At 39.6% G+C, this 72,089-nt stretch overlaps 2 protein-coding genes across 3 annotated transcripts; one reads left to right on the top strand and one right to left on the bottom strand.

The window, feature by feature from the left end:
• The first annotated feature begins 25,078 nt into the window (after nt 1–25,078).
• On the top strand, nt 25,079–45,748 carry OSGIN2 (oxidative stress induced growth inhibitor family member 2). Of its 2 annotated transcripts, none has more exons than XM_071554208.1 (6): nt 25,079–25,236; nt 27,989–28,171; nt 33,234–33,370; nt 35,300–35,491; nt 36,106–36,197; nt 38,112–45,748. In XM_071554208.1, the coding sequence occupies exons 2-6, from the start codon at nt 28,105–28,107 to the stop codon at nt 39,157–39,159; spliced, it is 1,536 nt and encodes a 511-aa protein (XP_071410309.1). In that variant the 5' UTR covers nt 25,079–25,236; nt 27,989–28,104; the 3' UTR covers nt 39,160–45,748. The 2 variants fall into 2 exon arrangements, with proteins under 2 accessions (XP_071410309.1, XP_071410308.1); XM_071554207.1 differs by having other exon boundaries at nt 25,097–25,236; nt 28,017–28,171.
• A 2,761-nt stretch (nt 45,749–48,509) lies between these two features.
• On the bottom strand, nt 48,510–70,175 carry NBN (nibrin). Its single transcript, XM_071554206.1, has 16 exons — nt 70,047–70,175; nt 68,440–68,573; nt 64,602–64,747; nt 63,741–63,900; nt 63,216–63,319; nt 62,418–62,535; nt 61,838–62,028; nt 60,706–60,806; nt 59,096–59,231; nt 58,398–58,661; nt 57,664–58,132; nt 55,968–56,039; nt 55,145–55,300; nt 54,036–54,149; nt 52,516–52,565; nt 48,510–48,782 (listed from the first exon to the last, which is right to left on the bottom strand). The coding sequence occupies exons 1-16, from the start codon at nt 70,075–70,077 to the stop codon at nt 48,752–48,754; spliced, it is 2,277 nt and encodes a 758-aa protein (XP_071410307.1). The 5' UTR covers nt 70,078–70,175; the 3' UTR covers nt 48,510–48,751.
• Between the last annotated feature and the right edge of the window lie 1,914 nt (nt 70,176–72,089).

Here is a 72,089-nt window from a genome sequence, read left to right as displayed (position 1 = left end):
AATATTTTTACTAGATGTTCAAAAGGACAAAAAAAGGTAACTCTTAGAAACGTGGCATAATCAAAAAGACCTAGTGAAGGAGATAGGGGGGAATGGCACACAGCTTGATGACCAAGAGTGAAAGATGATTCCTGTGGCAGCATTGTAACTTCCATACAAGATCGTATAGCAAAATAAACAGAAATAATAGTTTTACTAGTTATGCATCAGAAACAGAAATTTAAGAAAGCTGATTTTCATACAATATTTTCACATAATTTCTGTTAAAAAATGTTAAAATTTATCTCAACATTTAGCAGATATTATAAACCTCAGTTGCTTCTAGACCTGATAACTGTTTCACATATTCAGATTAGTTTACTTTATTAAATGCCTTATCTGCTAAAGGTAAAGCAAACACTGTCACATCAAACTTCTTTCATTGACTACTGTATTTCTTTCAATGAGTAACAGCAACCTGTTTCCCAAGAATCTATTTCCTTGAATAAGAGGCCTTTTTAAAGAAAGGGTGGGGTGATCTTCACATATATTTTCAGACTTCCAGCTTGGATTCATCAAAGTTTTAGACACACATTATTCTTCAGCCTTCTCTAAAGGACAGTCATAGCAAACAGACATCTAAATTCCAGCAAAGCATGGATCTCTACCAAGCGTCCTCTTCTACCCAGGTGCAATTGTCTTGATGGTCAGTGTTATAAAAGGAGGATTAGTCAAAAAGGGTCAAGAATGCCCACTACAGTGCTCTACTCCATAAAGACAGGGAACTCTAAACAAAAGCCTTGAGATGAGCATGACCTATTGTATTGGAAATACCATTTTGTGCTCTTCCTCAGGGTATTTGAGACATCAGTCCCGAGTTCTCCAATACCCTGTGAGCAGCAGTGACATGGCATATTTTGAAAAAGGCACTGAACTGACCAGTGAGAACATAGTATGGTTACAAAATTTTCTGCATTGGTTTCCTCTGCAAAGTAATGATCCTCAGCTGCCCTGTTGAGCTTTCCTTTCTCTGTTTCAGGTACCTTTGTCTTTGATCTTGTTCCTTCTCACATATTACTTTGAACTACAGAGTTAATTTTCATTTTTCATTTATATTTCAAAATACCACCCATGCTTGCTAACTTTCTTGCATCTCATTTACTTTTTTAAAGCTTACTGTTCTCCTGTTAAGAATTAAAAGCATACAGAATACCTCAGCCTTGATGTCACCAGTCCAATTTCTTTTGTTTCACCTCTCTAACTTCACACCCCCTGCAAGTCACTGCAGTGCCTACCCCATTCTACAACCGTATATTGAGATTCCTCCAAAACCTAGACTTTGTGAATTTTAAACCTTGTAAGTATTGTCGGCAGCATAAACCCACAAACTTTAACCACAGTCCCTCCTTGTGAAGCCTCAGCAGGCTATGACTACTGAGACGGAGTTACACCCCTGAGGCATGGATAAGCATCAGGAGAGGCCTGCTGAAACCCTGCTGCATGTACATTCATTTTTTTCTGTGCTTATTAGTAAGTCTCACACATCTTCAGAGAACTGAGCTACCTACACCAGTAGGTTAATACAAATCAGTCAGTTTTTTTCTCAAGAGGCTCCACAATTGCTAAAGATACTAGCATGTTACAGAAAAATGTCTAATTTCCTAAAATAGTGCTGCTATTTCTTGCTTTGTGGCCTATTTCTTTACTGATATATCTTATGTGAGTATTTTAGATAGGAATTCCTGTTGGATTTTCTGGTCATGCTCTTGGTTTCTGTTCATGTAATCATATTAATGAATTACTTGGGCAACAGCTTTCATTCTCAAGAATGAGGTGTCAACTGAGTTCATTTGTCCACTTAGCAACCAAGCTTAAAAAATGTTGTATTAAAATTCCCAAACCTTCTATTCAAAATTACTTCTGGGCTTCACAATCATATCAGTTTATTACAGAAATGGGAAGTCTGACTGCAAATGTATGATGTCAATTTAAAACAAAACTATTTTGTGAAATTTTGTATTAAAATTTGGTCAATTTTTTACACAGATTTCTTTTTGGATACTCTCAAAAAAAAGAAAAAATCAAATAAAATATTAATATCCTTGCTTTTTAGTATGTCTGTGTTAATGCTGAACCCTTACATCTTGAACAGTATTGTAATTTAATATTTATAGACATAAAAGTCATATCTTAAGAGTTCTGCCAATATAATAAACTTGGTACTGTGCAACATTTATTTTTATGATTGTTTATGTCTTTAAAGTGGGACATATGAACTAATCACTTCAGGTCAGAAAACATGATAAATTCCTTTATTAGCTAAAATCTATCTATGTATGAGGTCTTTCTTGATTGACACACATTAAAGCAATTACTGAAATGCATTTTTTAGTAAGACTGTTATGCTTAGGGTAACCAAGGCACAATAAAGAATTCCCTGTCTTTACTAGAAAAACAGATGAAGGTTTTTGGGTTTCTTTGGTAAGTAGTGTCTGTTCAAACAGTCATAATGTGGCACCTGATGAAAAGACTGTTCAACTAATTGAGTAGCCTGGAGTGGAATATGGCCCCAACCTCAAAAATTCATCACTTTCTGTTCTAAAATGAATTATTAGTAATACTTGCAGAAAAGACTTCCAAGTTACAGCTTTTTCTACCTTCATTTCGATGAATCTGTTGGTATGAACAGGAGTCTTACATAAATAAAACTTTTGGACTAAAATCTGAAAGCATTTGCACCAACAGCACATTTAGGTATTAATATTTGCACAGTTGCCATCTCATTCCTGTTTCTATCCCTAAGCAAACTCTACAATGGTGATCCACCACTTAGATTATATTTCTTATTTGAAATATATGATTAGACTCCACTGATGGATACAGACAGTTTGTCATTATCTTGTTCCTACTTGGCTGTGTGTAACTTTTCACTAAAGGAGTATTGTGTTTCTGACAATAATGTCTTCTGGAGAGCAGTGCTTAGACACAGCATTTCATTTATACAGCTGTTGTGATTTCAGACAAGAGAAGAATTAAAAGCTGGCCACCACAGGCTATGAGCAGAGCAAAGACACAGGTTACTACCTACCTATCTGGATATACCGTTTTATTTTTCTACAGTGACAGGGGATGCCTTATATAAGATGCATGTTTGGCTGTGTTTTCCAGGTATTTGTCTAAGAATTACAATTGAGAATCAGCAAAATAATATTGTAGTAGCTTCATATGGACACAGGTTTTATAATATCCCTGTTCTGCCAGTATTTTTCACCTAGCCAAGGGTGACTTTTTCCACCTTCAGCACACACTTTGTATCATATACACTTATCACCTGATTGAATAAACAGTTTAAGTTATACATTAGTGGTAGTAAGTTTTGGTATACAGCTATAATTTACCACTAAACTGAGCTTGAATGTAATTTTTCCCATGGCTGTCTGCTCCAATTTGATAGCTCTTCTCAGCAGATGGCATTTTTAGAAAACAACCAGATTCCAACTGTTGCTACCAAAAGGTCTGGATTCAAGGAAAAAAAAAAGGTGTTTGCTAAATGCCAATTTACTACCAACTCCAGATCTGGTAATTTCAGCTGAACTCAGCTGACTTGGATGAAACAACAAATTGACTTACAGACAAAAAAGAATTCCTACAACTCCCTCCTCCCCAGCTGGATGGTTAACAACTAAAGCAGGGCCAATGGTTTGGTCCGTTTCTCCAGAGGAGGGAAAGGGAAGTAAAAGAAGAGATTACATCCTATTTGTCACAGAAGCTTTCAAAAAAAAACCCCTGAGATTTAACATACAGAGGAGTAGTGGTTAGAGAAAAGTATGCTATGATTTATTTGTAAATTACCATCAACAATAGGTAATATAAACCTGGATTTAATAACAATGTCTACACACTGGAAACACAGGTGTGCTGAATGACACCAGGGAACTGAAGGGCTTAACAGTGCAGTAAAAAGTACACAAACCATGGATGAGGATGCATGTTCTGCAGCAGCAAACTCCACTGCAAGTAAGATGCTTCAATATGTCCCAAGAACCTTGGAAATTAAAAAAGTCTTCTCTTAAAAATTATCTCAATTCTGCAAAAAGCATTTGCGGGTTTTTTTGCTAAAGAAATTAATTGAACATTTAATCAAGTACAGGAAGTATTAAAATCTTATATTGAGAACACTCCTCTTATTGCCAGTTTGAACAGTCTGCATTACTTTGTGTTTTTAACTTCTGGGTTAAACACTGCTTTACTTACAAGGTGAATGGGTGGTGCTTGTGGTCCAGTCGGTTGAATAGCCCTGTGATCATAAGACTGAGATTTTCCAGTTATTTGAGTCACATTAGTAACAGCTCAGCTAATTAGCAATTTTAAAAGGATCAACTCACTAACAAATTAAAAGAAGTATCTGTATACAAAGAGAGATTGTTCGATTTGGCTCCAGTCTTGATAGTAATAAATAAAAGCATCTATTGTGTGAAAGCAGGGAAATGTCTCATCTGTAGTGATAGGGATTCATTTTGGAATGACAGAGTCACAGTTTCTATTTTCTCAGTGTTTTGTGGGGTATGTTTTGGTTTCTGCTTATTGAGAGTGAAATTTAAGGTCAGAGGCTAAATAGTGTCAAAATGCCTTCCAATCATTTGATGTGACAAGGCAGCTGAGCTGTTCAGGATGTGTCCCGAATGCTATGAATATGTGGCAGCATTTAAAGGAATACTGTTGGTGAACTTACAGCTTCTGCCTGCAGCTAATTTTTCAAAAGTAAAGCTAACAAGGATGTCTCTGCAAATATTGTCATATCCCTCTAAAAATGGAAATGCTTTTATTCTAACACAAAGAGATTGCAGTAGAAAAAGTGATTCTAGAGGCATTGGCTGTATGCCTCATTGCCCCAAGCACTGTGATGTCTTTTATGGGTGCTATGAAACATTTCAGTTTGCCTTGGATTAGGACGCTGGCAGTACAGAGCATGTGATCCCGGCCTCAGCAAAGCATTCTTTCTCTTTGGGATACAGCTATGGAGTGGTTTTTCCTAGGAGATTAGATGAATCTAGCCTGGGCATCTGCAATACTTTTTTCTCTCACATAATAGAAAGCTTTTAGGCAGAAAAGTGACACAAGCCAGTAACAGAAGCCCTCTTGGTTTTCTCAAAGCAAAAGCAAAGAAATCAAACCAAATAAAAAACTCCAATGACCTTAAACTAGTATCCTAAATATGCAGCAGAAAACACTTGGAGAAAACAGAGACAGATGTTCCAAAAAGAGATTGTTACCACAAGTTCAAAAATTATTCTAAAGGCAACTGTGCAATCTACTTGCTGGCATAATATTATCCTTATATCACAACTGAAAGCTTGTTAAAATATCTTCAGAATTGCTAGTCTGGACATACCAGGAGTACTGTGAGCACAGTGCTCTGACTTCCAGGGGGCTGGTATCAAGCACTGTGGAAAGAACAGATGGCCAAAGCCACAGGGCCTTAGTCTATAACTATTAAGTCAGTAGGTTTTGTAAGTGAGTGACACAACAAGATATGTAGACTATAGCTCAGCAATTTCTGAGAGAAGATTATGAAAATACATCGCTTTTATGTATTAAGAGCCATGGTGATCTTTCATTCAAAAAGCTCTGCCGTGATCTGCTAACTCCTGACATGAGACCTTTCTGTTGTTTCATACTGAGCACATAAACTCACTGCTGCCATCAGTAATACCATCCTAGAAAAGGTAAAATTTTGGTTGGTGGATCTCCAAGGATTGATTTTAAATTTCCCAAGAAGAGTTCAGGCACAAATAAAAATACTCCTGTAGCTTTTCATTGTAGTTGAAATTATGTGCAGTTATATATATTCTGCTGAGATAGAGAATTTCTTAAGGTGACCGAGTTTTGTTGTTCTCAACTGAAGCATTTCTAAACTGTATGTTAGATAAATCACAATCATTAAAAGCAAATATAGGAAAGGTTAGCACAATGAAGAGTACTGCAGGAAGAGTTTAGTAGAAGCAACCCCAACACAGATGTTCATGTGCTGCTGGTCTGAGGGAAGAAGAGTAGGAGAAAGGGATTGGAGAAATTAAAGTTCTTCTAAAGCAAGAGGAGGAGGAATGTATATCTGACATCTAAAATGAAAACAGTATCATAAGCATCTTCAAGTATTTAAACATGAACATCTGAGTCTGAGTGGAGTTTGTTTTTATATAAAGAACATAACTTTAGAGTGAAAATAAATTAGTCCATATCAGAAAAAGAATCTTTTGGAAAATAAAAATTGTATAATAATCATAGAATAACCATGCAATCAAGAAACTAACTGCAACAAAAAACCCTCAGGTTTTCATATTAAAAATTAGCTAAATAATAATTTTGAATATGATTTTAGTGACTCAAACTCAGAAAAAAATCACAAAAATGAAATTCAAAACAGATAAAGAGTTGCTTTTCTCCTTCACCTGTCTCTAATTTATTTTACACCAGCTTTTAAATGTAGAATGTGCATAGCCAGGTCAAATACCCAAAATGACAAGTGCAAATAACAGACTCTACACTATTTACATCACAATTTGCTAAAAATTCTTTGCTCATTTACCAGTGCCTTTGAACCCAGGAGTGCTGCATAAGGCAACACTCAATAGGAAAGATGATGCTTTTCACTAAACCAATTGGCAAACAGACCTGACTGGCTCCAGCTCAACTGATGCAGACTTCACCTAACTGGACTCTGCAGGCAGCAGCTAGAAATCATTCCTGATTTGAATCCTAGATCGGTTATAGGAGCTGCAGAATCTCATAACTTCCTTACCCTGCTAGGTCAGTGAAAAACATGCCTAAATTCTGTCTAAGAGTCCTTGAAGTTTCAGAACATTTAAAACAATCTCTTGACTTTCATCTGAATATGGGGCAACAAAATTGCAATGTATATAACATGCAGTTTCCCAAGATGATGCCCCAATAATGATTACAATAATGTGTATTCCTGCCACTCGGCAGTGTGGTTGCATCAGGGTATGTATTCAGATCCCCGGTTCCCAAGTAGGCTCCATGTGTACTGCAACCCTAAATGCTTCCAATTATTTGCTGTCAATACACAAAGGCTTGTTGGCAGCGGTGTAGAACAGTTAAGCCTTTATTGTTACTAGACTTAACATTTTCAGCAAGGTTGAATAAAGCTATTATCAGTGAGACTCTCATCTATTGTTTCACTAATACAGGATGGGGCTTTTTAAGCAAATGCCGAGACCTATGCACATTACTGAGGCTGAGCCCAAAACAAAGTTTACCAGAAACACTAAGTCACTTAAGAACATGCAAAATTAAGAGTCTTGTCTCCTTCTGTGCCAATTGTTCACAGCAACTTGTCCCCACAGATTTTCATGCATCCCACTGAGGGATGCATGATGACTTTATTTCCATCATGCATTCATCCTGAAATTCTCTTCGAAAATGCAAATCAGTACATCTGGTCACTAAGAAAGTATATTGACTACTGGAATAAATACTGTGGGGATATAACAGAATCTGCTTTTATTTGGTACTGAACACTGCTTATTCATTTAAAATATAATTATAAATATGCCATCGTATTGTAGTATTCCTAATGATAACAGTACAGACTACAGTATAACAGCACTACAGGCTGTAGAAACAATGAAGAAAACATGACTTTTCCCTCAAATTCTGTAGAATTCAGTGATGGAGTGATAAAACAAAGGACAATAAAAATCATCCTGTAAGCACTAGAAAAATAGAAACATTTGTCAAAAGCATTTTAAAGCATTCATATTAAATAACCCTTAGATATTATTTGCCTAATTTTCCAATCAAACTAATTGCCATTTTCTTCCTTCAGGCATAGCCAAGGTGAAGCAGGTCTTAGTGTTGGGTGCAGGTAATGCGTCAAGGTTCACTTTGTTTTAATTTTTTTATCTAATTTCATCTTCACTGTGTTACTCATGCAGAAATCAGATAGCCTGTTCAGGGTGGGGTTGCTTATACGTCTTCCATTTCTTCAAAAGTGATTTTCACTTCTACAGTTGAAGACTTCCTAAAGCCATAAAAAATATATCCTTAAAAGAACAGGTTTCAGCTTCCAAACGTAAGTAGGAGGTGGCCAAATGTTTAACTTTGCTCTACGGCTTGCTGTGGGGAAAAAAAAAAAAAAAAAAAGATTTTCAGTGGTGAAGCTGCTAATTTTGACAGAGTGAAGTGCTCTTGAAGGAGTGAATGTTCTTATATAATACTGACCTTAAAGTATCTACCCACTAGTTTTTACTAAGCTTTCCTTTTGGAATTCATCACAGCTATTACAGGTGGTCTGTGACATGGTCAGTCTTCTGTTTCAGAAGCAAGTGAGCTTAGCAATATTTTCTGCTTTTCTATTATAGTCCAGGAGTTCAACTCAATGATCCTGATGGGTCCCTTCCAACTCAGTATATTCTATGATTTTGCACCTGTCTTATGGGTTCTCTAGTTTAAATGCATTTGACACCACTCATCTTTGATACTAAATGCCCTTTGGTAAAAAAGCCCCATACTATAACATGATAGGGTTATATAATTTGCTTGGTTTTTAACAGCTGCTTTGAAATGTGAGGACTTCAAAATAAAATTTAAAAGATGATTTTTAAAAAATCAAATAAAAATAATTCAAAAAACATGTCTATTGGGGTACATCGGGATCACCCTTTATTAGGGTCCCCTTATCCCGAGTAAGGGGGCAGCGTGAATGATGGTCTGAAGAGCTCAGGCACAGCAGGCATCAGAAGGCTTTGATCAGAAGGCTTAAAAGACTTTATTCAAGATAGTTTCACTGACAGTTCATAGTAGTAGTAGTTCATAGCAGTAGAAGTAGATCTAGTAGACGATGTAGTTCTAGTTGTTGTAGTAGTAGATAGTTCTAGGTCTAAGTAACATCCACACCTTTTATATCCTCTCACATCCAACATGTCATGACATTATTGGCTAGCCCATTCACCTCACATACACCGAAGCCTCTCATTGGTCACAGGACCACACACACACACACACCCCCCAAAGGTAGCTCTCTTCTCTTAAAGGTGCACTCCAAACAGCTTTCCTTAAGGGATGCCCTCACTGCCACCCCTACACAAGTCTATACCAAAACACATAAGATGTACTCATTACTTAAATATATAGAGCCATATAGATAAGACTTCTCTTTTAGAAATCATGATGGAAAATTTTACTATATAAATCTAAAAAGGGAACCTTACAATATTTGCATCCAAATGTTTCAAAAATTTTTCCAAGTCACCACCCAAGTCAAATCCCAGTCTATCCTCCAACACGCATAAAACCAAGTGCAAGCAGCACACCATTCCTGTGGTCTGAAAAACAACTGTTGTAGTTTGGAATTATTATGTAAATTCTCTCCCCTGCCACTATCTGCCCATGCCAGTAGTTAACAAAAAAAGTAGTTAACTGCTGATCACTTGGGCGGGGAGGGGGGGGGGGGGGGCAGGTTTGTCTCCTTTGTTCCTGGGGATGACACACAGCTGGAGTTGGGGTGTGTGTGTGGGTGGAGGAGAAGCAGTCTGACTGCGGCTGCCTGTCCCCAGGACTGCTTCTAGTCGGTTCGCTGCTGCTGCCTGTCCCCAGGACTGCTTCGAGCCGGCTCGTTGCTGTTGCCTGTCCCCAGGACTGCTTCTAGTCGGCTCGCTGAGGAAAACCTGCTGGGTTTTGTTGTTGGGGTTTTTTTTCTTTCTCTTGTGGTGTTGGGAAAGCGGTTTGCACTAGTCTCTTTATATATAGCAGTAAAGAACAGTTATCCTTCTTGTATTAAATTCCTTTTTTCCTTAAATTTTATAAAGAGTGGCGTGATTATTGTGGAGAAGGCCCCCTCCCCCGCTTGTGGGTAAACATTTTGGGTTTTTTCCCCTCAAACCAAGACATAATTTTGGCGCCCAACGTTTGAGGCTTGTAAACAAAGAAGGATAACTGTTCTTGTGGCACCATGTGGGTATTGAGTTTAGGGTTCATCAGGACCATCCTGTATAATATATTGGCTTTTTGTTGGTACAAATTTATGCCAAAAGTAGCGGCAGGTTTAAGTCTTATCTACAAATCAATGAGTAGAACTCAAATAGCCACAATTATTATTGAGTTCTTACTCTGGATTTATGGTGCTATGAATTCAATGCCTGTGGGTGTCATTTGGGTGGTGCTGTCAAGGCTGTTTTCCTGCCATAACCTAAGCTGCTACCTCTGGGGATTTAGTAATAATAGTACTGACCCTTGGGAAGGAACAAAGGGGAATCTTTTCTCCCAACCCTTTGTCCATTCCCCCTTCAGGTCTGCTACAACGGCTTTTGAGATGTTTAAATTCTCCCTGGATGCCAGAGATATCTTGCTCTTTATGGCTTTTCTGCAAGGTTGTATCCCTGCGGCTTACAGTATGTTTGAAGGTAGGGCCAGGGTTTTTCGAGAACACATTCAGAAGCCTAGCCCAATGAAGGGGGAAAAGGAAGAGAATAAAACCCCTGATATCACAGTGAAGGGGGAAAAGCAAGAGAGTAAAACCCTGATATCACAGTGAAGGGGAAAAAGGAAGAGAATAAAACCCCTGACGTTACAGTGAAGAGGGAGAAGGAAGAAGGTAAAACCCCTGACGTTACAGTGATGCAGGATGGGGCTAAAAAAGGGGAAGAGAGTAAAACCTCTGATGTTACAGTGACGCAGGACGAGGCTAAACCAGGTGGACAGTCCAAGCCTATGGAAGTAGCCCCTATCCAGAAAAGGAAATATAAGACCAAACCAGCCCATCCAGCGGATGATGAGGGGGCTGCTGCACCTTCACAGCAAGCAGACCCAGAGCCTGAGATCATCACTGAGTCATTGTCATTTGATAACCTCCGTGGTTTGCGGAAAGACATTGCTTGACACCAGGGCGAGCCCATCCTGACTTCGTTGATCCAAGTTTGGGACCTTATGGGTGAAACCTTACAACTGGATGGTGCTGAAACCAGGTTTTTGGGGGCTCTGGCCCAGGATGTGGCTATTGAACAGGTGTTTGTGAGGGAATCAAAGCCCCTTTCACTCTGGGCACGACTTCTAACGAGTGTAAGAGAGAAGTTTGTTTATAGAGAAATCCTGCAGGAACATCACAATAAGAAGACTTGGAAAACAATGGAAGAAGGAGTTTTACGTCTGAGGGAGATGGCAATGATGGAAGTGCTTTTTGGAAGGGGTGGGCAAACCAATAATGACCCTGACAAGGTCAGATGCACACCACATATGTGGTGGAACCTCTCACACTCGGGGCCAGCTGAATACACCGATTTCCTGGCATCCATGTATAGGGAAGAGAACAAGAAACAGTGGGTGCTGTAGCAAATAAGCTGCGGATATATGAAGGCATGACCCACAGCCCAATGCAGGCCTGTATTTCTGCTGTAGAGACATTGGTTGCAGAGGTAAAGAATGAGCCGAGGAAACTTAGAGAGGAGATTAGAGCGGAGATTAGAGACAGTCTCCAAGTGGCACCAGTGCGAATGAGAACCTCTGAAGTCAGAGCCAGACGCCCCCCAGCCAGAGGAAGTGGACAGACCTCACGAACTGAGATGTGGTACTTCCTGGCCAAACATGGAGAAGACATGGGACGGTGGGATGGGAAACCTACCTGTGCCCTTGCAGCCCGAGTACAAGAACTGAAGGAGAATGGAAGAAGGTCAGTGAGAGTAAGTGCAGTCCCAGTTTCCCATGGGCAAGAATCTAACCCACAGGAGGGCACCTCCCAGGTGTACTCATCGAGAAAAGGTTCTGACCGCTATGACCAGGATCAGTGTTAGAGGGGCCCTGCCTCTAGCCAGGTAGAGGCACGGGACAACCGTGTCTATTGGACTGTGTGGATTCGATGGCCTGGTACATCAGACCCACAAAAGTATAAGGCTTTGGTTGATACTGGCGCTCAATGCACATTAATGCCATCAGGACATGTGGGCTCAGAAACTATTTCTATTTCTGGGGTGACAGGGGGATCTCAAGAGTTGACTGTGCTAGAAGCTGAAGTGAGCTTGACAGGGAGAGATTGGCAGAAACACCCCATTGTGACTGGTCCAGCCGCCCCATGTATCCTGGGCATGGACTACCTCAGGAATGGATATTTTAAGGACCCAAAGGGGCATAGATGGGCTTTTGGAATAGCCACTGTAGAGACAGAAGGGATTGAACAATTGAACTAATTGCCAGGTCTCTCAGAAAGTCCTTCTGCTGTCAGACTGTTGAAAGTTGAGGAACAGCAGGTGCCAATCGCCACCACAACAGTGCACCGTCGGCAATACCGAACGAACCGCGATGCTGTGATCCCCATCCATAAGATGATCCGTGAACTGGAGAGCCAAGGGGTGGTCAGCAAAACCCACTCACCCTTCAACAGCCCCATCTGGCCTGTGCGTAAGTCTGATGGAGAATGGAGATTGACTGTGGACTATCGTGGCTTGAATGAAGTTACCCCACCGCTGAGTGCCGCTGTGCCGGACATGCTGGAGCTCCAGTATGAACTGGAGTCCAGGGCAGCAAAGTGGTATGCCACTATTGACATTGCTAATGCGTTCTTCTCCATTCCTCTGGCACCAGAGTGCAGGCCACAGTTTGCTTTTACGTGGAGGGGCGTGCAGTACACCTGGAACCGACTACCCCAGGGGTGGAAACACAGTCCCACTATCTGTCATGGACTGATCCAGACTGCACTGGAGAAGGGTGAGGCTCCAGAACACCTGCAATACATTGATGACATCATTGTGTGGGGGGACACAGCAGAAGAGGTTTTTCAGAAAGGAAAGAAAATCATCCAGATCCTTTTGGGAGCTGGCTTTGCCATCAAATGGAGTAAGGTTAAGGGACCAGCCCAAGAGATCCAGTTCCTGGGAGTGAAGTGGCAGGATGGATGCCGTCAGATTCCAACAGAAGTCATCAATAAGATTACAGCAATGTCTCCACCTACCAGCAAAAAGGAAACACAAGCCTTCCTGGGTGCCATAGGGTTCTGGAGGATGCATGTCCCAGCATACAGTCAGATCGTAAGCCCTCTCTACTTGGTAACCCGTAAGAAGAATGATTTCCACTGGGGCCCTGAGCAGCAACAAGCCTTTGACCAAATCAAGCATGAGATTGCTCAGGCTGTAGCCCTTGGACCAGTCAGGACAGGACCAGACATACAGAACATGCTCTACTCCGCTGCCGGGAATAATGGCCTGTCTTGGAGCCTTTGGCAAAAGGTGCCTGGTGAGACTCGAGGCCAACCACTTGGATTCTGGAGCCGAGGCTACAGAGGATCCGAAGCCAACTATACCCCAACAGAGAAAGAGATCCTAGCTGCTTATGAAGGAGTTCAAGCCGCCTCAGAGGTGATTGGCACAGAAGCACAGCTGTTTCTGGCACCTCGACTACCAGTGCTGAAGTGGATGTTGTCAGGACAGGCTGCCTCTACACATCACGCAACTGATACTACCTGGAGCAAGTGGATTGTCCTGATTACGCAGCACGCCCGTATAGGAAAATCAAATCGTCCTGGGATCCTGGAAATCATCACAAACTGGCCTGAAGGTGAAAATTTTGGTCTAGCAGATGAAGAGGAAGAGCAGGTGACACGTGCAGAAGAAGCTCCACCATACAATCAATTGCCAAAAGAGGAAATACGCTACACCCTCTTCATCGATGGCTCCTGTCGCATTGTAGGGACTAATCGCAAATGGAAAGCAGCTGTATGGAGTCCCACACGACAAGTTGCAGAAGCTACTGAAGGAGAAGGTGGGTTGAGTCAGTTTGCAGAGCTTAAAGCCGTGCAGTTGGCCCTGGACATTGCTGAATGAGAGAAATGTCCAAAGCTTTACCTCTACACCGACTCATGGATGGTGGCCAATGCTCTCTGGGGATGGTTAGACCGATGGAAGAAAACCAATTGGAAACGCAGAGGGAAACCCATCTGGGCTGCCGATATATGGCAAGATATTGCCACCCGAGTAGAGAAGCTGATTGTGAGAGTCCACCACGTAGATGCACACGTGCCCAAAAATCGGGCCAATGAGGAACATCGTAACAACCAACAGGCAGACCGAGCTGCGCAAGTGAAAGTATCACAGACAGATCTGGACTGGCAGCACAAGGGAGAGCTGTTCTTGGCTCGATGGGCCCATGATGCCTCGGGCCATCAGGGCAGAGATGCCACTTATAAATGGGCACGAAACCGAGGGGTGGATTTAACCATGGACATTATCTCTCAGGTGATCCATGACTGCGAGACATGTGCTGCCATTAAGCAGGCTAAGAGAGTGAAGCCCCTGTGGTATGGTGGATGCTGGGATAAGTATAAGTACGGGAAGGCCTGGCAGGTTGACTACATCACACTGCCACAGACCCGGCAAGGCAAGCGCTATGTGCTCACCATGGTGGAAGCAACCACAGGGTGGTTGGAGACACACCCAGTGCCTCACACCACTGCCCGGAACACCATCCTAGGCCTGGAAAAACAAGTGCTGTGGCGACATGGCACCCCAGAGCGAATTGAGTCAGATAATGGAACTCATTTCAAGAACAGCTTAGTTGCTGCCTGGGCGAGAGACCATGGCATTGAGAGGGTGCATCATATCCCCTACCATGCACCAGCTGCCGGGAAAGTTGAGCGGTGTAATGGACTGTTGAAGGCGTTGGGTGGAGGGACTTTCAAACACTGGGATCAACACCTGGCAAAGGCTACATGGCTAGTCAACACTAGAGGCTCTGTCAATTGAGCTGGTCCTGCCCAATCAGAACCCCTTCACACTGTAGATGGAGACAAAGTCCCTGTAATACACCTGAGAGGTATGCTAGGGAAAACAGTCTGGATTAACCCTGCCTCAGGCAAAGGCAAACCCATTCGTGGGGTTGTCTTTGCTCAAGGATCTGGTTCCACCTGGTGGGTGATGCAGGAAGATGGAGAGACATGATGTGTACCTCAAGGGGAATTTATCTCTTGGTAAATGACTCATATTACTGTATTAATAAACATTTAAATATTTGAAAGAAAATTTAAGTTTCATGTAGAGTATTGGCATGGAAGAGAATTTAGGGGTGGATAATGTTGTAGTTTGGAATTATTATGTAAATTCTCTCCCCTGCCACTAACTGCCCATGCCAGTAGTTAACAAAAAAAGTAGTTAACTGCTGATCACTTGGGCAGGGGGCAGGTTTGTCTCCTTTGTTCTTGGGGACCACACGGTTGGAGTTGGGGTGTGTGTGTGTGTGGAGGAGAAGCTGTCTGACTGCTGCTGCCTGTCCCCAGGACTGCTTCTAGCCGGCTCACTGCTGCTGCCTGTTCCCAGGACTGCTTCTAGTCGGTTCGCTGCTGCTGCCTGTCCCCAGGACTTCTTCTAGCCGGCTCGCTGCTGCTGCCTGTCCCCAGGACTGCTTCTAGTCGGCTTGCTGAGGAAAACCTGCTGGGTTTTGTTGTTGGTTTTTTTTTCTCTTGTGGTGTTGGGAAAGTGGTTTGCACTAGTCTCTTTATATATAGCAGTTAAGAACAGTTATCCTTCTTGTATTAAATTCCTTTTTTCCTTAAATTTTATAAAGAGTGGCGTGATTATTGTGGAGAAGGCCCCCTCCCCCGCTTGTGGGTAAACATTTTGGGTTTTTTCCCCTCAAACCAAGACAACAACACAGGATGCAAAACAAAAGACTGGGTTACAAAGGAGTGAGGAAAGTTATGGTTAGGCTGGCTTACAAGAGGCTTGCTGAAATAGTTGGTACAGAACAGAAAATCCTGTTGTTTCTAAAGTTGCTTGTTAATTGGCTGGTTTGCTTTTTGGACTGGATTTTGTAATTCTTTTATGTCACCTGTGTGTAGTTAAAGCACACACTGAAGCACATAGATGATGTGAATGCCCTTTTGGTTCCCTCTCCTGTAACCTGCAGCCTCTGCTTTCCACGCACTTACTCCATTACAGGCTCACCACGCCTTATTTCACTTTTTAAATTCCAAGGTCCATGCAGTTTAATGTCTCTTACAGACTTGAAGCAGTTAACAAATGTGATAATTAAAATAGTGTGACTTAAAATAATGAGGCACGTTCATATGAACTGTATAGCATGTTGAAGTGTTGTTGCTACGGAGGTATAGCTATAACCAAGCTGTCCATAGGTCCTGGGCTCTTAAAATATAGAAATCTAAGATTTAAAGAAATAATTTTTTTTGTAGGGCTGTTGTTTTATTTCCTTTGGTGCTAATGGAAGGAAAGGCAGAAAGTTTGAAAGAACCATATGGTAGTCCTTGGGCACTGTGAAAAGTGATTTCCCTTAATTTTCAGCAACTGTATCCCCCATTCTGTGACAAAGCTGAAAGTCACTGGTAATAGAGAAAAAAATTCAACACTTATCACTTTTAAATATTAGTGGTCAACTTTAGAAAATGAGAGTGTCAGGATAAAAAGAGACTAGCATTTGGATCATCTTGCAGAAGAATCAAAAAAGTACTGCGGTTTTAGCTATGCTAAAAGGGAGATTGACTGTGACATAAGTGGCTGTAAGGCTTAGTGAAATGCCAAAACAGCAACTTTCCACCAAAATAGTTGGATCATCTAGTTTTTTCTTTTTCTTTCATTCTCACTTACTGAATTTGGTTTATACCACAAGTCAAAAGGCCTAATCAGAAACAAGGCTCTGGGACAGCAGTGCCCACCCAAACACACATCACTCTCCTAAGAATGGGATAAGAAATAAAACACTACAAATAGATGTGGCAGATAATAGCAAAAACAGGACAGAAAAAAACCCCTGTTGTTCTATGATCCAACAAGTAATTGCATTGCCAAGTTCTGGGAATGAAAGATTCTCCTTTCCTTTTTAATTATGTACCTTTAACAGCTATTTTTGAATGCTCTATCTTTCACTACTTGATGCCCTTGTTTTGATGCTTCTGTGCTGCACTCTCCTTCACTCCCCACTTGGGCAACACAACAAAAGTGTGATTTAAAGAAAAGTGTGAAATAGCAAAAGCAATAGGATGCCTATGACAGCTGAATTTTGAATAGATTAAAGGAGGGAGGAAAGCAGAAGCCACAACAATAAAACCCAGTAGGCTGGAGTGCAATAAGCTGCAACCTATTTTAACTGAAGAATTTCAGCTCTTTCAACCCCTGAGGTTTTATCATATTTTGAAAACTATTGTTATCATTCTTTATATTATTCTTCAAATCCCTTCATATATGCTAGCCTTAACAAGTCTGCTTTGCACACAATCTTCTCCTCACACTTTTCAAACATCCATATGAGTACACAAATCTTCCCCATGGATCTGGCACTATTCCTAAGAGATGCAACATGACTTTCATGACAGGTAGGTTCAGCAATGGCTGGGAACAATCTGAGTTTCAAAATAGAAGAGCTGAGAAACATGAAATTCACATGAATTCAATTGCAATTGTGACATCTTTAGAATTATGTTACTCTTTCACCAACATCTCCAATGATAATTCTCTGTCCTCTACACAGTGTACTCCACTGACTCTGAGAAGGCAGCATGAAGTGGATACTGGATACTGCCAGAAACAAGCTGTACATTTTCACATTTATACAAAAAATTATTAGTATCACAGTGTTATATCTAAAATAAAGTAAAGCAATACAATAGAGCTAGTCCCACCTATCGAAATTATGAATCAGAAAATATATAAAGTTGAAATTAATTTATATTTAAGGAGTTAATTTTGACAAAGTGTTTGCACAATCAGAAGTATGATTGAGACATATTTTCCAAATTTTGGAAGGATAGAGGATTAGATCCAGCCTATATATTAATTTATCTCTAGGAGCTAGACTTTGGTAAAATAGCAAGCACAGATAAAGATCTGGCAGCACCAGGGAAGAGAAAGTTCTATTCTTTAAAAAAAATACTTTTTATAAATAAAAATGCACGTGCTTAAGTCTTTAGAGAAGAAAACTCTGAGGTAGTGTGGATGTGTTTTGTTGTGGTGGACAAAGAGGGCACAGGTCGCAGGTGTCACACACACAATAGTTTATTATATCACACCAAAAAGAACATAAAGAAGGAAAAAGAAAGAAAATAGAAGCCACTCTAAGTTACACAATATATATTGTAAAATCTCACCCATGATTAGCTACCATAAGTTTAATCACAGCGTCCATAAACTTTATTACAGCTTCTAATTGGATGTTACTCACTGTCCAGATATACTTTTGTTTTATGAGAAATTTATCTCCCCACATTCCATTCCCATGCTTGCTTCTCTCAAATCCTCCTTATCTCACTTTGTTTTAGTTAGCTTGCTAGTTTTTCTCACAGAATTAACTATCTTTCACTGTTCCCACCTGGTACCAAGAGGTACCAGCCTACCTGGTAGGCCTAGAGAGCTGCCTGCAGCCCCAAAGCCTTCATAATTCAAAAAACCTTTATAATCCTCACAAGGTAGTAGGAAGCCTTTCCTAATTAAAAACTGCATAATTGCTTCCCCAAAAATAAATGTGCATTTGGATAATTATATGTGATATAAAGTAGCATTTTTAGTTGTTAGAACCAATAGTATCAGTGCTCTTATATAGGATTACTTACAGAATAAGATATTTTAAATAAACAAGATAAGAACTACTAATTCTGTGTGGAGGACATCTTTACAGGAGTTTTACCGCAAGTCTCTAGGTATGTTTTCATTTTGTTCATGGGTACTGAGCTCCATCCATCCCAGTGACACCACAGATCAGCATAAAGACACCACCCCAGCATGGGGCTTCGGCTGGCTCAATGAGGGCAATTAATACTGAGGGTTTAGTTTTCTAAATAATTTGGTTTTTCATAGACTATTATAGTTTTTACAGAATGGTCATTTGGCATCATGTTGCTCTTGAAACAAAGTAAAACCTACTGTGCAAAAGTACAGAGATGTTGAGGTATTTATCAAATGAGGATCAAATATATCCTCTCCATAATCCCTGTTTGAAGAACACTACAGCAAATTTCCAAGTGGGAAGATATCATAGGAGGCCAGCTTCACCATGGTTCGGTGGTCTGGAAGCATGGTAGCATGGACTGCAATTTTGGCGTAAACAGGTTGTAAAGACTGTTTGATAAGCAAACTGATTAAAAGCAAGCCACCAGTCCAAGTTTCAAATAACAGGATCCACAACCACTTTTGCTCTGTTCTGTTGTTTCTGAACCTGCTCCTGAACTGCAGCACTTTGTATTTTGGATCAGATACAGAATGGGTTTTAGTAATTCATGCCTCTGTCCAGAATTTTTCATCTTTGTTATTTTTCCTTAATGTAGAACCAAAAAAATGTAGAATTGGAAGGGTAGATGTTCATTTGGGGATGTAAGCACTGGTATGACTCCAACATTTTTCCTGCAAACAGTATCTTGTGCTCATTACCAAAGGCAATTGAAGTTGCAACTCCATCTAGGAAAAATTCAGAGCTATTTTACTACCTACCAGAAACAGTGTGCTGGTACTAGTAGAATAATCCATGTATTGAATAATTTCTATTAATAACTAGGCCTAGGTTTATGTTAGAACTATTAAAACCATAAATTCATTACAGGCTGTAGCTAGTTAAATGTATGCACCATTAAAAACAGGTCAGAACACAATCTTTACTCCTTTGGACTCTTATTTTTACTCATGTTACTTACTATGGATAGTTTTGTACATTAACACCAGAGCAGAAATTCACAAATTCACAAATCCAAAGTTAAATACAAGCTGTACAAAAGAATCACTTGTTCTGCTGCTGAAACAGTTGCCTCAAGGATTACAATGATTAAATTTACAGGAAAAGTATGCCATAGAATACATCCTTACCAGGTCTTTTCTGCACACATATGTATTCCGGCAAACAAATCTATTGAATTTTGAATCATTTGCCTTATTCAGGAATAGGTTATAAAGTTTGTTTCCTGCCTTGCAACATGTTGACTTCACACATTTATTGAAACCATCAAATTCACCAGTTCCGCAAGTCTGTAACTTCTGGTCCTACCGCTTCTCATGAGTCTTTCAAGCATGGGAAGCTGCTTGATACTTTACATCCACTTTTCTGGCACCTAGCCCCTTCCCAGTCTCCCTTAATGGCAACTAGAGCCCAGCTAACTATTTTCTTTCCCAGCTACATTATCTTTAAAACATACTTGGGGTGTATTTCCCATCGTGTCAAAACAACAAAATCCTTCGAATGCTCAACAATGACAAAGAGTATCCAGTTTTCTGTGATAACTAGTGTGACAGGAGTCTGACTAAGTTGTATGATCTGTAATTGGAAAATCTGGAGTTATATTAACATTGAAGTGCTGTCACTGCATTTTTGTTCACTCTTCTCTGTATGTATTTGTAATTGGAATTTTTTTATCAATTTAATAGATTTTTACAAGTATCTGTACTAGCAGGTCAGTATCATATTCAAATGCCTCTGAAAACTGTCCTGATATTCCCTGACAGTCTAAGCAACTCCAGAAAGGTTTGGCATCACTCCTATTTCTTCTAGAGTGAGGTAACAAACTCCCAATTACCTTGCCACTATCTAATGACTATTTAGAATTCTCTTCCTCTACCTTGCAAAAGACAATCATGATTGAGTTGTTTCTGCTCATACATAGAAGCACACATTAACTGCTCCCATGGAAGGTTAGATCTATAAATTTTCATCCTAAATGTCTAGAAGACTGACATCAGCAGCAAACTTCAGGTGGTTAATCCCTTCCATATGCACTTTTTTCCTGAGATTATTTATGCCCCTACCTATCTGACACACTATAATCTTTCAGGCTTGCTCCAATTTGATTTTATCCATCTGTTGAAGAAGTCCAGTATAGTGCTAAGGAATGCTGATTCCTTCCACAGCCATGCAGTTTACCACTGGCTAGGAATTTTGACCTTGCATCAGCATAATTATTCTTTTATCCTATTGTCCTGGTTTTGGCTTGGATAGCATGAATTTTCTTCCTAGTAGAGGATACAGTGCTGTGTTTTGGATTTAGGATGAAAATAATGTTGACAACACCCCAATGTTTTAGTTGTTGCTGAGCAGGGATTACACTACATCAAAGATTTTTCAGCTTTTCATACTGCCCTGCCAGCAAGGAGGTCGGAGGTGAACAAGAAGCTAGAGGGTACACAGCTGGAATAGCTGACCACAACTGACCACAGGGATATCCCATACCATATGGTATCATGCTCAGCATAAAAACTATGGGAGCTGGCCAGGGGATGGCAGGCTGCTGTTTGGGAACTGGCTTGACACTGGAGAGCAGGTGGTGAGCAATTGCATTATCTATCGCTTTTGTATGTTGTTATTGTTGTTGTTATCCCTTCCTTTTCTGTCCTATGCAACTATTTATCTCAAGCCGTGACATTTACCTTTTATCCAATTTTTTCTCCATCCCACTGCATGGCAGTGAACAAGTGGCTGTGTTGTGTTTAGCTTCCTGCTGGGTTAAATCATCAGCAGAATTCTTCACCTATCCTATCATCACAGAATACTACATAGACACCTTTTGGGATATTCATGCAAATTGCTCTCTGAAGTGAAAAAGGACAATAAAGACCCTGCTGTCAGTACTTCTATACCATTAAAATAATTCAGTGACACAGAAATGGTTGCTTCTTTATTCTCCAAGCAAGTATTATTTCATTAGCGCTTAGTAATATCTGAAGAGAACCACCAAAAATAATTTTACTCACAGGTGATGAAAAGATCCCAGGAAACTGAGAGACCTGCTCTTTTAAGCTTGTTTCATAATCGTCTTTTCTTTCTCCCTCTTGGCAAGTATCTTAACTTTCCAGCAGGATCTGTTATTGCTGCAACAGAGCTTCTTGACTGACATTCTCCCATCTTCACAATTTACTTTTTTTTTACACATGGCCAGGCAGAAAGCTGTTTTGCAGTTAGATCTCCTAGTTGCTACCTTGCTTAACAGTATTTAGCAAATAAGCTCAAGCTTTTCTAATCTTTCTTGGCTTTTCTTCAGCACCTCATGCTTCAGGCAGTGCACCACAGGCTTGTGGCAAACTTTCTGTTTCCTCATATCAGAAAATGTTTCACTACACTGTCACTTGCTGGGCCTTGCAGTTCATACATCTTTCAGAGTCATTTCCTGTTACAGGCAACAAGATGAGACATCTGTCCTGGGTAATCTCCAGCACTGGGATAATGTATTATTCATCCAGACAGAGTTGATCATATTCCTGTAGTGACATTTGAAGCCTTGCAGGTCTATTTTCTACTTAGTTTGTACTCTAATCTCATATTGCAGTGGATGGAGGCATGGGAATCTTACCAGAATGTTGCAGTCTTTTCCTTGTTTCCCCTCCTGTATTACAGGTGCAGGTTGCATTCAGCACAGCTGCTGTCATTCTTCAGTTACTCACTGACCATTGTGACTTCCATCCAAGAGGATGAAGCCCTTTTTTTCCAAGCTGTGTATCATGGCTTGTGGCAACAGTCCCCTGCTCTGATGCTCCCACGTTATGCAGAATTTTTAAGACTTATACAGTGTCAGGCTGGTACTAAACATATTTAGTTATCAGTCAGTTGATCAGGAGAAGCTACAAATATTGTTAAAAATACATTTGTGGTTAACAAAGAGCTATCTACTTGAGGTATTTTCCAACATCAATGGTTGAGATAATGACTTGTTGAATATTTGAGGAAGAAATATTTTAAAATTCAAAAAAGATAATGATTGAACAAATGCACAACTTTATTACCTAAGTGAGTATAAAGAGTATTAGCAAAAGAAAGGAGATTTAAATTAGCTGACTGGCTAGCAGGATTTAAAATGTAAAGATTTGTAATATTACTGCCTGAATCTGTTAACAGAAATGAACTCAACAAGAAATATAAATCCCTTTAAAATGTGATAAGTGTTTGCATATGGGAGGAATTGTTTGCTATGGCTTGGTGTGTTTTAATCTCTTCCCATTTGTTCCTTCCTTAGTGTTCAATAACTAATACAAAGGTATATCTAAAGAAAATATATTTTGTTGTGAGATATAGATTTGAAGTAAATCCCAAGCAAAAAACTAAGACATTTGAAAAAAACAGGCTAACGTAGAATTTAAAAAGAACATAAAATTTTACTTCTGGGAGAAATATATAATCAATATAAAATCAATTTAAAATCAGGACATCTACGCAGAATATAATTTCCAAACTATCTTTTTATATTACAAACTTAAGGTCCAGTATAACCTTTTCAATTCAGGTATGGTTGCTTTTCTTCTCAAGTTTATGTCCGTAAACATAAGGGCACAAACTAATATACTACTATACCTCTGTAGAGCTGAGGTTCTGTGTTATATTCTATATAACCCCATTTGTTTATGGCAGGAAATAAAGGTGGCACTGAATGCCAAATATGTCCTTAATATGTTGATTTTTGAGTCAATATCATATGACTCTGAAACCAAATAGCTAGTTGGACCTGGAAAACTTTTGCTTGGTTATAGGTGATTATCTTTGAAGTGTGAGGTCCACAGAGCTGGAGGTGGGTATCTGGGAGGAGGCTGTCCTGACTACCTGTCTACTAGCAAGATACTATGTGTGTGGGGAGGGGGGGTTGGGGGGTGGCGGGGGTGTAGATTTCCTTTCAATTTCTGTTGGTGTTTTCCATCACTCCTTGTAAAGGAGAACACTATTTTAATATACCAGTATGAATATTCAAATATCATGAGTTATCTGCTCAACAAACAAATTTTTTGTGTGGCTTCCTGAACTGAAGGCAATATTTTGGGGGACAGAGCAAGTTAAATGCAGCTTCAGGTTGTAAATTCTGGTCTAAAGACACATTAGACCCAGCCCTGGATATACCTGAAGAACAGTGTGTTTAACTGAGTATGTTTCATCCTTTCAAAACAGAAATTTTATGCCAATATTCTGTATTTCCTCAGTGGTACAAGTCAGATCCTGTGTTCTTTTGCCTTGAGCTTTCATAGAGCACATATCTAATAAACATAAAGCCATCCTTTCTACTAGAACCAGAACAGAGTTATTAAGCAGTAATTATTTGCTGACTACATACATGACAGTCTGCTGAATGAGAAACCTTGAAGTGAACTGGATTGTCAGCTACTGACAGCCACTTTCAGCCACAGCAACTCTGCAGCCTTTTAAGATCTTGCTATTGTGGATTTATGAAATAGATTCACAGAGGAGACATTTCTAGTTATCAAGTTTAACTCTGTGTGAAAGGCTGCAACTGTTTAATAACTAGTAGTAGATTTTATTGGCATTCACCCTTATTGACTTGGTAGACTTTGAGAAAGAAAACCAGTGTAAGACATGGGTTTCTCACATAGCAGGCTGACTACTATGTGCAGAGGCTGAGAAAGCTGGGATTGTTCACCCTGTGGAAGCATTAGAAGGATCTTAATCCATGTGCAAAACTGCTTAATTGGAGGGAATGAAGAAGACTTCATCAGAAGATGGGAAGGATCTCGGTGGCTCTCTAGGACAGGATGACTCAATGGGCACAAAGTGAAATAGAGGAAACGCCACATGAACAAAAGGAAACAATTTCATTGTGAGGGTGGTCAAGCCCCTGAGCAGGTTGCTTAGGTAGATCATGAAGTCTCCATCCCTGGAGATACTCAAAGCCCACGTGGCCATGCTCCTGGGCAAAGGGTTGGACTGGATGACCTCCGAGGTCCTGCTAGACACGATCACTATGACCGGGAAAAGACTAGGCAAGGAATGCTTTATCCCAAATATTTGCAATGAGACACAATTTAAAGCAACTAACTGATCGCACATGAAGCATTGTTCCCGGATAGGTGGCCGTTGGTCAAAAGGTGCCTCAAAAATTTTTAACTGGAAACCACAGCCTGGTGTAAGTCGCCCCAGGAACCGCAGCCCCTTTCCCGGCCCGAGGAGGCGCCTCCCGCCGCTGCGCCGCCTTCCCAGCCCTTCTTCCCCGTGCCAGGCCGGGGTTCCCAGGGCGGGCGGCGCATCCCGCATCCTCCTGCGGAGAGCGGGAGCGGGGCCGGCAGGAGGAAGCGGCGCTCTCGCATCTTCTCCCCTCCTCTGCCCGCCTGTCCCTCCTCCCTCCCTTCCTCGCTGCCGGCGGCTCCTCCTCCCGCGTGTGACCCGCTCTCTCCTGCGAGCGGGGCGGGCGGGCGGCGCCGCGCGGGCCCCACAGAGGCGGCGGCGGCTGGAGGAGGAGCGGGAGCCGGGGAGCCGTGTCCGCCCGCAGCCGCACCTCTGGGCCCCGCCGGCGCTCCCCATGCCCGTGTGGTGCTGCCGCTGCTCCCTGGCCGGACACTTCAGGTGAGGCGGCGGGGGCGGTGCAGGCGGGCGGGGGGCGATGCCGCGGCCTCCGCGGGGCTGCTGCGCGGCGCTGCCCGGCCCCGCAAGGCACTGCCCGGCCCCGCACGGCCCCGCAGCCGCGAGAAGGGGGCGGCGGCGGGGCCCGGGCGGCAGCGCCGTGACCTTGGGCAGTGCCGGGCCGGGGGCTCCGCCGGGCCGCGGGCTCCGCTCCCGGGGCGCGGGGTGCGCAGCGCTGCCCGCCGGGATGCTGGTCCTGGCGCACCTGGAAAACCCAGCGGGCTGGCCGTGGTGAGCTCCCTTCCCCAAGTGTCAGCTCGAGACCAAATTCGAATTCCGTTTACATAACGAGTTCGCGGTTAGACGCCCACCATAGCCCGTTTGGGGTTTTATTTTCCCCCTAAAAGCACAGGGGGTACTCTACGATATTTCAAAACCGCTACCTGAAAAAGGCACCACTTCTTTTAACAGCTTGCAGCAAATGACGAGTTATTACCAAATTACTATCTTTTCCAAAGGGAGAAAAACTGTTGTATGTATGCTGTGTTTTTCCTCCTGAAGGTTTTTTTTACATTAAAAAAAAGGATGCTCGTTTGCACGTTTAGAATCTAGGCGATTGACAGAATGTAATTCTCGAGGTTATTTGGTGTGACCAGCAGAAGATGAACTCAGCACTAGCATTGGAAGCGACTCACCTTGTGCCCACTCGCATCTCAGCGGGACTAGAGCTATAGATAATTGTACCCCATCCCCACCACTGCAAAGCTATTTACCATGAATTTTATCAAGATTAAAACTTCTGGTATTTGGTGGCTTTCAGTGTTGTGCAGAAGTTGGGACGATAGTGGCCCCTGACTTAAGATCTTGTTGGATTCCGTATGATGCTCTTGCAAGGGAAAAACAGGCTCCTGACAGTAGTCCTTTGTATGCACCATAGCTGAGAAACTGCATGTTGTATGAGGATGTTTCCGTGCAAAATTACCAGTGTGGTAGTTTGTGATACACTAAGCTACACAGAAGCAACATTTTTATTGTTAAGAGATTCTTTTGTAGCCTACCGCATTGTGCATTTAACCTATAAAAGAGTGTTTGACATATTTTCTTTTGGTTTTGTGTTCCATCTAGCACAGCAAGTATGGTAAAACCCCACTAAAACATGCAGGCTCCCTTTAAGCCTGTCTTTTGCAAACCTTAAGGTACTATTGCCTTAATTAACTTTAAACAAAGGCTGGAAAATGAAATGTTCTACCCATGCCTATCTAAAAGCAGAGGTGAAAAGATCAGTATGATAATTAGATATCATCTCTCTCCCTTCTCATCCTCATCTAACTCATGCTGTGTTTGTATGTTAGACATCTGCAAGAGTTAATGTGCAGCTGAAATCAAACAGTAAGCAGGTATTTGCAAACTTTTTTTTTGTTGTGCTGCAAGGAATACAAATAACAAGTACTTTCCAAAATAAGTGCAACCTCAGAATAGCTCCCCACCCTTTTAAACAAAGACATAGCCATCAGAGAGATGTGTACTAGTGCTGTTGTTACTGTCTGTCTCTGTCTCTAGTTTACTTTAGACTTCCCCACTCAGGAAGAGCTTTTGAAACTGAACCTTCAGTCCTGTGGGAGTTGAGGTAGTATGTAGCCCACATGGCTTCTTGAAGGCCATGGGAATTGGATCAGTGGTTTGCAGTTTTGGTCCTATGTAGAAAGTAATTCCTGAAACACTAGAATAGCTTTAAGATACGTACATTCTTAGGAAATACATGAGTACTTTTATTTATTGTTAATAAATAAACCTGTTTGTAAAGAAGAAATTGTTTAGAACTGTTGATTGAGGTATTTTAAAACAGGATTTGTTGTCTTTATTTTAAAAACTTGACAAAGTAACTGCCAATAACAGGGTATTTTTTATTTGCCTCTGCCTTTCTAGCTAAACTGATACCGTATGCTTCTTCATTTGTCCTACAAAGGCCTCAGAAAGGAGTCCTAAATAATTAAATGGAAAATAGTATAAAACAAGTCTTTGCAGTCTGGAAGCACATTCAGATGATGAAGAGTTATGAGAGAAGCATAAGCAAATGTTTCCAGAGAAAGAATTGAGAAATCTAGGAAAATGGCTAGGAATGAAACATTCTGCTGTGGAGGAGCTGACCTGACTGCATGGCAATTCCTTTTGTAAAAGCTTTTCTTTTAACAGTTGGCAGGATGGGTTGTGTCTAGGGCTTGAAGGAATCGCTTCACAAGGATCCATCTTCACACCACTGCCAGCTTTAACCAGCCTTGGTTCTCCTCGAAGGGAAATGTGTAGAGGTGAAGTCCTGTGTGCTGCTCAGCCAGCAGGAAGGGACACGAACACTGCTGTTGTACCTCAGCAGCTCCTTCGGGCTTTGGCTGGTCTTAATGTTGTTAATTGGCTAGACAGTGTGTATCTCTTGCTTTGATAATGAGGAATGAATTCTACTGTGTGTAGGATCAAAATAATGCTTGTTGGCTTTGTATAAACTGAGATTAGAAATCTGCATTTCTGCAGAGCCATCTGTGCCTTTTTGTTATCCTTCTGTAGACTTGCTAGGAGGAAGTGGACTTTTTAAAATCTTCTGTTAGAAAACCTGTGCTGAAGAGTAAAATTTTGTAGATTGGATGAAACATATCTGTTTTGGTCTCGATTTTGCCAGTTTCGTAGCTCCTAAAGTAAAACATCAAAAGCAACTTTATTTTTGAAGAGACTGTTCTGACAACAGTTCACTGTTTCATTTTAGTTTTCTCCCATCTGCCCTTCTTAATTAGAACATACAGCGGCACTGAAACTGAAGGACAGCTTTTGAATTCCTTTGTCCAGTATTTTGGTGACAGCCTTGGCAGGAAGATTAAAAGAATGCCTTTAATTGAAGAAACTGTTCTGCCTGGAGACTCCCTCCTTACCCTGCCTGTAGTAATAATAGGTGAGTTTTTTCACTTTTTTTAAAGATTCTCTGTCACTGCCATTGCCTTTATAGACCTGCTGCATGAAATCATTTATCATTAAATAACTAATGTAGCATCCTTATATTGAAGATCTTTATTAGAGTAATGCCATTGTTATGATTAATAACAGTAGCATGGAATTATATTAGGGGACTTACTTTTGCAGTATATTTGAATTCAAATTGTGCTTCGACAAGATGAGCTGTGTTAGTTGGCAGAAGAAATGGCAGTCTTAATAGAAGAACTGTATTGATTGTGCTCTTGATCACATAGGGTTTGATCAATGTGATATGTCTGCTTCAGGATGCAAGGAGGTTGTTGATGGTACAACAGAAATCTGTGGGGTCACGTGGGACAGTGAAAAGCATAATGTAAAGTGTGTGCTGTGTGTTGGTCAGGTGCCACTTTCTCATTAATTGCCTTTTTCTCTGTTGCATCCAACACTAATGTGTAAATATTTCCCTGTCTTTTCCCAAATGAATCCAAGTCAACTCCGCCACTTAAAACAATAAATTGTAGTTTTAATTAAACACTTAAAGGCTTGTACTGTACTTGTAAAGGGTTGCTGAATGACTGGATAGCAGAGGGAATAGGCTCCATAGGCACAGAGGTTAATTCAGGGTGCCAGGGTGATACGTATTGGACTGAGGTTTTTCTGCAACAGCTGGTCACCAGCTCTTTATCGCCATGACTTCATGAGGGGATAAAGGAAAGATCTGGAGTAAAGAAGGTTTTCAGTAATCTAGTCCAAAGCTGTTGGGACTAGAGCAAGTACCTGCAAACAAGCAGAGATTGTGGAGATGGATGTTTTGCCATAAGTCTCCACAACTTTGAAAGGCTGATGTTTGTACAGTGCCTGTTCTCAAAGCTGTCTTCATGATAGCTAAAATAGTGCTCATGTAATAGATTTAAGTGGATGTGACAGACGTGAATCACTCAATCAGTTCTGCATCACAGCTGAAGAGCAGCGGTTTCCTGGCATTTTGTCAGCCTTAGTATGTTTTCCATATGGTTAATGACTCAGCTTTCACTGTTTAGTTTTGCAAATATACTTTATGCAAATACCTGGGCTTAATACTTCTGTTGTCTGGAGTGCCTTGCTAGATGCTGACACGAAAGGCAGCTCCCTTGACTATTTCTCCTTCAAAAACAAATACATTGCCCTAATGTTTTTCACAGATATATTTGAGTCACTTCACAAGCTCATCTTCTCCAGTGGCAGCCTGCTGTCACTAATTTATTGTCTAACCGAAGACCCACCAAAGGGATCTAAAAATGGTTTGTTAATGTAGTAGAAGAGAATGAAAATAGTTGTCATGCCCCTCATATACAAACACGCAGTCTACTGGTTTAATAACTTCTGTACAGTACCTGTCTTGGGAAGAAACAAATACATTCATTTTGAATAAGTTGGGATTTCATGCTGGAACTCTAAGTTTAGAGCATGTTCTGTGCTAAACACTTTCATCTTCTGCACTAGTTTTTGTTACTAATGTGTAAAAACAGTGTTGTCACTTTTCATCCAAATAACAAGCTGTTATGGTACTTGAAGTTGATAATTTTCTTTAAACACATAATGTAAAGATGATTGTACTGTAGTTTGCTGCTGATCAGGAGGAGCTTCTGCTGAAATTGAAACAAACTATTAACTGCTTCTTAAATGAGCAGGGCCATGGGGTTTGGAGGTAATATTGATGGTATATTTAAAGTTTATATAATAGTAATATCTCTCAATTGCAGTCAGAGCTGTTATTGGAGGCAACGTGTGTAAATAAAGAACAAACTCCTCGGGTGTAAATTTCTCATTTCAAAAACATTTTTTTTCTTTTACCAAAGGATTTTCTGAGAAAACTATAGCAAGTCTAATTGCAGACTTTGCAGCTGAACCTTCACTTTTTTGTGTTCTTGACAGCATTATCCTCAAGGAAATTTCTCTCCCTTGGACTCAGTCTGCTCAAAGAATAAAAACTGGGTTTGGATCAGCAATCAGAATGGTCCCAGGGAAGTTGCTAGGGAGCTCAGTGACAATAATTCACCTTAATGTAATCCCACCCTCAGCAATTTTCTTGGCCCTTGCCAGCCTTTGTTTTGGCAACCTTTGTTCTCCACTTGGTTTTTTTTAAATCTTCTCCAGTAGGAATAATCTATAGTATGGCATGCTTTGGTATGGAACACATTTTCCTCTTTACATTGTGGACTAGCTTTGTTTACAGCCCAGTAGGAAAAAAAAAAGCTAGCTATGCACTTGTAAAAAGATAGAAAATACTTTACTGTGCACAAGTTACAATTCTAAAAACAGTTAAAAATTTAATCAGTCCTGGGAATGCGTGTGAACTATTGTTATTATCACAGTGTTTTTGTAGTTTCATATGTTTTTGTTATGGATGGTTTCACTATATTGCTAACATTTTTTCACTTCCATCTCTTGTGGCAAGTGGGTGAGGAGGGGCTTCATCTGCTGTAAGCTTTAAATTCCTGAGCCAAAGTGTATCCAGCTGATCTGTTTGTGGGAGCGCCGAATAGAGTCAGAGTAAGGAAGACCTTTTTCACTGTTTTTAGATTCTCTACTAGCTTGTTTTAAAATAGCAAAATAGAAATTTAAGTGGTTTGGGAAATAATACAGAGACAATAACCAATATGTAAACCTTTTATTACAGGCTTTTGATTTAATCATCTTATAGATCCCCATGATGGAAATCAACACCTTTCCTAGATAGCCTTTTCAAGTGCTTTATGGTCTTTGCACTCTAATGCCTTTATTTTTGACTCCATGTTTGGATACAAACTAGATTGTTTGATAGGAGTCACTGTGCACTCTCACATACTCACTTGGGTCCTGGGCCACTGCAAAAAATATGCTTATCAAAGGTTTCTTGTAACTTAACAGTCTCAGCCTTTGAAGAACTCATCTGCAGTGAGCCTGCATGATTTTCATATAGGCCATGGCTGTGACCAGTCCGTATGCAGAGCAGTGCAATAAAGTATGGGCTATTCTGCCACTGCAGGCCAGATGAGGGTAGGCTGCTGGAGGAGGAAAAAGAGATCCAGTGTATGAAGAGAATGAACAGGACTCAGCAAACTGATGGGGGATTTAGGAAGTGAAGAATCAGAAAAGGCAGAAGACACCAGCATTGGAGAAGTCAGATTTTAAACAGGTGGTGAAAACAGTGTGTGCAGGGGTGCTGGGGAACAGGAAATGACATGTGAACTCTTGACATCAAGAACTGAAATGACTGAAAGTTAGAGCTAACATCCAACAATGAGTGCTATATAAAAACATGAATAAATTAGTAACTTAAGCCCAGAATTTGCATAGTGTGTGCTAAATACCGTGAATGCCACTCTAGAAAGCAAACAAAGACAAAATACTGATGAGTGCCTCATTAGGAGAACACTGTGCTTTTCATTCATTTAATGAGGAAGAGGAGCTATAGAAATAACAATACATAGTCAAATATTCCAATTTTGTGTCAGCACATACTTTTCTGATTTTAGATCTTTGTAGGTTTTGATATCTCTCTTTGCAACTTGAATGTTACTTTTGTATTTGCATGTGATAAATATGGTCCCCTATTTTATTTAATAGTAGTCAGATAAATAGAGATGTTTATTGTAATGTTTTGGTCCCATGCATTTCATACCTTTAATAGCATTTTAAAAAGAAGTTTATATTAAGATTCCAGTGATGCACATATACAGATTATAAAATGCTATGAAGAGGATAAAGATGTTAAACTTGATATTGTTGCTGAACAATGAATGTGGTCTTATATGAGTTTCTTGTACTTTATCGAGGGTGGTCCCATGGTGTAAAGGAGAGCACTCTGGACTCTGAATCCCAGGGACCTGAGTTCGAGTCTCAGTAGGGACCGTCCCCTGGCAGTTCAATGGCTCCCTCCCATCTGATCCCATCAGATCTTGGATGCTGAGCAGGGTCAGCCCCGCTTAGTACCGGGTGCTGTGGCAGTCCCGAGGACTTCCCTGTCACTGTCCAAGCTCACTCGGCCGTGGCAGATGGACCTCAGAACTTCAACGGTGGGGCCAGTTCTGCACACGCTGTGCCTCACCTAAAAAATCCACTGCGCAGGCTGGAAGGGCACACCCAGGTGGGGAGAGCCCTTCCCAAATCTTCATTCGGCAAGTCTGGCCATACATACATACATACTTTACCTCTTACCTGCTGTACCTGTCTTCACTTAACTTTTATGTTGCTGTTTTGCCATGTCTGTAACTTCTTGTCTGACTTTCAGTCTTCAGCTTTCTACTTGTCTCTTTCTTCCTTTTTTTTTAATGGGCACACTTATAACCGGGTTTTTCAACCTGAGAGACGACTCCACAGGAGTTAGCAGCAACAGGCCACTTTATTCATACGCACACACACTTATATACACCTTTAAAACTGTATTCTTCCTCGGCTGCTTGACACTTTGGCACTGATTATTGGCTAACAATGCTGTTTACATTACAAAACTTCTTGTAATTGGCTAATTATGTGCATCTGCTGAGAAAGTCGGCAGCAGCCATTTTTGATGTCCTTAATTAGTTCTTAAAGCTACATTACACTAATTTACATAGGCAGTTCAGCATATAGCTTGCTTTTTAGGTGAAATACCATATGAAATTCCAACACACACCTGAACAGCATATGCTCTAGATTGTACAGTGTGTGTGGGAATGCAGAGTTGTAAGATGGCAATCATATTCAGGTATCACTGTGACGGACAGGCAGACCATTATCCATTGGGCCGTTTGCACACAAGAATAATGAATTTGACATACTAAATTATGGAACTCCTTTATATGCTTTTTTTTGTGTAAACAGTCGTAACAGTTCCTTGTTATCTGAAAAAGATTTTGCTCTGTTTATTTGGGGGACCGTTCTGTGGAAGGCTTTATTTTACTGCAAGGTTTATAAGGTGCTTCAGATCAGGACAGTATGACTTTATACTACTTTAGTGTTATTTTGTTGCTGCATATTTAGTGACTTACAAACTGTAGATTATTGAAATTTTTACTAAAGCAGTTACTTTTCTTAAATAGGAAATGGACCTTCAGGAATTTGTCTTTCTTACCTGCTCTCTGGATACAGGCCCTATTTGTCTCCTGAAGCTATACACCCAAACCCCGTTCTACATACAAAATTAGAAGAAGCTCGACATCTTTCCATTGTTGATCAAGTAAGCTTTGGTTGCCATGTTGTGGGTCTTTTCTTACTACAAGCCAGGGTTATGAAACAGTGGGCTTTCTTTAATGATCCTGTTTAAAATGCTTTTACAACTTTATTAAGTAGTGTCATAGACAAGAAGAGGCTTAATATTCTCATTTCACAAAGAAGTAGACTACAGTAAAGCTCAATAACTGTGTGACCTCAAAAAACTAATTTTTATCTCTTGGCCTCTCTTCTTCCTACTTGTAAAATAAAGAGCAGTGTGTACCTTCCTCAGTGGCTTGTAACAAGTTATATGTAGAGAACTGCAGATGAGAAGAACTAATTGTACAAAAAACTTCTGCAGATTGCATCAGGACAAACTGGCCTACTTACCCAGCCATACTTCTAATGCATTATTAAGTTATTGTGTTTTTCTGTTAATTTAAATAGAATCAGATCATGACTATTGATCCAAACCTGTGGCAAGTGGGCGTTTTTGTGGTGGGCTTTGGTTTTACAGTCTGCCCTCTGTTGTGTTCTTACTGCTTGACAGGAGTGTCTAAAGTACCACTTGGTCATTGAGTGGCTGGTGCAGAAATTCCAGCTTCCACATCCCGGGTTGTTTGGGCACTATTACCAAAGAACTGGTGCTGCTAACATACTTCAAATGCACATAGTTCAAGTTCAAATCTTCCTAAATACTCCAATTCTCATTAAGATTCCAGTTTAGTAATATTAGGAACATATATCATCTGTAAACATAGTCTGGTTTTCCTTTAAGAACGGTATGCATCCTTCAGTGTTTATGTTATACTCACAGTTACTTTTGTACTGTGTTTGTTACCCTTGTATACATCCAGCTTTTCTGTCTTATTTGATTATAAGTAAGTCTTCTCCAGTGTTTTTCTCTCCACTGGTGTTACCATTGTTTTCTACTCACTTCACTATACTCCTGATGGATTACAGACAATGCACTTATTGCCTCCTTTGTGACTAATTTATTTGAAATACAAACATGGATTTGTGTTTGTAGGGGATAAGTAGGGGTTTGTTTGGCTTTGTGTTTTGGAGGGTGTTTTTGTTTCAGTGCTGTGCTGTTTTCATATAACGTTTTTCTTGTCTCCATTTGTTTTTTTTTTGTCAGGAGACTAAGTCACCTAAGCTTTGGCTACAGATGTTTCAAGTACTTCATCCTCCCCTGACCCCCTGATATTTTGCTCATTAGGAAGTTAAACTGCCCCATTTTTGTCAGTGAAAATTTGCCTTGCAGCCAATTCTTTCTTCAAATCTCTATTCTCTCTTCAAATATTTGCTATTGCATCATTAAATTTTTAGAACACAGCTGGTTAATAGATACTGAAATGTGAACATTTTACAAAGTTCTGGAAATTTTTCTCAACATTGACTGCTTTGTAAAATAATCATAGTTTTAATTTCTAAAAATAATAGTTATAATACCTCCCTTGTTTTAAAATATAATAAAGCTAGTGTTGGAACTAGTTAGGAGCTGTCAAAGGAGCCTTTTCTACTTGATGTTTAAAACTTGTTTTTACATTCCATTTTTACTTTATCAAAATGGGGCTTCTAGAACTTTTAGCAATTCTTTGTTAAAAGCAATTTGGTATCTATAAGTGTAGATATTACTAAGTTGTTCTTATCTCTGAATATTTGGCCATATATGTCTTGTTCTACAATGAATTTCAAATACTGACTTTCTCCAGTGTTACTGTATTATATATGTAATTTTTAAGTGAGTGAAATGGATTATTCAGAGTTACAGAAGAACTGAATAATAGCAGTTATATCTGAAAAGTGTTTTGATTGAATCTCTACATTAAATACTTAAAATGCAACTTGGGTTAATTGTGCTTTCTGTTGCAATTCAGCTTCTGTACATCAGGGTAGCATGATGAACAGTAAAAGTTGCATGAACATGTCACATTTTTTCATACTTCAGGATCTGGAGTATCTGTCTGAAGGCCTCGAAGGACGCTCTTCAAACCCAGTTGCAGTGCTTTTCGATACGTTGCTTCATCCTGATGCTGACTTTGGGTATGACTACCCACCTGTTCTGCACTGGAAGCTGGAACAACATAATTATATTCCCCATATAGTGCTTGGTAAAGGACCACCTGGTGGGGCTTGGCATGTGAGTAAAAACTCTGTATCACTTCTAGGATAACTTGACAACTTTGTGGTTTGGGATTTTTCTTACTGTCTCAGGCTGGTAATCCCAGTTGCAGTTTCAATTGCTTGTTTTCCAAAGCCCAAATATGTTGAGGAGATAAGAAAGGAAGCAAAAAATTGTCCTTTATTTGGGCATTTGTGACTGTGACTGCTGTCTTATATTATGGTTTGTTATTAGTTTAAATTTAATGAATTATAATTAAATGTATTTTCTATTAACCTTTATTCTCATCTGCATTGTTTCCAGGTAATTCTATATAAAATCTTTAATCTTGATGTCTTCATATGGTTGCATGTTTTTCTTCCTCTTTTTTATTTTAAATAACTTGCTTTTGGTTTCCCTTTCACATGTTCTCTCTTCACCTTCTTTATTAACACATGTAGTGCTCATTAAAATAGTATCTAACTGTAACACAAAAGTAGTTCATCAATGTTTCATGTAACGTCCTGGTCTGCTGTTGTGTTCTAGTATTTTATTGCTCTATATGAGTACAATGAGAAGAACTTAATTGTTTTTTACATAAATGTATGCATTTGAAATGGGTGTAGTCATGCATCTTTGTTTTTTCATGACAGTCCATGGAAGGCTCTATGCTGACCATCAGTTTTGGAGACTGGATGGAATTGCCTGGCCTCAGTTTCAAGGAGTGGGCAGCTAGCAAACGCCGGTAAGGGTATTGCTTAATCTGTTTGGGAATCCTACTTGCTATAAAAATCCAGATAATGTTATTTTAAGAACTAGAAAACATTCAAACTTCACTGTTCACAGAAGGGTTTCTTGTTTTGTTTGTTAGATTGCCTGATGGCACTGGAAATTCTTCTGGTGTGTGTACTCTGATGGAAAAAAAGGGGACAATGGTCAGGCAGAAGAATTGCTTGTGTGTGCACAGAAAGCAAACACACTAGCAGCATTTCACAAAGAGGCTCTGTTACTGAAAGTCATTCTGATCAGAGCTGACAGAAGATGGAGGAAGGGATTTCAAATCTGCAAAAGTATTGGAAGTTCCTCTTTCAACACAGACGCAACAAGTTGCTGTTGCATTCAGGAAGTTGTATAATTCATTATTTGCTTTTACAGGCAAAGCTGTAGCATCTGAAATGTTCTATGAATTTTAATTTCAAGAGCATACTGCACAATGTTATTTTCTAGTAGTAAGTTTCTTGAAAAAATTTGAGAAGAAAAATTACTTCAGTTATACAATTAGTTCATAAAGGTCTGTGTCAGCAAATGAACTTAGAAACATTTTGCATAATCTTTTTCTAAAATTTTAACTTTCCTGACTCTGTTCTAGCAAAATTAAAGGAAGTTGTTCTTGTACCATGTATGGGAAAAGAAGAAATAGAATTACTCAGGCATATATTTTTGCAGGCAGACTGTTACTCATTTCAGGACAACAGTAACAGTGAACAAACTGTACCTTTGTTCTTTACTGCACTTATCCAAGAAAACAATTAATCTTATCTCCTTATTAAGAGAAATCTCATAAGCCGCTTATTATCTGAAGCTAATTTGCTTATTTTATAGTTTTTGACAATACTAAAACCAGAAACGCTGAACTGTTATACTACAGTTAAACAAATATTTAAAAGTATTGATGATAATGAAAACCTCTAGTCATGTAAAATAGTTTCCCAAGTTTCTGTGTAAGAGGTGTCACACTGTCAGATTATCCTCTTCAATAAATATCTCGTGAGAATTTTCAGAGTAGTAACCTGAACATTTAAAAGTACATATGCTATTATCTTGTTAAACTATGAGTAGCTTGATTACTTGTAAATATGATTTTAAGTGTAATTCAGTGGCAGTCCTGATGTTCGCTGTTTATTGTGCTTTCTTCTTAGAGCTTACTTCTAGAGAAGCATCAAAACTCACGCACCTGTTCCAAATAGTTACACTGTCACCTTTTTCTTTTTATAAAAGTGAATGCAATAATCATGAGAAAAACATAGGGTTGTAGTGCAAAAATGTTTTTTATTGGACTCTTGAGCATCCCAATCCTGTTAACATAGTTGCAGTATCACTGTGCCATAGTTGCTTTATTCATTCATGTGATACGGAACTACTTCATTTGATACTTAGTGAACTCAGCTGTCCTCAAGGGAGAGCTCTTTTGCAAACTATAATGAAAAATACTTGGCTCCAGTAAGACATTGAAACTAGAGTTTCAAAATTAGCACTTAAATATTATATTTAATTAATTGTATCCTAGGTAAGTGTATTCTCACTGAGTACAAGTTTAGCCAGTATTGTATTTGTTGATAGTTGTGTTGCTAAACTGTCTTTGTAAAACATTTCTATATGGAACTACTGCAGAGCTTTGTTACACCTGATTTATTAATCACCATAGCACTTTACATTGTATAAAGACTTAAAACAATATGAAAAACCACTAGTTTGTCTTGTGTGTCAGGAATCAAAAAAACAAAAAATGGAATGCATTTAAGGGTACTAAACTCTGTGGCAGTTATGTTGAGCAGATTCAGTCCTCATAAATTTGACTTGTCACGTGGTGTGTCATGTATGATATTCAGAATATCAGTAAGGTCTGTATATTAACTGGAACCATTCAATTTTGTTTCAGAAATATAAAGAGTGATCGAGTAATGCCAGAGGAAATAGCTTGTTATTATAAACACTATGTTAAAGTCATGGGCCTCCAAAAGAATTTCAGAGACAATGTTTACATAACATCAGTGTCCAGACTTTACCGAGGAAAGGATGATGAAGACAGAAATGAACGAAATGAAGATATTTCAACACAGCATTTGGAAATGGAAGATGGACAGAAATCACTTATTAAGAGAAACTGGGAAGTCAGAGGTTATCAGCGAGCAACAGATGGTTCTCATGTGCCCTTCTGCCTCTTTGCTGAGAATGTGGCTCTTGCCACAGGAACCTTTGATTCTCCTGGCCGACTACAAGTTGAAGGAGAAGACCTTCCTTTTGTCCTTCATTCCATGTCTGACTTCGGAGCTGCAATCAGCAAAGGAAAGCTACGTGGGAAGGCAGACCCTGTGTTAATTGTGGGTGCTGGACTTACAGCAGCTGATGCAGTACTCTGTGCCTATAACAACAACATCCCAGTAATCCATGTGTTTCGTAGAAGAGTTACTGATACAAGCCTAATTTTCAAACAGCTGCCTAAAAAGCTTTACCCTGAATACCATAAAGTGTATCATATGATGTGTACTCAGTCCCATACTGTGGACTCTAATCAACATTCTGCTTACACTAGTTTCCCTGAACACAATGTCCTTTCCTTCAAGCCTGAAATGAAATGTGTTCTTCAGAGTGCCTCTGGACTGAAGAAAATTTTGAAGTTTTCTGTAGCCTTAGTTCTGATAGGTTCTCACCCAAATCTCTTCTTTCTAAAGGACCAAGGACATAGCATAGGTCATCACTCTAATCAGCCCATCACATGCAAGGGGAATCCTATAGAGATTGATCCATACACTTATGAATGCACTAAAGAAGCCAACCTCTTTGCTTTAGGTCCTCTGGTGGGAGACAACTTTGTACGGTTTTTAAAAGGAGGTGCACTGGGCATTGCACGATGCTTGGCAATAAGACAGAAGAAGAAACATGAATTGATTGAAAGTGGGGATGGAGGAGGTGATGGGGTACCATAAATGAGACATTAGAAACTTTCACATCCAGGATTACAGATGTAGTCTAACAGAACACTCACTGGCAGCCAAAGTTGTTAGCAGTCACGTTTCTGTTGTGTACAAGTAACCTGCGCTTGTGTTGCTTGGTAAAGGATGCTGATACTGCAATACTTCACCCTTTCAAAATAGAAAAACTTGTCTGCTATTTCAACCAATCTCAACTGGAATTACTTCCAGATAAACAGAAAGTGAGACTAACTTATATTGACCTGCCTGTCATCTCTTGCTCTGCTACAAGAGCAGACTTCCTCTGGGAAGATCAATGCCTACCAGAGTGGCTTTACATTTTAGTGTCCAATGTTACAAAAATAATCTTACCATGAAATTAAAGTAACGTCTAAAAGCAGAAAGCTTGCTTAGTACAAAGTGATTCTTGGTCCCAAAGCAAATTTGAAGCCTTCTGCTTGAAACAAGGATCTTATTTATTTGTCACAGTAATACTTGGAATGAGCACTGGTTTCTACTGTAAGAAGGATTTCTGTAAGCAAGTATTCATCAATTACAAATTATGCTGATAATTGGAATAAAAGAATAAGCATTCCCATTTAATCTTTAACAATGACTTGACACAATCCATTAATGTTTCTTCACACTATGCCTAGAGTTGGGTGAGTGCACAAAGACTAACATGACATGTTCCCCTACAGTGATATGTACATTTCTGAGAATGCGTTAACATAAACAATAATAAAGTACTGATGTAAGTGCTCTTATTACAGTGTCAATATAATAAATATTTAGTGTACTACTGAAAAATTCAGTACATGAGAAAACTACAGGGTTTTTTGCTTCCTAGCTCAGGAAGAGTGAATAGGATCACTTGGCTCATGAAGGTGGGGTGGGATATTCTCATCTCCCATTTGACCAAGGATTGTTTTTTTCTCTTTTTTTATTTCCTAAAGCAGCATGCAATAGTAAAATATTTTAACCTGCAGTTTTTGAAACTTAAAAAAGGGTTATATCTCACAGCCAGCTAAGAAATAAACCAAACTCAAAACAAACATGCCGTAGTTTCTTTAAATCTTAGAGCTTGTTATGAAAGACAAAGATAACTTGTACCTACCTCCGAACCCAAGTTTCACCTTTCTGCTCCATAATGCAAGACCTAGACTTCATTTGCTGGGTTTTAGAGTATTTAGTTTATCTAAACACACTCATGGGTTGCTCACCATCGTGAGGTTAAGCAACAGCTAGTTAGAAAAGTGAACTTCCAGAACTATAATAATCAAAAGTGCTTGGTTTTAACTGATTTACTACCAAACATTTTAATTCAGGTCCAATGTGATGGAATAGATGTTGGCTTTTTGTTTGGGGCTTTTTTTGAGTTAAGAAGGTCATGTTAGTTGAACGTATTGTGTTTGCATGTTTAAAAATCTCCATATTAGAAACTCAACAGATTTAAGAAGGAAATAAGGCTTAGGCATTGTGAAACTGGTTTCCCAGCTGTCTTAACTTTCCTAAGTTGTAGATACCTGTGTTCAATAAATGCCTGCTTTCTGTGCCTGCTGAATTACAGGGTTCTGTGGCTACTGCAGGCCTTTATGCATATGAGCAAGTTACTCAGACTTCGGACATAGAAGTTGAAGAGGTAAAGTATGCGAAGATTGGACTTACTTTGAGTGAAGTCCAAAGTAAGTTATAAAATGATGCTACTACTAATAGTAAACTTTAGTTAAGGGCCATTTAATAGCATAAAAATAAACACAAAGGAACATTTCTATCAATTTCTGCATTGCCCACATGGTTGGCTTTAACCATCCATTGCCAATACTAGTTAAGATACTTTTTTATATTGATATTTGAGCTGCTTTTAATTATGCCAAATTGTAGGCTTATTTTCTTCATATATGAATTGAGATTCTATAATTTGCCTTCTTTGGCAGAAATTGTGTATATAGAAACCTATTCTAAACCTGTCGTATCTAATAATTTTAACTGAGAATTGGTTACATGTGCAAAATACTTGATTATAGAACTTTATTTCAGTTAAGTTATTGGGAATACATCTGCACTGTGATTAAATTCCTTCAGTTTTGTGTCAATATAAATGTCCAAATATAATATAACATGACATGTTCCTGCTTTTTCATTTGTCACAGGACATTTAAAATGCCCACAAAACAAAGGAAGAATTTACTTAAGCAATTATTTTGCGAAACAGAGAAAAAAGCTTCAGCCAGCCTGATTTCTAGTGACAGATGCTGTAGCTGCATACAAGCTGTGTATGTTGTAGTGGCAAATTCATAGCAGAGATCTGTGATCTATTATCACAGATTATTATCTTTCACTGCAGTCTTGCAGCACCTCGAGGTTTAACTGCCTTTTACTTTTTAGCAGTCTGAGCAGTATTTTTGAGATAAGTTGGCAGAGAAATTTTCTCAGTGTTCATGTTTATTAAGCCACTATACTTTTTTTAACCAAAGCTTTACTAAAAGGTCATCCTGTTTCTTCTAGGAAGTGCTAGATTTAAAGTTGCAGCTGGACTTTCTCACTTGCGTGTTTCTGATTTTGAGGGACTAAGAGATGCAAAAATTCAAGCTTTGCCTTAAGATAGTTTTACCTAAAGTGCTGCATTTATTGTGAATTAGATATTGGCACGGAGTAGTTGTCTTTTGGGGAAACACCTTTTTCTCAGATTAAAAAAAACACAAACAAAACAACATTTGAACTTCTTGTATTATAATAGTTTCCTGAAGGGAGACTTCTTTCAGCACTTCTTTCAGTGAGAAAGGTAAGCTTTTTAACATCATGGATTTTAAAAGGATGCTTCCTGCTTAAGCTTTATTAGTAAAATACAGACAGAAAGAATATAATTTTTAGCCAAAGTATTTGAATTTAGAAAACTTGTAAAGCTGTGTTAACCCATACTGTGTATTTTGCTAATAGGCTAGTGGAAAAACATATCTTACATTTGGTTTTGGTTCTTAATGATGTGACTTTGTCTCCTAGAAATTATTGCTATTATTGTTTTAAGTAGTATGCAGCTGTTGAACTGTAACTAAGATTTGTCGTAGTAGATTTCCCCAACAATTTGCCTCCTTTCCAGTGCCTCTTCTGGAGTGCTGTACACCGAGTAAGGGACACTGAAGTGCATCCCACAGCTCTAGGTCCCTAGTCCTCAGCACTTTTGTTGAAGGAGGGGGCTGTAACTTTTTTGCTCTTGCAGCTGAAGAACTGTAAAAAGGCGGCTAGGGCCAGAAATGCAGAGTCCTTACTCAAAGCTGGAGGAAATCAAATTAAGATACAAACTTAGAGGCAGGTCTGAGCTGTGTATCTAGTTCAAAGGGAAGGCCATTTTTAGGCCAACTGCTCTTGAGAAAGAATGAAAGGGTGTAAAACTTGCAAACTTCTAGGGAGTATTCACTGCTGAGAAGCAATGATGAGTGGGGTATGATGGGGGGAAAGCTGCAAAGAACCTGTGCAGTCTGAACTGCAGATGCAGGGCTGCTGAAGAGCATCTGTGCAGCCTTGACAGGCTGCTGGTCTCCTGTCCTGCTGGGTCAGGCTGTGCGTACTGTGACTGGAGTTCTGCACCAGAGCTGCTCATCTAATATGCTGCCATATATTTTTGACTGGCTATTAACTAAAGTGCACTGAAATGCAGTAAGTACATGTGAACTAGAAGGAGTTGTATTGGTTCACTAAGCTGTAGGAGTGGATCAGTAAGGTGGTGTGCCAAGAGATAAGGCTTTGTTGCTCTGCTTCCATATTTTCTACCTTCTGAGAAAGCAAGCAGGTATCTTCATGTAATAGCAGGATCTGGGCTGTGCAGTGCTCACAAACATTTCTAAACTGCAAGATGTAGGCCTTAAAGGCAGCTGATTGCTCAATTTTATTTATCATCCATATAGTAATGATTTAATTTTGAGTAAGTTATGGCATAAAAAATGCTAAAAGGTTTATAGTGTTACGTCTTAATTTAGCGAATATTACAACCTTACAATGTCAATGTTCTGTCACTTTCAATTCTTATTTTAAGGTGAGAGCAAGATGCAGTCAACTGATGTCAGAGCTTTTTGTGCATACGCTTGCACCACTTCCCCTTGCCCGACCTGAAAGAAAAGTCATGCTTTGTTTGAAATAATCATAATAGTTGATTCTATTTAGCAGAAACAATGGAAATTGAAACATCTTTGACAGAGAGATGAAGGCTTTGGTGACATTAGGGGTACAAGTTTGAAGCAAGAATTTTGAATTATAAATAGCTCTTTTCTGAAAAAGAGTGTATTTTGGGGAATATGGTAACTTCATGTGTTTCTGAAACCTCCATTATACAAGGAATTGTGTGGTCAAGGAGAAATGTGGTCTAAGGAACAAGGATTATGGGGGGGAAATCATTTATAGTGTAATTTAGTAGTCACAGTGAAGCTAAGTACTGCTTTAGAGAGAGTTTTGTCTTTGTAGACACTAGAACATTTCATCTTAAGCAAACCCTGAACCTGAGTTCACATTATACCTGTCTGCATGTTAGCTCATTTTATAACTAATAATTTTGTACTTTCAGGGCATATTAAGCCAACTCTTAAAACTTAGTGGTCATCAGTAGTCATCAAAACCAGGAAACAGCTTGTTCTGGAGACTAAGTTATTCTAATTTGTGCTTTGCTCCTCCATATATTTATTGCCAGATCACTGGCAATGTGTAAATACCAACCTACACTGCCTACTTCAATAAACTAAAATTCAACTTCATATTTCTGGACACCCTCTCTAGACTTACATGCCAGCATAAAGAAAATGAACAACTAGGTTTGCTATGTATTCACAGAATATTAAAGCATCTTGGTGTTTTTCTTTTTTAACTAGGTGTGCAAAGAAAAAATAGTTGTCCATAAAGACAAAACTAAAGACAAGATGGTGAAAGCGATTTGTTGCAGTTCCAAGGGGTACTCTGAAGAGATGGAAATTGTTCATTTTTCCTAAGTTTGAATGCTGGGAACCAACTTCTATGTAAATACTGAGTTACTGCTGTTGAAAAACTGATCCTGCTCTGTTACATCTCCTTGGCACAATTTCCAAAGTCAATACCCTGATCGTGTCCATTTCTCTGTCAGCCCTGGTATACTGGTTGTCAAATTCCAGTTCTAAACGAGATAAAGGCTAATATTGATCTGCCTATATATTTGTTCATACACAGTGCACCTGGACTTGGAAGTACTATGTAAATGTCATTTTCTCTGTGTGTCAGTGCTTCAGCTTTCTGCCTTTGCTGGAGTATGTTTGGGTCATACTATTTTTTTTTTAAGATGAGCAATGTAAATGTGTACAGAACATTTGCTGTCAGCAGCAAGCAACTTGTGAGCAAAACCTCAGCTTTGATTAGACAACAAACATTCCTGAGGTTTGCATGCTAAGCTTGTTGTATCTTCATGTGTGAAAACTGATGATGGACTGAAGGCAAAAAATTATTAAGTTTCACATAGAAGTCAATTATTTTGATTTTGAAAAGTGGGGAATACGTATGTCAAAGGAAAGAACAAATTGGGGAGGAAGGGGCATTCAGAGAGCTGCAGTGTTCAGAAAGGGAGAAGGCATTGTTTGCATGGATCTGGTGCTGTAGCCAATGACTCAGATTGTGGCAGTTGAGGCTGCAACAGTGTGGTATGGACAGAGCGCTACAGGAAAGGGCAGGGAAACATGCTAGTTAGAGAATATATTGTGTAGCATTTTTGTAACTATCTCACTGGAATGTGGTGATGGCTATCAAAGATTTTAAGAGGAAGAGTGAGGAATAATGGTAAGGAATATGGTTTCATGTTTTGCCAAACTTTGCTCCAGTTCTGAAGAGATATCAGAACTACCAGAACATAATCGGAATTTGTAAATCAAACACCAGATGTGGCCAGATGTGACTGAGGATCAATACAAGAAACCAAACAGAGCAAGTGAGAAAGGCACAAAACTCCCTCCAGTTTTATGGGAGAGGGAGAAAGATGTGAAGAATAAGGACTGAGAAATCACCTGTGTAACACGGACTGGAGAGAGAGGTGGGAGGGACCTTGGAGGTAGATCTATAGCAGAAGCTTCAGCTAGTGTCTCAGGCAGGAATTAACATATGCAATAAAGCCTCTCAGACACATCAGGAATGAAGGTAATGAAAGGGGCTTAGCACTTTAGAGGAAGCTGATGGGGAGGTCAGTGGATGGAAGAAACTAGGCTGGCTGCAAACACAGTCCACACACAGGAACTGGTGCAATGACACAGGAGAGGCGAGCCCTGCTGCACCAGCCCCAACTTGAGGAGTAAGGATAGAATAGACAAAAGAGACAAAACAGAAATCAAACAACTGTGAAAATATCTTGGTAGTCTTGCCAATAAAAAAGAGGCAGTGGTTTCTCCAGCTGATATCAGAAAGACAAGAAGTCAGGTGAAATTGGCGAGTTAAAACTGAAAATGAAGCATGTTGTTCCTGGAGGGATACAGCATCCATCCTCAGTTTTAGTGGTATATGGAGTAATCCAATCTGCTTTAAAGTGTTTTCAGCAGCTAAGCTGCTGAATGCAAGACTGTATTTTAAAAGCCTTGCTAATAAAAAGTGTATTTAGTTCATATATTGTGTGCATCTCCTTCCTGTGACCAGTGGAAACAAAGAGTGTTACAAAAAACCTAATCCAAACAAACTCAAACTGTTACATACAAAAATGCAAGAAAGATCTGAAGTTTCTGCTTAGATGTATTTTTAGGTGAAGAGCATAATTTTGTCAAAAAGGTGAGTATGCTTGCAGACTATGGTTTGTGGCAGATGAGAGAAACCTTAGATACCATCTCTGAGTTATTGAACTTCTTTTAACCTTCTAAAGAAAATCACCACACAAGTTCTCTCAGAAGACTGTTGAAACCACAGGGTACAAGCTCCACAGAGTAAAAATGGAGCAGGCAGCAAAACTTCTGAATTGCAGAATGCAAAGTTGATTGCCTTTGCCTGTGTTCACAACTTTTGCTTTACCTATAAAGCTATCTCAATGCATGAGCTTTCCCACTGTCCCCTTTCTGGGGTTCTATGCTTCTATCCTGCTGCGGGGGAGCGTGTGAGTGGCTGCATAAGGCTTAGCTGCCTACTGGGGTTAGCCCACAAGTGCATTTGATAAAACAAAAGAAACATTATTTGGTGAAATTAATGCAATAGCTCCAGGGGTAAAGCAGATACTGATGTGATTTATTGCATGTTCAGGCTCCCAAGACTAGGATCATATAATCATGTCCTTTAACATCTACCTCAGAAACTTCAGTAACAGAAGGCCCAACAATCATGTTTCCTCTAACGTCTTCTACCTGAAAACCATGACAGAAGATGGAAGACTTTAGAATTGTGAATAGGACTTGTTACATGAATTTGGAGTTAAAATTCAAACCATGGCTAAGAGGTAGAGGTTTCCATGTCTAAGCTTTTTTAATGCAAGCATAACTATGTTGAAATAGCAGAAGGCTCAGGTGCACTAATGTACAGGCTTCTCATCAACTGGACAGCAGCTGCAACTGTATTTCAAACCAAACTATCACCTACTCAGCACCCTCAAGTTGGACCCAAAATAGGAATATAAATTGGGTGTACCTTTAGCCAAGTACTGATCCTTAGCCTTTTTTTTTTTCTCTCCACTACGATGGAAATCCCCACAATTCTGACTCTAAAGAGCACACAGCTGCCTGTGAAAGACTGCAAAGAAATGTGATGATGGAAATGTTGATAGAGAGAAGATATCTCAAGCAAGATCTATGAAGAAATCTCCTTAGTGGGTGCTCCCTGTCACATGGTGTGATGAGTCTATCAGTCCTAAGACACAGAATCACAGAATATTCTGAGTTGGAAGGGGCCCACAAGGATAATTGAGTCCAACTCTTGAATAACTAATAAAAAACACATTAGAATACCTAAATCCAGCCCTCTAGTGAACTGGATTTGAAGAGTCTGAAATCACAAAAAGTGGAGTGCTCTCAGCTGTGCCACCAGAGTTGCTTGAACCCTACCACAGTGCAGTTTGAGCAGCAAAGCACTTAGCCTTTACTTTCTTTTAGAAAGCCCTTGTACATCATATATTTTGTCATTTCACCATAGAAATTCTCAAGTTCTGGTCTTTACAACTGTAAACACAACCCTTCTGAAGAATCTTGTTCATGATATTTAGTAACAATGTAAAACCTTAGCAATTACAAGAGCTGCTCTGTTGTCCCAGTGGGTCTTCAATCAAAAAACCTGGAGATTCTCACTGTGACAGCAGAAAAACTCACCTGAGCATGCAACTGCAGACAGTGTATCTCCAGCAAGAATTTTGTCTGCTTAAAGAAGTCTTTTTAAAGGTATTTAGTGGACAAAATTTTATGTGCCCTGATGCAAGTTACAACACCAAAACACTCTCACAGCTGTTCTGTAACTCAGAACTTTGGTCTGCGTTGTGCAACACTGGATATTGCTGACCAGGTGATCGAGAAGATGCAAACACAGACCTAAGGAAACACTGGCTCTTGAAGACCAAATACTTTCTGCATGTTGCAACCATGTTGATTTCAGCATATCTGCTATCTTTATATACACAGATCTCGCAATGCTGTTCTTCAAATTTAATACAACAGAGAGCCTTCAAATAGCTCAACTTATCTTGCCTGCATGCTCTGAGCTCTTGGCAGAGGAAATAGTTTTGTTTGTGTGTACTTAAATTTAATTACATCAACCAGATTACTTCCTCACATGAGGAAGCCTCTTGAAATGGATGCAATGGAGCTACTGTCCATCTTTATGCTTCAGACAGCTGAGCAGGAAGACTGGAAGGCACTCCTCACTGTACTTCCAGAGGAATTTCTCAGATTGCAAATTCTCAGATCGTTAAAGTGAGCTTTCATAACCCAAGAATGGGTAGCTGTTTTGAAGGCCATATTTTCACACAGTGATTGCAAAATATAAAGGGACGAGAGAAAGAAATGTGTCAAATAATTTAAAATCCCAAATTGGAGTGCAATAGCTCTCCAACACTTTCTCTGGCTTGGAAGTGGGTTTTAACAAATGAACATTCAAACACACTGATTCAAAGTTTCAAATGAAAATATGTTTAAACAAAAGGAAAAAAAGCTGGTTTTTTTCTGTTTCAAGACCTTCTGTAACAGTAACAACAGTATTTGCTGTACATAATGAACCACTGAGAAGGCTATCATGATCAAGTAACAGCTGCTTTCAGTCTCCATCAATAGATCCCCAATTCTTAAGACAATATCCATGAAAATACCTAACTAACAAAGTCTTTCTAAAAAAAACAGCCTTCCTTTTATTTCTCCAAAATAGTACTGATAAGCAAACATTAGAAATAGCCTAAAATGAAAACCTAAGTAACTAAAGTATTTTATTGAGTATTACTCTGAAATAAAGTCTTGAGAATGTGCAATCCGTAAGTACCAAGCAGTGAAAGAAATTTTTCTTTAATAAAAGCAAGACTTAAAAAACAAGCCTTACAATAACAGATAGTTCAAATGGTCATCTGTGGGAACATCATACATACTGTAACCTGGAAAGCTAAGGAACAGAAAACAGGTTTTGCTAAAGAAACACTGTAAATCCAGGTCACAATTTATCTTCTCCTTTTTACATTAGGATCATATCTGCAACAAAAAAAAGAAAATTTGTCACAAATAAGTAAAAGTTAATAATAGTAAAAGTTAACAATATAATATAAATAGCTTTGTTACACAACAAAAGAATGTCCAGTGTTCAATCCTTTCCCTGACCATGCTCCTATAATTAACTACCATTGCTACAATTTGACTGAAGGATGTGTAAGGTAGAACCTGTGCATGAACTACACATAATCTTTAATAAAATTTTCACTGATGTCCCAGTCAATGAAATCTGATGCATGAACAAGTTTCTCTAAGCTTTAATGTACCTACATTAATTCTTTACTAAAAAAGTGTCACTAAAAAAATAAAAGGGGAGGGAGGGAAAGGGGTGCTGAATATTTACATCAATGTACAACATTTGGCCACAACTCATTCAGACAGAGCCTTTCTGCTGCTTCCTACTCCTACATATAACATTTCTTTGCCTTACCTTCCCCTTTATACATCTTCTGATTGACTGTCAGAAATTTAGTGCTACTTTCTGGATATACTAAATAGCTACCTGATTTACTGCAAAATGCTTTTTAGTTTGCCTCTGCTTGACACTGCTCGTGGCCTTCCCTTTCTTTCCATTTGTGCTTCACCCCCAAAATCATATGTCACTTCTTTGAAATTCTGATGTTTTGTATTCATGCATGAATAATTTATGGCACAACTGAATGATCAGGCAGTTTTACTTCCACTAATTCTACTCTCATTCATCAAGACTTTTTGCTTAGACAGGAAAATGTGACAACTTGTGAGCCAAATTACATCATTGCATAGCTAGAAAGGTATTAGAAGTCACTGTTGTTGCTATACAACTCAGACTTCTGACAAAAAATAAATGCTCTATTATTAACTGTTAATTAACAGAGCACGTTGTTAATGCTGTAAGATTTCCTGAATGGCTCTTATATGTGTTGATATGTAGTATCATGTTTCTTTGACAGTGGTTTGGAAAAAAACATTCCTCTTCACCATATACATTTTTCTACCTAAATGCACAATTTTTAGTGTGAGTCAAATGCAAGGCAGGTGAGAAGTCAAACAGTGGTCACTTGTTTCTTCACATAAAAAACACAGAGAATAATGAAATCTTTGCTAAACAAAGTAAGATCCTTATATTAAACCTCAAACCATTTATTTGATTTTTTTGCTGTAGCACTGTAACATTAGTTGTAACATTTGAATGTGTCCAGGACACCAAATTCTGTGGGAGGCAGAGGAGGGGAGGAAGATAAGCAGACAGGAAAAAGGGATGATACATGATGGAAACCCCTCATCAGAATAACAGCAGCCTCAACCCTGTCTGTGACTGTCTACACAGATGCTGACACAGACAGAGGTGCACATCTTTTCATGTCATTTCCTCCACTTCACCTTCAGCCATTTTCCATGTTAAATGAAGTCTAGATGGTATTTGTCTTCCGGAGAGAAAGCAATCAAACATTATCAGGAAAGGACACTGTACAGTACCCGTGGCCTAGAATGGAGAAAGGACTACAGAGAATCCACTACAGTGAGTGAATGCACAAAAAAACTTAAGACCCTTGTTAGGAACAGTGAGTGGAGGATACAAAGGGCTGGTGCTGTTACTAAACATAATCCATTTATCTGTACTCTTAGCAGATAGTATAATATACTTTCCCTTCCTCCTCTATCTCAGTATGTACCCAACAGCAGCTGATGACACATCTTTTCCTTCCAGCTCCTCTTCCATGACTCTTCTTAATGGCATCTTGAAATGCAATTTTCAGGGGAAATTGCAGCTGTTAACCTTAGAATTATGCCAAGTAGTTTTATTTGAGATTAAGGTCAAAATTAGAAGCAGGTTACAAATGGCTGAACATTAAATTGAGTGATTTAATATTTTTACCTGTGGAAACTTCATGCTTAGAATCAACTTTCATGCTTGCACCTTATCTAAGTTTTCACTGCTGTGTTTCAAAAGGCAACATTAATCAAGACATTTTCAGCCAGTTAATATTCCAGCACATCAATCTAGCTGTACCATGTTTTTATAAATGACAACAGACATATATTTAAAATCTGTATTGAAGATATAAAAACTAGACGAAATGGCAAACTTGGCTTGGAACTTTTTCTAATTACAAAGTGGTTATAAATCAACAAATTAGGACTGCATTTCAAAGTAAATTGGACAGGAAATGAACTGAGAAGGATGATTCTCTCCTTCAGACATTAGGGGAAGTGGTAGACAACTGAAGGGAGGGTTATTGAACGAAAACTGCTGAAAGAGACTGAGTTTTAGAGGCAAAATGTAATGAGTTACAGCAGAAAGCAAGGACAAAAAGCTAACGAGAACTGGGCCTATCAAAGAAATCTCTCAAACTCCTGTGACACAAGAACTGATAAAGGCAGAATCATTGACTTCACTAACACTGCCAAGAGCACAGAATTATCAGTGTCAAAATGCCTCCCCTGCTGAAAACTGGAAAGATGGTAACATGTTGAGAGAGTTTCTAACAGTTAAAAAAGATAAGAGCTCTTTCACTGTGAATGGGTTTGAAAGCAGCTTAAAGTCTCAAAGATAAGGGACACAGGGTGAGAAGGAGTAAGGCCTAAAAGAGTTAAAGTGCCTAGTTCTGCTGAGAAAAAAAAAACAATTAGCAGAATTACTCAAGACATGTTCTGTCCTTTTACCAAGGTAGTTCTGTGCTATCCAGTCAACCAAAGTCTAACACAATAGACTTCTAGGCCATAATTAAGTACACTTAGACATCTGAAACAGGTATGAGAGCCCAGAGCCAAAATTTTGTAGAGTTAAAGCCAAGATTTTTCAAGTTTGACAGGTCATTGAACAAAGAAAAGGCAGAAGTCCAACAGTGATGAAGATGCTTCAAGACCACCTGAGGGATGAAGTCAAGAGACCACTACCCAATTTCAAGCCAAAAGGAAAGCTCCACCCAAGATTTCGCCCAGTCATTAATATGGAAATTACAAGCTGTAACTATGAACTCAAGACTGTATAAATGGCTTATTTTACACAAACAAGGCAGGCAAGCTTTCGCCCAATATGTGAACTGGCTTGCCTCCAACCTTGTTAATAAATATCTTTGCTTCTAAAAAGATAAAAAGCTTCTTAGCAGTTATTAATTTCAAGGAGTTTTTCACTATTACAGGGGATATACTGAAAGAATTACTTAGGGTTTGGCTTTTTTTTAAAATTTTTGTTTTAAATTCTGGGAGCCATTATTTCAAAGATTCAAAAAGGAAAAAGCAGTCCTGCCAATGACTTTTGCACAGAATTAGTACTCTGTTGCTTTAGCTCCCTCAAGTGACCCAGCACAGGGACAGTTCAGTGTCATGGACAGAAAAAAAAGTGGCAAACCCCACCATGGTTTTTTTTCCACATTCAGATGACTGACTTAATGGGAAGATCAAAACACTTCATCAGACTCTAAAAACACCCTGGAATCTTCTGGCCTTTGTGAGCAATGAAGCTTGTGCATATCAACCAGGAAATAGCAACATTTCTGTTTGGGAAGATTCTTACTGAAAAACAAGCAAGTCTGAGGCAAACTGAAAGTCTGAGACATCAGAAAATTTGAGAGAAGTTGTTGAATCACTTTGACTATATTTCATGCATAGGAATACATGGAATTTTGAAAAGAATAGTCAATGCAGTCTCTTACAAAATCAAAATTTGTCAAAAAAAAAGATATGATGCCAAACATACACACTTGTCTAAGTATAAACATAAAACTCTTACCTAAAGAGATCATCAGCAAGTGCTTCTTCTCTTGCATATCGGTTCTGTTCCTGAGAAAGTAAGTTTATTCAATATTTGATTTTTAAGGATGAAGCTAATGAACAATACAGAAAAACAATATATTCCACTAAGACAGTTTTTCCTGAAGAACTAAGTTTTCACTAAGTTAATTAGCATTATTTATACCCAAGGATTAAAAAAAAAATGAGATAATCAAGAAGTGTTGATGTAACTGGATATCGATCAGACTGTGGAAACAGAGTACGACTCATAAGCAAGTATTCTTAAGGAAACTATTGAAAAATAAGAGTGCTTAGAACTGCTATGACAAAATACAGTATTTTTTAGAACTTTTACAAATAAAGGTGAAGATTTTTACAAGAGAATTTTACTCAGGTATTTTCTGTTCTGTTCAAGAGTAGAATATCAATTGTACTGTAGAATTATCTGAACACAGCTAATCATACAGAAGCTCTTTCCATCTCCCTGTCATATTTTACAAATTGCAAGTTTCCATAATGCTTATTTTGCTCATCAAAAAGCAGATCATTAAAAATGACTCTCTTTTAGGTTATTGATTTTGCCTCACATCAGTGTTTCTGATTATATGAATCATGGAATCATAGAATGAACTGGGTGGGAAGAGACCTCGGAGAACATCAAGTCCAACCCTTGACTGAACACCACTGTGACTACCAGATTCATGGCATCCAGTCTCATCTTAAAAATCTCCAGGGATGGCCACCTCTCTGGGCAGGCCATTCCAATCCCTAATTACTCTGTGAAGAACTTCTTTACAATATCCAACCTAAACCTCCTCGGCACAGCTTAAGCCTGGACCCTCTTGTTCTAACAGTGGTTGCCTGGGAGACGAGAGCAACCCCCACCTGGCTACAACCTCCTTTCAGGCAGTTGTAGAGTGATGAGGTCACAACTGAGCCTCCTCCAGACTAAACAACCCCAGCTCCCTCAGCCTCTCCCCAATAGGGACTTACGTTCCAGTCCCTTCACCAGCCTCATTGCTCTTCTGTGGACTTGCTCCACCACCTCAACATCTTTCCTGAACTGAGGGGCCCAGAACTGAACACAATACTCAAGGTGTGGCCTCACCAGCGCTGAGTATGGGGGAAGGATCACTGCCCTGGTCCTGCTGGCCACGCTATTCCTAATACAGGACAGGATCCCATTGGCCTTCTTGGCCACCTGGGCCCATTGCTGGCTCATGTTCAGCCTCCTGTCAATTAGTACCCCCAGGTCTCTTTCTGCCTGGCTGCTCTCCAGCCATTCTGTCCCCAGTGCTGCATATAAAATGAATTCAAATAATCAGCCTTAACACTGAACTTTGACTTTCAGTAACCTTCCTAAAGTACATGTTCCTATGAGCATATGTGGACAGTTCACTGGCTGAGGGTTTATTTCCAAAATAAAATCCTCAAGTATTTCAGTAATGACCACAGTTGGTATGACCACTTACGGAAGTCAAGTTTTTATTTGATCAACTTTAAGAAATAATTTCTTACCTCCATTTCTTGCCTTAACCAGTCTTCTATCTCTCGATTCTTTTTAGCATGGTGGGCAATCAAATCTGATCCTCCAATAATGTATGGAAGTTGCCCTGCCCCTGGATAAGCTACCTGTTGGATAATAAGTTGTTAACAACAACAAGGCAAGCATAGTACAAGTAAAAGATATGTTCTAACAAATTCACAAAGTCTATTCAGATATCACAGAAAAAAGTCATCCAGTCTTTCCTTCAATAACATTCAGAGATCATATATAAAAGCAAGTGAAGTGAAAAAAGCATTTACAGAAATCTATTGACTCCTTCCTTTTACCAGAAGAAATAAACAAAAAAAATCTGATATGTTAAAGATGCTAAATAAGTCCAATAGTACATTAAATGGAATTTGAAATATTGGTAAACAAAAGTTTATATTTGTCAGACTGCATGACCACCTATTACAAAACAGTGGAAAAAATACTATCAGAAATTTAAAATATTTTCTAAAATATGACAGCATACTCCCTGAAAGCTGAGTGTTTAATGATGTAACTCACCTTCTCTACACAATATTTTACTGAAATGTATTTTAATCTTTATTTTATTTTTAATATAAGCTGAAGTAGTACTTTTAGATCAAACATCAAGAATCCTTTTGAAATTGCCTTCAGGACCCAAGCAAGCAATCACCTTATTTTTGTACCATACTAGATTTAGTTCTATTTAAAAATCCAAGATTTACTAGTTAAAATGCAAGATTCCGAAGCAGCATATGCTTTAAACACAGGTCTTAGGAAAAGTGGAATTACTTTTATTAGCTTTTGGAGTTACAACCTGTAGTTATGGCAGCTATCACTGAACTCCTTATTCCAAGTAACAGCTCAGAATAGAGAGTATTTGTATTAGAGAGTATCTAAATAACAACGTAAACCTTTGTCAAACTCATTCTTTTTCAGTCAATCAGCAAAATGTTTGTTAACAGTACAGTATGGTATTTGTTTCTTTCTATAGTTTCTAGCAATTTATTAAAAAAAAAATCTTTCTTAACATATTTCTAAAGTCTCAAGGCAACACTTTTTAGTATTTTTAAATAGTGCCACCTTGTGACTATTTCAAAAACACACCAACCTTTTTGAACATTTTGAAATTTTTCTTTCCCCCATAGCTGGTATTTCCAGTAGAATGACTGTTATGTCTTTGATGGCTGACAACCAGTGATCTAAACTCAGTCAACAGAAGCCTGCTAGGAAGACTGCTGGAGTCATCTTCCAGTTTGCTGTGGTTCTTATGTGGGAAGAAAAAGGAAGAAGCATTCAAGTGTATGAACAGACATACAGCATATCGAACAGTATAAACTTTAGACAAATTACCATGAGCTGAGCTTAACTAAAGTTAGAATTACAAAAGGATGCGGGAAAGCAGCCACAGTGCTAGAAGCTTACAAGAAGTATGAACTTCTCTTTGCTCTGAAAAAGGATCCACAAATGTATGTATGGCAAGACTTCGCAAATGAAGATTTGGGAAGGGCTCTCCCCACCTGGGTGTGCCCTTCCAGCCTGCGCAGTGGATGTTTTAGGTGAGGCACAGCGTGCACAGAACTGGCCCCACCATTTAAGTCCTAAGGTCCATTTGCCACGGCCGAGCGAGCTTGGACAGTGACAGTGAAGTCCTTGGGACTGTCACAGCACCCAGTACTAACCGGGGCTGACCCTGCTGAGCATCCGAGATCTGACGGGATGGGATGGCAGGGAGACATTGAACTGCCAGGGGACGGTCCCCACTGAGACTCAAACTCAGGACCTTGGGATTCAGAGTCCGGAGTGATCTCCTTTACACCATGGGACTGCCCCAGGATCCACAAATATTATGTGTTTAAAAGCAAAATTTCAATGTGTTTTTGTAAAACTTCTCAAAGTTTTCTGTTCAAACTTAAAATTAAATGTTTTCTTACCGAGACTCGTGACTCTTGCTTGATGTTACTTTCAGTTTCTGAAGTTAAAACTGATCCAAGTTCCTCTTCTTTCTATTTGATTAAAAATTATTTTAAATATAAAACTGAAATTAAATGGAAATTTAATTACATCAAATTGTTTTCTGCTCTTTACAGTACAATAAGCATTTGCAAAAAAATGTAAATATTTAGACAGAAGAGAAACTGGCCTGTACTTCAAAATTTTTATGATTTTATGCACATGTAACAATTGTTGGGCTTTTTATCTACTAAAAACAAGTCGCTACTATTTTTTCTTTCTTTTTTTTTCTTTCTTGTACCAGTAGCAAATTTTGTTTATCTGTACTACTTTCAAAATCCTGACAGGTTCTGGAAAACTGTAAATTCTTTTGAATATAGAAGGTAGTGTTTTCATGTACATGTATGCAGAAAGGACATTTTATTACTAGGATAACTAAGTATTCTACAGGTTGATTACTTCCTGTTGTTTAAAACCAGATTTGCTTTACATAAACTATTTTCAATGGTTGAAAAAAAATGAGATCAGCTTTATGCACCCTGTAGGTTTTGAGTCAATTACTCACATTCTCTATCTTGCCAGATACACAAGGTGCATCTATACTTACAGAAAATAGGCAACAAATATTCATGTGGAGCTTTATCATGACACACACAAAAAACAGAAATATAATGAAGTTCAAAATTCACACTTTGTCAGAAGTAAACACCAGTTAAGTATCAACGAAATGTCGAGTTGGGTTGAGCTTGGGATGAACAGACAATTACTAATTCTCATGCGATCCAAGGTATCTTGCCAATTCTAGTTACTCAATCATACATTCAAACTTTTAAACATTTAAAACACTGCCTACACTGTATAAGAACTGGACATTTTAAAATATACAATTTAAATAAACAAAAATTAAACCTGTTCTTTTCTTTCCCTCTTATTTCCCTCTTCATTGTTAATAGTCCAATACTCTCAACATTGTTTTCCTCTACAAATCTGCTTTTCATTTTCTTAATGAAATGACCACTGTTAACCCAAAATCTATTGCTTTTCTTGTATCTCTTAGAAAACTCCCTTAGTCTCAAAAACAAAAATGGAGAAATAATCAAAAAAAGACACAAGCCATGTTTCGGTTTTGTTGTTTTTGTTGGGTTGGTTTTTGTTTTAAAATTTCTCCTACGGGAACTTTAATAATCTTCCACATGATATCTAAAACTTCTGACTTGAAATATGTAGGATTACTGTGGCATTCAACAAAAGAGGTCAACTAAAAGTTTCTTCAGAAAATAAATTACACAAAGGTAATTGAGTACTATTTTAGTATAAATATCAACATTATGATTAACACAGTAATAAACAATATGAAAAGTTTTTCTTGGACCAGAGATATATTTTGCTGTTCTACTTACAGTATTTCAAGTAAAGAGAGGAAAACATTCAGAATACATGCAACTTTCAATTCACAAAAATTAAAAATGCCCAGGAGAATGAAAAAACATTTAGGTAGGTGTAAAACTGCAATGTTCACATGTAGTAGATGAATCAAGGAACTAAAAGTTGATATGGGATATTCAAGCAAACTTTACAAACTCACTTTCTGTATGCAGGCAGCCTCATCCTTTAAGGAGGTAACTGCATCCTTCTAACTGAGCTGTAAGACTAGGCACATGGGAATATAAAACTTACCAATATTTTATTCTCCTCTCTCTGATTTTCTTCTTGACTCCTGCTTCCTTTGGCTTCCAAACACCTTTTTTTTCGTCTATTTCCTTGAGCTTCCTGGTCATGATCTGCCATTTGATCTTCCCAGTCTAGGTCTCTGCTTCCAAACACAATTTCTAGTGATTCTGCATCTTCAGATAAATCATCTAACTTTTTTCTCTTCTGTGGTGCATGATTTTCACTAGAAATGGTTTTAGTGTCTGTTTTATCACTTGTTGGTTTGATACTTTTCCTCATAAACTTTATACCTGTGTCTTCCAATGCAAAATCTGGGTTCGGGTCCAGGATGTTATTTTTATTTTGATGCTGTTTTACTTCACTGTTGCAGACTGATGACGTTGTGGGTTCAGTGCACTTGGAAAGAGGCAATGACTTTTCCTTCAGTTTTGCTAGTTTGGGTACAGATGTTTCCTCTTCTTCTTCAGCTCTTTCCCTTGACCAGAAAGAAAGTACAAAAGCATTTTTGAATATATGAGCAGCTGCTTTTGCAACCTAAAAGCCTCCTGGGTTTTTAGAGACAGCAGTGTAAAATTTAAAGTACTCTTGAGGAAAAGCTTGTCATTCTTGAAATCTGATCTAAAAATTACATTTTTAAGCATGTTTCAAACTGAAAGTACATTGATTAAGGTAAAATTATTTTCCAGAAACAGAAACAATGTAACAATAAGGGAAGCAATGTCAAGAACATATCAACATACCTTTTTCTAGCTACCTGGAAGTAGTTTGTAATTGAGTTAGACCGGTGACGTGAAGCACTCTCGCTTGGTTTAGCAGCTTCTGAAATTTTACATGGTGAGACAGGCTGACTTTTTTGACTCAATCCAAATGTTCTGCTCCCTCTAGATATCAATGTTGCTGCATTTACACTGCCACTTGTGTTAGTGTTTTTCTTTATGGTGGTTGTATCCTGGAAAGCCATTTTCCCTTGTCTATCCATCTGGGGAGTATTCTCTATCTCCATACTAGATTAGCGAGAAAAAAAACCCTAAATGACACACAGGAAGCTACCACAGACAACTGAGAAAACCACTTTTTAAAAAAGCTGTACCTGTACTTTATACTTACAAACAATGTGCTAAAAACAAACTGTAAAATTGCTATGATCAATACATTTTTATCATTGTGAAATGGCTTGAAAATTTGTAATAGTTAAGACAGTCAAATCAGGTACACAGTACCTATATTTGCATGTGCAAGAGTGATGTAAGTCATATGTGATGGCTTTTGTTATCTGGCACTGAGAAACAGAAGTTATGTCACTGCAGACAAGTGACAGCAATTTTGAAGCGCCTTTTCTAACATTGCCTGTCTTTGCCCTTGGCAATGATACAGTTCCTCTGCCACAAAAGACTGCTTTATTTCCAAATATTAGAAACTATTTCCATGAATACTTTACCATGTCTGCTCTTCTGTATCAGCTATGTACAATGTGCTGCTGTCTGCAGCAGTTGGCATTATGGTTTCATCCACAGCCAAACTCTGAGAAATGGCTCCGCCCACAACAGCAGATGCAGCAGCACCTTCAGTTACAGCTGCAAGACCAACACAAGAGAATGAGAAGGTTAATATCAAATCTGTGTTTCTTTGCACCTGCCATCACACATTAGTATCTGATCAGGTGAGATTCCTATAAAATTATTTTAAGCAATTTTAATATAAAAAAATTAAGGAGATTTATTGATTTAAAAAACCCAAAAGAAACAGTTTTAAAAGGACCATGTTTTAGTTAAAAATTCCATTGAATTAATTAACGGAATTTTGCTTAAATAAAAATGAAGCATAATGGGAAATCATGTATTAACACATATAGAACATACATAATAAATCATGCGATATATATTTTATGCAAAACTGTCAAAGCCCAAAATTCCTTACATTTACGCCTTTATGATGTTCTCTAACATGTAGATTATTGTATCTGTGATATAAGTTTTTTTAACTGCAAACACAGCTCTCTTTAAAAGTCTGATATAGAGTTCACTTAGACAATTTAATCAAACAACTTTTATCCAACTGAATCATTCAGACTGAAACAAGAAGCAGTATTTCTAATTCATTCCATGTCTGCAAGGTAAGAATCTTAAAATTTAACCTGAGAATTAACTGCATATTATTTTCTAAACTAACTGTTCAGACAACAGATCATATACAAGTTATTCATACAAGAATATCAGTCAACCAAAAGATTTTTCATGGCTCTGCGAGTGCTGCATGTATGTCTTTCTCTCTTTAAAACATATTTCCGAGTAAGTAATGTTCCCACACATAAAGACAAATTTTGATTTAAAAAAAAAAATTGTAGGATTTGCTACCTGATACAACACTTTGTAGAACAAATAAAACCTGTAAAAGGTAACAGTAAAAATTTTATAGAAACAAACCTTATGTGGAAAGAAAAAAGAAGAAGCATTCAAGTGTATGAACAGATATACAGCATATCAAACAGTATAAACATAGACATATTATCATGAGATGAGCTTAACTAAAGTTAGAATTACAAAAGGATGTGGGAAAGCAGCCACAGTGCTAGAAGCTTACAAGATGTATGAACTTCTCTTTGCTCTGAAAAAGGATCCACAAATGTATGTATGGCAAGACTTCGCAAATGAAGATTTGGGAAGGGCTCTCCCCACCTGGGTGTGCCCTTCCAGCCTGCTCAGTGGATTTTTTAGGTGAGGCACAGCGTGCACAGAACTGCCCCCACTGTTTCAGTCCTGAGGTCCACCTGCCATGGCCGAGCGAGCTTGGACAGTGACAGTGAAGTCCTTGGGACTGTCACAGCACCCGGTACTAAGCGGGGCTGACCCTGCTGAGCATCCAAGATCTGACAGGATGGGATGGCAGGGAGGCATTGAACTGCCAGGGGACGGTCCTCACTGAGACTCAAAATCACGACCTTGGGATTCAGAGTCCGGAGTGTTCTCCTTTACACCACAGGACCGCACCACAAAATGAAATACTGCCTCTTTAAGGCTGTTAACTTATTACTACCCTTCTTTCAATTACCTTTGCTACCAGGCTGCTTTTGAGGGTTGCAGTATTTTTCTGTAGACATGAAGATAACTGCCAATCCAATTTCTGCCTCTGGAATAGCCCTGAGATTCTTCCTATTTATAAACAAATAAAAAATCAAAGACAAAAAAAAAGTTTTTCAATACAGATTCAAAGATGAACAGGCAAATGGGTACAGGTAGGCAAAGTACAAAATGTTCCATTTCTCCTTTCAAAAAACATCAGTCCACATGATAATTTTTCACAAGTCAGCATAAGTATCCTTCATTATAGCCATGTCCTATACATATGAACTCCCATGTTTCCTGCACCTGTAGTCACTGTCTAGTCCCAGTAATTTGGCCAATACATCTCTCCCTACCAGATTTTTGGGTATTTAACCCACTATGTTCTCCCTTTGATTCAAAAATGTGCGAGTGGAAAAATGACTTGAAAGATTTGAGGCACACACATGCATACTCCATTCTTCTGTACTACAGCCATGAGAAGAGCTTGAGTAGTCTTCTTTATCTAGCAGGAAAATTTTGGGGAACTAGGTTTATTGTAAAAAGGATTGAGATTTTGTCTTCTTTCATTTTTTACTAGAATGGCATAATGAAAATCCAAACATATATAAAATATGCAATCTTCTTTCTCAAAGAAAACCTACCACCAAAACAGAAACTCATTTTCATTAAACAGAAGCTGCTCTTCAGAAAGACTGTATGCAAATAATTACACAACAATGAACCACACGACCTCAAGGTGCCATCTCGTCTCTTTTTGATCAAATACATTTATTGAAATACCATAATTACCTATTTTCCATTCTTAGAATATATTAACTTCTTTTAACTTGCTGTCTGTAATTTCAAAGAAGTTTCACAACAATGGATTTTTGTAGAACTAGATACTTTAAGAAAAAAACAACCAAAACCGCAATCAACAAATTCTCACAGAGCTGCCAAGTCCTTGCTTTTATGCTTCAAGAAATTTTAGTTACTGTGCTAAATACTTGAAGCAATGAAAAAATGTCCTCTTTATAAGGAGTCTCCTGGTTAAACATGTATGCAAACACCATGACTAAGTCTCTGCAGAAATTCTGAAATTACCCCACTGCTGTACAAACAAGAGAACAAGGCTGCACCTTTGCAAGATGGTCAGAATGGATTCAGTCCAGTTTCTCAGAGAGTCAGATCCTGGGTTCTGAGAGTTTGTCAAACCCACATCAACAACACAGACTTCAGGAGAAATTAGTGAGGGCATTTCTTCTCTTCCTTCTGTCATCAACTTCACTTCCCCTCCTCCAAGAATAACTGCTGGACCCAGTTTCTTATGCTAAAAAGATAATGCAAATTAAAAAACCCAAACTTAAAATACAATCCATTTAGAAGTATCAGAATATTGAACTATAAACATAGTGCTTCTCACTGATTACTGCAGATGCAGTATGTTCTATTTCTCCTTTATATTTCTTCTTGCTTAGGCCACTGTATTGCAGGATAAATACACAGAAATCCTTCTTTTCCTGATAAATCCAGATTGAGTGTGGATTCACAGAATATGCTGAGTTGGAAAGGACACACAGGGACCATCGAGTCCAATTCCTAGCCCTCCCTGCACAGGACCATCCCCAGGAGTCACACCATGTGCCTGAGGGCCCAATTCAGAAACAAATCTGTGCTCAGTTACCCTTGTAGTATTTTTGCAATGTGAAGACTGATTACCTGCTTGGCAGACAGAAATACAAAAGTTTTTCCACTGAATATTTTTTTCCTTTCATGATGCTCAGATAAATCTAGTTTTTCAGTGCCAATGGAAGGTTCATCAACTGGGGGATAAAAGCTGCAAGGACAGAAAAATAAAGTTACAAAATTCAAATTGCTTATCAGTACTGGCTCATAGTCCTTTCTGGTTTAGAGCAAAGCTCTGAAACTAAAATACTGCATTGCTCTGTTACAACTATCGATATAAATATTTTTGAAAGACTGTTAGGAAGAAACAGAGCCCCTAATTTCTCAACACCTAAGATAAGACCAGGAGTTTCTACTTCAGTAACTAAGACAACACTTTTAGGAATGTATTCAAACACTCTGCTGTACACATGTTTACATTCTCACTAACAAGACTGACAAATGAGACTGTAACCTCATCCTTACTCTAGATAATAATAACATTTGGCACAATTTCTTTTATAAAAACATTATTTATTTTTATGTATCAACTCCCAAAAGCATTTGAAAAGCTTTCAAACTCACCAATAAAAAAAGTTCCTATTTAGAGACAGAACATCTTTAAGCGTATAGTCAATTCCAAGAGCTCATTTTATAACCTCAGGCATGAAAACAAGAAAACTGCTTGACTATTAAAATGTGTCATATTAAACATTCTTCCACAAAGAAGGTTACTGTGAATCAAATATTTTGTCAAAAATTATCAGATAAACAAACATGTAGTTACTTGATAATCTAACTCCCATGAATTTACTTCTGTGACCCAGTAAAAATGATGATTTGGCAACTTACCTTTCATGATTTGGCAACTGTTGCCTGGATTGAATAGATCTGATTAATTCAACAAAAAACTCTGGTTTTATAATTGGTCGAGCACAAATCAAAGCACAAATAGTCTGAAAAGCCAGAAAACATACATTTACTGCACGGAAAACATTCAGATACAATATGGTTAAACTGACATTAACTTTTTAAGATCTTAGATGTGGAAAATGTCACATGAACAAAACAATACTGATTTTTGCTACTGGAGAACAGGACAGTTTTGCTTCTAATATCCTAACTTTTAACAGGTGTCTTGAAGAAAGTTATGAAAATGTAGAAGACAACTGATGAAAATCAGTAAGTCTTCAAAACTGACTTATTTCATTTTCTTTCCCTCCAACCTCCCATCAACATACACCTCTTCTAAACTTGGAAGAGTTGACTAGAGAAAAGGGGGTTTGTAGAGAAAAACTTTGAGCAGGTCTAAAATTTAAGTCGTGTTTGTAGAAAAATGGCAAAGCAACACTATTGATATGCAAAAGTTCAACATACCTTAACAGTAACTTTCACTGATACCATGACAAGGTGGGTACACTCTTTTGTCCATTCATTCACTACATGGCCTCCAAGCTGCTGGATGGCTTGATTTAAAGCAGCTTTTTGAGCTACATCTAAACATGAGGAGCAGACAACCAAAGGTTCATATTCCACTCTGCAAAGAACAAGTAGAAGTAAATTGCTTTAGTTATATCAGTCAATTATTATGATGAACAGAGCTCACTTAACTATCACGTTTGAGTCTCAGGGAAATCTGAAGAAAAAAACAAAAACACCCATACAAAGTTTCCTGAAGAGAAAGTAAAGATCAATTTTTATTCAGAAAAATTAATGACATTTTGACCTGATGTCAGTGAAAGATCCAGAAGTCTGTAGAAATATTTCAGACATCACACAGAATTGGTGCATTAAAAATATTGCAAAGTCTGGGAATATCAAAAGGTATGTAAGTGTGTGTTTCCAAAGGCAAAAGTATGCTCAGCACAACAGTTCACCAACAGACTAGTAACTAAAAAATACAAGTATTGTAGAATGCAAGTTCAAGTAACTTTTTTCCTAACATTGCCACTACCCTTGACCATAAGGCTGTTTATATTTGTAGATCCTCAATATGGAATTAAACATATCAAATTCCATAACTTGACTTGGTAGAGTCTACAAATCTCTTATTGTCAAAATAAATTGTATTATAAAAATATATTGGAAGACTATTTCAGAAACAGGTGTGGTACACAGGCAAAATGCTACTTGTCTCCTTAGCTTCCTAAAAATTCATCTCTGCTGTATTGCTTGCAGTCATATGACGTGCTTAAAAATGGAACTTTTTACTTGGTATTTTATAATCAAAGCACTTACCTAAACTTGCTCTCAAAGACTCCGAAGTTGATTCTGTCACCAGACTGCAAAGACACTGTAGTGCCATTGAGCTTTGATCCATTAACGAAGGTACCATATTTAGATGTATCTTTTACTGTTAATATAGGGACTGAGAGAGACTGATTCTGAAAACAAACATAAATAAGCCATTACAGTTTATCAGGTTACTGTCATAATGGATCAAAGCAGTGGATAAATAAGAAGCAGCCCACAAAATACCATCTTAAATAAAGACTTTGGACAATGAGACTGGCCACACGTAATGACTCATTTTCTGGTTTTTACTGTGAAGGAATGAGAGAAAACACACAAGTTTTTAGCTCCAGGCTGTCTGTGCTTCTGACACTCAATCCTTTTGGAGACTGTGCAAGGCCCAAAGCCTCTGACAGTGCAATTTAGCAAGGCTCCCAGATTTATTATTAACATATTTATCTACCATTCAGCCCTTTCCCTCACTTCCTTCCATGAAGACTGCTTGTCTTCCCCAAGCTCCAGGGTATGGGAACATCAGCATCTCTTGACAAGAGGTTAGACACTGTCAGATTTCCAAAATGGTTCACAAGCCAATGAGAACACTGTTAGCTTGTTTTTATGAAATTCTGCCATGCAGTTATATGCTATTTCACAGAATCACAGAATGGTGAGGCTGGAAGGGACCACTGAAATCATCTAGTCCAACCTGCCTGCTCAAACAGGTTTCCTTAGAGCACATTACTGAAGATTGTCTCCAGATAGTTTTGTAGTATCTCCATAGATGGCAATGCCACAACCTATCTGGGCAACCTGTTCCAGTGCTCAGTCACCCATACAGTAAAAAAGTTCTTCCTCATGTTCAGGTGGAATTTCCTGTGTTCCAGTTTCTGTCATTGCCTCTTGTCCTATTGCTTGACACCACTGGGAAGAGCCTGGCTCCATCCTCTAGACACCCTCGCTTCAGATACTTATACACATTAATAAAGTCCCCTCTCAGTCTTCTCTTCTCCACACTATATAGGCTCAGATTCCTCAGCCTTTCCTCTTAAGGGAGGTTCTCCAGGCTCCTAATCATCTTCATAGTCCTCCACTGGATTCAATTAGCATGATCAGTATAAAAAGGACAAATACATTTTATGTATTTTATTTCAAACTCAATATAAGGTTAAAAAAGCCATATAAAAAAAACCGCCTTTCGTCTTGCATGCAGTAAGCTCCAACAGAAACTTCGAGACATCCAGAACAAATGGTGGCTCGACCTAGCAGAAAAGACACAACTACGCGCAGATTTGGGTGACCAAAGAGGATTCTATGAGGCCCTGAAAGCAGTGTACGGACCCACACACCAGGTTCAAAGCCCCCTACTCAGTGCAGATGGTCAACTGCTTCTAACAGATAAAACGTCCATCCTGAACCAATGGTCTGAGCACTTTCAGACTCTCTTCAGTGCCAACCGTGTAGTCCAAGGCTCAGCAATTCAGCACATTACACAACAACCGGTGAAACATGAATTGGATGCAGCCCCTACTAAGGGAGAGATACTCAAGGCCATACAACAGGTGAAAACTGGCAAGGCAGCTGGCGTTGATGGAATTCCACCTGAAATCTGGAAGCATGGAGGTCAAGCACTCCATGCCAACTTCCATGGGCTTGTTGTGCGTTGCTGGGAACAAGGGGAACTACCACCAGGTCTCTGTGATGCAGTCATTATCACCCTGTACAAGAAGAAAGGAGAAAAATCAGACTGCTCAAATTAACGAGGTATTACTTTGCTCTCCATTGCTGGTAAAATCCTTGCAAGAATACTTCTGAACAGATTAGTACCCACTATTGCAGAAGATCTTCTACCTGAAAGCCAGTGTGGTTTCAGAGCCAATAGGAGCACCACAGACATGGTGTTTGTTCTCAGACAACTACAAGAGAAGTGTAGGGAACAGAACAAAGGTCTCTATGTAACCTTCGTTGACCTCACCAAAGCTTTCGACACTGTGAGCAGAAAAGGCATGTGGCAGATCCTGGAACGTTTAGGATGTCCCCCCACGTTCCTCAAAATGATCATCCTGCTACATGAGGATCAGCGCGGACAAGTCAGATATGGCGATGCACTCTCTGAGCCCTTTCCAATAACTAATGGTGTGAAACAAGGTTGGTTCTTGCACCAACTCTATTCACAATCTTCTTCAGCATGATGCTCCAAAGAGCCACAGCAGACCTCGATGAAGAAAACTGCATCTACACCCGATATCGTACCGATGGAAGCCTCTTCAACCTAAGGCGACTGAAGGCCCACACCAAGACCCTGAATCACCTTGTCCGTGAACTGCTCTTTGCTGATGACGCCGCCCTCGTTGCTCACACAGAAGCAGCTCTGCAGCGCTTGACATCCTGCTTTGCAGAGGCTGCTGAGGTTTTTGGGCTGGAAGTCAGCCTGAAGAAGATGGAAGTTCTCTACCAACCTGCACCTCAAGAAGTCTTCCATCATCCTCACATCACCATAGGCAATTCAGAGCTTAAGTCAGTCCAGCAGTTCTCCTGTCTGGGAAGTATCATTTCCTCAGACGGTAAGATTGACAAAGAGATAGATAACAGGCTAGCAAAGGCATACAAAGCCTTCGGAAAACTCCATAAAAGAGTCTGGTCCAATGAACACCTGAAGAAAAGTACAAAGATTAGTGTCTACAGAGCCACTGTACTGTCTACTCTTTTATATGGCTCTGAATCCTGGGTCATCTACCGCCACCACCTGCGGCTTCTCGAATGCTTCCATCAGCGCTGCCTCCGTTCAATCCTAAACATCCACTGGTCTGATTACGTGACCAATGTGTCCGTTCTTGAACAGGCAGGGGTCAGCAGTATTGAGGCCATGCTGATGAGAACACAGCTGCGCTGGGCAGGGCACGTCTCCAGGATGGAGGATCACCGCCTTCCGAAGATTGTGCTCTATGGTGAACTCGCCACCGGCTGCCACAAGAGAGGAGCCCCGAAGAAGAGATACAAAGACTCCTTGAAACAGCACCTCAGCCTTGGCCATATTGACTGCCACCAATGGTCCACTCTGGCCTCCAATCAGGATTCATGGAGACACACCATTCACAACGCTGCTGCTTCCTTTGAGAATGCACGGAGAGTCAGTCGTGAGGAGAAAAGACAATGCAGAAAGAACCGTTCCTTGCCAATGTCACCTAGGGAGACGTTCCGCTGTGCCTTTTGTGACCGGACCTGCCTATCCCATATCGGCCTTTTTAGCCACCAGCACGCTTGCAGCAAGCGTGGGTAGTGCTCTTCTCAAATCTTCGTTTGCGAAGCCTAGCCATGATAATGATGATAAGGTTAATAAATGAAATTCATGCTGACAGGCTTCAAAATATCAATAAACATTGCAGCACCCAAGTGACAGTAAACTGCTGTTTGCTAATTCTCCTTGGTACATTTTATTTTCCATGTCCTAAGCAAACACAGAATTCATGATGCAAAATGAAGCAGAAACTAAGCCTGCAGTAAGACAACTGAAGCACTTTCCAGAACCAAGACCTAAAACTTGCCTATGTAAAAAATTTAATTGCAAAATTTTCCTGTTATGATTATTTTAATAAAAATACCTAATGAATCGTCACTCTGGGATAAAAGGGAGCTTGGACTACTGAAATTATGCCACTAAATTTCTCAACAAAGGCAAGTCAACCTAAGGGGAAAAAAAATTTTCAAGATTGAAAAAGAACAGGTGATCAACAGTTCTATTCCAAGCATAAAATGCTGGTGAGAGCAAAATGAGAACATGCATAGTCATGGCAGACTGAATTATCACCCAGTGCATTGAAAACGCAGTAAAATGCCGGCTATTTACAGAGGTTGTTTCAGGACGGGTCACTGTCAGAACTGCATGGCTTCGACTGATGGACTGATCATCCTGAATTAAAATGGCACAGTTTTTGCGGCCAACAACATATTCTGTACCACTTAGAAGGCGATATGGTTCTCCTAGAAATAAACAAGAAACAGAAAAATATCAGTTTACAAAAAACGCCAACATACCCAAAGCACATAGGAAACATTCATCAGTTTGTAGCGTTATCTGAGACTCAATTCTGTCATGAATGATTTACTGGGCTGATTAGAATTATGCATTTAGTTTATAGACAAACCATGTTTCTTCCTCTCTCCCTTGATCTGTCCATTCTAAAAGGGTAGATTTATTATAAACAAAGCAGTTGGAAAATGGACAACTTGCTTTTTTCAAGGACATTGTATATTTACTAATACTGTGCCTTTTAAATTTTCTCCTGTATTACTTTTTGAAGATTAAGTGCTACATATGGAAGAAAAAATTACAGTGAAAGACAGCTTTTCCAGATCTCACCTTTTTGAGGGTACAGAATTTTTGAGGGTATAGAATTTATTTACATGACTGATTGAGAGGAAAATGTCCTCCTAATGAATCTGAGGAGATCTGCAGTGTAGATCAAACTGATCCTTAGTAAGTTCAGTCTCGGATCGATGCTTTAGCTTATCTGGGTACCACACAGAACATATGGTGGCTTCCCAGTGAATGGACTGACTCCATGCCAAAGGTGTGCTACCACTGGTCAACAGAACCAGAAATGGTTCTGGATGAAAATGAGTGGCTACAAATTAAATGCTAGTTACCAACACTACTCAAATAACTTTCTAAATATGAACTGTGCAGAAACAATCAACCTGAATTGGCTCTTGATCATGAGTTTTCCAGGCAGTAGGAGACAAGTCAATGCATTTCGATAGGATTAGGTACTGTTGTCACCAGGAGACAAATCAAACATCCAAAATTCAGTCCCAGTGAACAAGGAAAGAGAGCAGATGTAGTTGTGATAGAACTTTTCCTTATACAGTAAGCACTTCCGAAGGAATGTATTTATTATATTATACCTACTATCAAAGTTCCTATGGAGAAGGAAACATGCAGAACAGTACAGGGGCAATTTAGTTTTAAAACTCTGCATACAAGAAACGCCATGAAGTTCATTTGGTCCTTGAAACATCAATACAATAGAGTTAAACATCGTTTCTGAGAGACACCCGAGGTTCACTGCTGCCTCAGAGCTCAACTCTTCAGGTATTTCAAAGCAGCACCTGAAATCACTGAACACAGGTTCGCAAAGGCCTATCAGATTTAACAGGAGCTGCGTTCTGCAGTGCTCCAGGGAAAAGTGGAGGGTGAGACACGGGCGAGCGCCTGTGGCAATGAGGGCTTCGCCACCAGCGGCCCAAGGCGGCTGTGCCGGAAGAAGCAGGGACAGAGTGCCCGGCCACAACCAGCCCGGCGGCAGCAGAACCGGCAGCGCTCCCGGGTGGGCCGGCGGGCTCCGGCCTCGCACGGCCCCGGGACGCGAGTAGGCGCCGGCCGAGGTGGGGCTGGTGGTGCCAGGGCCCGAGCACAGCCCGCCGGAGCGGCAGCGGCGTCAGGCGCTCCCTCACCTTTTCCTGAGGCGGGTACCAGCTTCCACATCCTGCAGCTCCGCCCGGGACGCCGCAGCGAGCCGGACCGAGGCCGGGACAGGGAGCGACAAACCTCTGCGCTGCTGCCACCCCAGGGCCAAGGGGCGGGGGGGGGCGGGGTGAGGGCACCGCCTACCGGGGCCGCGGAACCGCTGCAGCCACCGCCCTGCGCGCGCATGCGCAGCTCCGGGATCGACGTGTCTCTGGGATCGGGGTGTCTCCGCTCCGCGCCCGGTACCTCCCGTATTCCCAGTACCCCCGCGATCGGGTCTTTATTAAATCTCTATGTTCTTAGAGCTACGATGCTACTTCCCCTCCCCCTTGCCCTCTCATTCCTTACGGGAAGATAAGACTGCAGGTTTCTCTGCTTTATTACCCAGGTTGTGCAAATGGGTAGGTATCAGTCAGTCATTATTTTCCGATCAGCCACTCTATGTGCTCAACACAGATAAATGTCTTGTTATCTCAACATAATCCTCTGTCGCTGAATAAGGCCTAGTGTTCACAGACTGCTCAGGTCTTTTCTGAACTCCATGGACAGTGCTGAATTTGAAATGAGGAATTGTAGGAAGATGCTGAAATGAATTCCAAAACCAGCACTGGACAAACACCTTAAACAACTCAGAGACTCAGCTGAAGTTTTAAAAAGCAGTTTCTGTTCTGTTACCCTGCCTGCATTTCAGTTGTGATGGGTCGTTGTCCAGTTCTCTTGTGTCGCCCAGAGGCCTTTTGTTCTGTTGATGGGCCAGCTATGGGGCAGTGTTTGTCCCCACCCAGGTGCTCTGGTGAGGGCTCCTCGGCCCTTCTCCCTTTTCTGTTCTGTAATTCCTCGTGGCTGGGGCGGGGGGGGTGGGGGTGGGGCAGGCCAGGGTCCCAGCCAGCCCTGCTCCTGTCCCAGTTCTATTGGTTAAGGGACCTTTGACCCTGCCTTTTCCTCAGTTTTCACCCAATCCTGCCAAACCTAGGGACCGCCCCCAGGACTGTACATTACCTTGTGTTTTTTTTAATAAACAGATGATTCTCTGCTTTGCAACTTCCTGGAACTTTTGTGTCTCCCTCCCTTCTGTGCCCCCATGGAACAAAGGGGATAGCAGAGAAACCTTCTCCCTTTCTCTCCACGCCGCACAGAAGAGACCATTAAAAACAATAAGGAATCTTGATCTTTCTGGTAAGTTTGTTTCGCAGCAGGCAGCCAGTGCTGGTGTGTGCAGTGGGGTCAGCAGGGAGCCTCTATGCTGCTGCTGCCTGGGAGTGACCTGTGGTTGCACAACCTTGTTGCCCGTTCACAGAAACACAAACCGACAGAGTATCAGTTTATGCGGTGCTTTATTTGCTGGGCCCGGGAAACCTGGGGACTATTGTCCTAAGCCAGGATTCCAACGAGCCGTTCTCGAAGACAGCTTTTATACTTTTTCTACAGCGTTGTACGTGCACAAAGACACACGGTCTCGTTCATAAATCAGTTACATAGGTTATATGTATACAATTGATGTCCGTCTCCAAGGGTTAAAAATCTACCACGCTCGTCTAACACAGGATTCTGGTTAATTAGGCCCCCATCACCAAACCTTTTACATATGTTGATTCTAATCTTATCTTTAAGCAACAGTTTGTTTTCTTCCTCAGGTTCTATTTACTTCACTAATCGCTTTAATTATTGTCCTGCTGTTCCTAGCAAGATCCCAATAGTTTCTGGGCCCCCACTATTGTTTCAAGTTACCTCACCACAGGCCCAGTTAAACCCCGTAAACCTTAGCATAACTACTTCCACAGTTAGATTTACAAATATATTTGTAACAACCTCATCCCAAATCAGGCCCTGTGTTACCCACCGTATTTGAAATCCCAACTACCAGACAGCTGTGCTGCCTCTTGTATGTATGGTCAGACTTGGCCGAATGAAGATTTGGGAAGGGCTCTCCCCACGTGGGTGTGCCCTTCCAGCCCGCGCAGTGGATTTTTGAGGTGAGGCACAGCGTGCACAGAACTGGCCCCACCGTTTAAGTCCTGAGGTCCATTTGC

This window comes from Pithys albifrons, chromosome 4 (assembly GCF_047495875.1).
Source record: "Pithys albifrons albifrons isolate INPA30051 chromosome 4, PitAlb_v1, whole genome shotgun sequence".
NCBI lineage: Eukaryota > Metazoa > Chordata > Aves > Passeriformes > Thamnophilidae > Pithys > Pithys albifrons.
Note: the sequence above shows the minus strand (reverse complement) of the source record. Positions and strands in the feature narration are given on the sequence as shown.

Coding starts and splice junctions, on each gene's coding strand:
- OSGIN2 (XM_071554207.1), top strand. CDS start 25,193: ATGCCCGTGTGGTGCTGCCGCTGCTCCCTGGCCGGACACTTCAG. Junction 35,492..36,105: donor CACCTGGTGGGGCTTGGCAT/GTGAGTAAAAAC, acceptor TTTTCATGACAG/TCCATGGAAGGCTCTATGCT. Junction 36,198..38,111: donor TGGGCAGCTAGCAAACGCCG/GTAAGGGTATTG, acceptor ATTTTGTTTCAG/AAATATAAAGAGTGATCGAG.
- NBN (XM_071554206.1), bottom strand. CDS start 70,077: ATGTGGAAGCTGGTACCCGCCTCAGGAAAAG. Junction 63,320..63,740: donor CAGTGAAAGTTACTGTTAAG/GTATGTTGAACT, acceptor CTGGCTTTTCAG/ACTATTTGTGCTTTGATTTG. Junction 56,040..57,663: donor GAGAGGAGAATAAAATATTG/GTAAGTTTTATA, acceptor TTAATCAAATAG/AAAGAAGAGGAACTTGGATC.